Here is a 72089-nt window from a genome sequence, read left to right as displayed (position 1 = left end):
GGAGAGTTTGGTTCTTATGATGACAAGTAACCTTGGTTTCTGTTGTTTCTGTTCTTACTCTTGCCTCCTGACATCTGATTATCTCAAGTGCTTGATGCCCTCAATATATCTGATTGGAGCCTGTCCTCCCTATATTCCCAGTTGATTCTTGACTCCTCAGAGTCCAGCTTTCTCTCTCATCCTTTGATTGTGGGCTCCTGTGAACCTGAGATTCTGAGTGTGTCAGAGTTCTTGACAGTCAAGCTTCTTCTGAGAACCTGAAATTCTAGTGTGACCAAGCTTCTGTTATCCTAAGCTCCTGGGCATGTTACAGTGCCTGGAAGTGGTGTCTCCTCTGAGAACCATGGAGCTGTGTGGTCTGTTTGAAACCAAGGTAAACCATTAGATCAGAAGGAACCAGAGCTTCTGGTCAGGCAGGGATCCCATGTCCTTGCTGCTGCTGTCACAGGCCCATCACAATTGTTTTGGAACAGATGTTGTGTTCCACTGCTCCTAAGATCACATGGAGAGTCCTCTGGGTACCATGGGGGTGTCTGCTGATTTGAGCCCAGGTGACCCAGAGCTGGCTCCAACCATTATCCACCTTTAAAGTATATTAAAATAATGGAACAAAAATAGTTATTTTATTTCTTTTATAAAATCTTTGAGAGTTTCATGTTTTATAGTATATGTTTTGATCATGTTCATGAATTCTCAAGTGTTCTTATGACAACTCCATTTTGTTTTCCTATTAGCCCAATTTTGTGTAGGTTTTTTTGTTTGTTTGTTTATAAACTCTGTAATCAGTATATGCTGCACAAAATATTCTTGATTGTCTTCTCTTTTACTGGAGTGTTGTTAACTTACTGGGCAGTATATATAGTCTTAGGGAAAATGGATTGTGACTATCCAAATAGCTAACAATTACTTCCCAGGTGGGCGAGGGGGTGCAGGACAAAAACCTAGGTATGAGGATAATTAGTGGGAAAAGCAATCAAGGGAATAAAAAGAGTAGAAAGGAATCAGAAGAAATTTTTGTGTGCTCACCATATCAATAGACTGGTTTCAAACCAGTTATGATTTGATGTAGAAGCAGCCGTGTTCTAGGAGGGCAAAATGTTGTCCTTAGCAACAGGCAGATGTAGTTCTTTTGCTGTTGGGGTATTTGGGCTGTAAAGGAATCAATCTGGTCCTGAAGAACATTAAGCTGAATCTAGGGATGAGACAGAAAAGTTAATGGATGCAACAGAGGCTTCTGTCCAACTCTTTTGGTTCTGACTCAGAATACAATGTCTAGAGAGACAAGAAAAGAGAGGAGTTAGAAGGGCTATGGTCCATTAGTCTACTTTAAGAGGTTATACAAACTGATTTTAGGGATTAGGGGAGCCAATATCTCTACATAGTTCAAAGCTAACATAAGATGGATCAGGTGAACAGCAGTTAGAATGCCTCAAACCAGATACACTGAATCTAATAAAAGAGAAATAGGGAAAGAGCCTTGAACTTGTTGGAACAGGGGTAAACTTCCTGAATAGAATGCCAATGGCTCAGGCTCTAAGATCAACAACTGATAAATGGAACCTCATGAAAGTGAGAAACTTCTCTAAGGTCTTTTAATGTCCCCAATCAAAGAATGAATACAAAAAATGTGGTTCACTTACACAATGGGCATTATGAAATTTGCAGGCAAATAGATGGAATCTACAAATGGGACCTCATAAAATTGCAAAATTTCTATTATGCAAAAGGCAAGCCATTAGGCAAAAGACACTGTCAATAACACAAAATGTTAACCCATCAATTGGGAAAAGATCTTTACCAATCCTAAATCTGATAGGGACCTAATATCCAATATATATATATGACTCAAGAAGTTAGAATACAGAAAACCAAATAACCCTATTTTTAAAAAAAGGGTACAGAGCTAAACAAAGAATCTCAACTGAGGAATTCTGAATGGCTGAGAAGCACCTAAAAAAAAATTCAACATCCTTAATCATCATGGAAATGCAAATCAAAACAACTGTGAGATTCCACCTCACACCAGTCAGAATGGCTAAGATCAAACATTCAGGTGACAGCAGATGCTGGAGAGGATGTAGACAAAGAGGAACACTCCTCCATTGCTGGTGGGATTGCAAGCTGGTACAACTACTCTGGAAATCAGTATGGCAGTTCCTCAGAAAATTGGACATAGTTCTACTGGAGGATTCAGCAATACCTCTCCTGGGCATATATCCAGAAGGTACTCCAATTTGTAATAAGGACACATGCTCAACTATGTTCATAGCAGCCTTATTTATACTAGCCAGAACCTGGAAAGAACCCAGATGTCCCTCAACAGAGAGAAAATGTGGTACATTTACACAATGGAGCACTACAAATATATTTAAAACAATGAATTCATGAAATTCTTAGGCAAATAGATGGAATTGGAGGATATCATCCTAGGTGAGATAACCCAATCACAAAAGAACTGATAAGTGGATATTATTAGCCCAGAAGGTCTGAATACCCAATATACAATTTGCAAAACACATGAAACTCAAGAAAAAGGAATACCAAAGTGTGGACACTTCAGTTCTTCTTAGAAGGGGGAACAAAATACGGGTGGAAGGAGTTACAGAGACAAAGTACGGAGCAGTGACAGAAGGAATGACCATTCAGAAACTGCCACATCTGGGGATCCATCCCATAAACATCCACTAACTCAGACACTATTGTGCATGCCAACAGGAGCTTGCTGACAAGAGCCTGATATAGCTGTTTTCTGAGAGGCTCTGCCAGTGTCTGACTAATACAGAAGTGGATGCTCACAGTCATCCGTTAGACAGAGCACAGGGTACCCAATTAAGGAGCTAGAGAAAGTACCCAAGGAGCTGAAGGAGTTTGCAGCCCTATAGAAGGAACAACAATATCAACTTACCAGTAATCCCAGAGCTCCCTTGGACTAAACTACCAATCAAAGCAAACACAGGGAGCACTCATGCCTCTAGCTATATATGTAACAGAGGATGGCCTAGTCAGTCATCAATGGGAGGAGAGGCCTTTGGTCCTGTGAAGGTTCTATGCCCCAGTATAGCAGAAAGCCTGGGCCATGAAATGTGGAGTGTGTGGGTTGGAGAGCAGTGGGAGAGGAGAGAGGATAGTGGATTTTTGGAGGGGAAACTAGAAAAGGGGATAACATTTGAAATATGTAGGTGCAAGATTATGAACTAACCAGTACCCCAGAGCTCATGACTCTAGCTGCATATGTATCAAAAGATGGCCTAGTCGGCCATCACTGGAAAGAAAGGCCCATTGGACATGCAAACGTTATATGCCCCAGTACAGGGGAATGCCAGGGCCAAAAAATGGGAATGGGTGGGTAGGGAAGTGGGGGCGAGGGTATGGGGGACTTTTGGGATAGCATTGGAAATGTAATTGAGGAAAATACGTAATAAAAAAAAAGATATCTAATTAAAAAAAAGAAAAGAAATTCCTGGGATTTTCAAGGGCAAAGAGAGAGAGAGAGAAAGAGAGAGAGAGAGAGAGAGAGAGAGAGAGAGAGAGAGAGAGAGAGAGAGAACCTGTGGGAACATCTTTTGACATTTAAGCACATAAATGAGAATCAGTATATAGTTTTCTGTATATATGCCACTTCTGTGTTTATGAGAAATAAAGTCTTTCCTACATATGTAAATTTTATTGGTTTTATTTTGTTAGAGAATATTAGCAGCCTATCTTTGACACCAGCAAACTTATTGATTTTGGTGCCTCTGCTTTATTGTAAGACATTGTACTGAATATTTTTAATAAAAAATTTTCAGTGTAAAAGAAAAAAAAGGACAAAGAAACTGTGGGAGTGGTTCCAGAGCAGGGGCAAAGGATGGAATGTAAATAAATAAATAAATAAATAAATAAATAAATAAATAAATAAATAAAGACAGAGTGTGTGTTCAGTTAAATTGTAACATTTGGTGAAGATGCACACCATAAGTCAGTAGCTGATGTCTGCACAGCTTTTTCAGGAACATGACAAAACCAAGTTAGATGAGTAAAACTTTAAATCCAAGTTAACATGAGTTAAGTACAACCATACAGTTTGATAAGGTAAGTGTAATTACTTGTTTGTTTATATCAGACTCATGCATAAGAAACAGATAACTAGAAACTTCTCAAAAGGTGTCAAACACTGCATCTAAGAAATGAATCTGAACAGAAAGTGTCTAAGTGATATATCTTGACTGGAAGTATGAAGAACTATGTATATTTATTCTAAATAGTAATATCAGCTATTATATGATGAACAAAACGGTCATAAAGTAAAAGACAATTTGGGATTTAAAATAATTAGATAATGTAAAGATTCTAAAAATTAGCACTGTTAACTTAAATGACTATATCAACTATTTGAAAACTTAATACATATTTTGTGAACATTGAATTACTATAACTATATTTCTATATTATATATTACATAACAGACTCCATGAAGAGGCAGTTTATTAATGCCGCTGTTGTTACATCGCTCTCTCCTTTCCAATCTATCTTCTGTTCCCCCTCCACCACTCACTAAATATATATCAATCTTATGATCAAACAACACTACTCAAAAATATATATAAAAAACTCCACATCCTACTCTGGAAATGCATGCTTACTGATGTTCATTGCTGCTTTAATCAAAATAGTTAGGAAATGTAAAAAACTTAAATATCTATAAAACTGATGAATGGATAATAAAAATATGACATAGTTAGAAAATTAATATTATTAAGCCATTAAAAATGAAATTAATGGGTAAACAGAGGGAGTTGGGATCACCCTGACTCAAGTAACTCATACCTAGAAAGCCAAATATCAAGCATCACTTATTTTCTCAATGTGATTGCATTTTTGTCTGTAATTTTTATGTGTCACTTGAAGGGAAATGTTGAACGTTTTATATATATATATATATATATATATATATATATATATATATCCCTTTAAACAAGATAATATTAATCTCTTATTTTCTCTTCTCGAAAGACTTTTTTCCATAATTAAAAGCATCAGCAATGTTCTGTTCCAGGGTAGAATATATAAAGGCTTTATTTCTTTCACTGTGAATAATAACATAAAACTAATAACTATTTTAAAATTATAACAGCACCCTAATGGGGACAGCAAAAATGTCGAGTTTCTATGTATCTTTATTAAATTATTAGCAACTTATTTTAACTCTATGTTTTGTGAGATTAAATTACAAATGTATTTGAAGATATAAAAAATAATCCATCAAAAATTATCAGTCTGTTTCTCTTGAACAGCATATAAAACTTACTATAGTAAGTAAGCATCCATGAAGAGATGTCTAATGTGTGATTGACATAATAATATTCCCCCTACATTTCAATATCAACTCACCAAGTGTTAATTCTGAAACATATTTTTGATGACATTTTCAAGGCAATAAAGTAGACGTTTCCTTTAATAAGCCACAGCATTCTCTGCCTATCTTCTAATTTATTTTAAAGGACAGCTGAATACATTCTTCTGTTTCTTGTTTTCAAAATCTAAATGCATGGTCATATGCATACTTTCAGATTTTTATATTATCAAAATACTTCTGGCTTCTTGTTTGATTTAATAATTCCCGGTTAGCTACGATATGAATCAAATACAAAGAGTACTTGAATAAATTACTCTTTGTCCTTTCCTTGTGACCTGCATCTCTGCAATGTCTCATGTACTGATATATTCTCCTCACTGTTACACGGATGACATTTCTGATTTCCAAGAGATCAATGTGTCACAAGAGATTTGATGGTGAATGAAAGGTAACTACACACAGCAAGCACCTAAGACAAGTTCTCAAGTTTGTAATGCCATACAAATATCCCTTTGAAAACACCAAATTCTATAGACTATTGCCTAATGATGTATACCAATATAATTATTTTCAGTTATTATCTGTTTTATTAAAAGCTAAATTAGCACACACTTAAAGGTTTAAGAATAAAAATTAGGAATCTTTGTGTATATCAGGATAATTTTATAAATGATATGAATGCAAAAGGGAACTTTTATTTAAGTTTTTGTTTATCTCATGTATTGTGATTTTAAATATTCATGATGACATTTTGTTCATACATCTATTATAAACAATGGCTTCAAATAACATAAATTTCCTTTTTAAATGTTAATGACTGAATATTTAAATTGCTATGTCATAACAACACATTCTCATTATTTGTGCACACGAGTATTTCTGTAAAATGACTTAGAAAACACGAGCTAGTGTAGAAAGACAGATATTGTGCTAAAATGTTTCATTCTGCTTTTGTTTGCTTCATGCTTATAATTCCATGGCTTTTAAAAGTGAAAGTGATAAATTACTATCAGTCTGTGACAGCTTTTTGATTCGTCCCCTTGTACATGAGAAACTGAGTTGAGACCACCTGAACTCATTTCTCTTGGGATTTTGAACAACGATAAAAAATGGTTTTGTTTTGGACTTGGTAGGGCTAAGAAATGAAAATGCCATTATGCCAAGGACAACACATCAATCTAATTTGTTACCTGGGTTCACAGTCTCATCTCTTCCCCTGTTGAAGCTGTGTCTCAATATGCAAGACATTATCAGTCTAAATGCATATTTCACTAATGTTCTCTAGGTGATGGATTCAGGTTTTGCATTCACAGACTCAAATATACCAGAATTTTCATTTCAATTATTAATAATTTTCTGTGTATGTTTGTGTGTGCGTTTAAAACAGGAACGTTCAGTAATACACTGTGGGGCATTATAGGGAAGGCAGAAGCATTGATGAAATAAAAATTGTGTATAATGTTACATAATGCCTTAAATATCAAAATGTTTTATTCTGATAAGATATAACTTGGATATGATTAAATTCACATATACACGAAGATAGCACAGTTTTCTCCTTCCCTGGGTATTTATCTTTTCAGCAGAAATTAACCTTATTGTGAATACCTAGTACTAGTAAGATTTTGTGGGAAATTATATATGTGTATGTTTGTGTTCATGTGGGAATATAATAAACATGTGATTATGATTTTCATATAAATTAATCATGCTTGAACACCCAGAAATTGTTTTCTCTAATGTAATAATATGTTTAGTGTCACCAGTATGGAAATTAAGAAACTAGTAATGCTAAATAAAAAGATGAAATACCTTCAGATATACTGAAGTGTAGACATACACAAGAGCAATGAGGGTCTGTGAAATTTGCATTCACCCCTCCCTTTTTCTTTTGATGCAAAGAACAAGAGGAAGTTTTGTTCCAATATACTGGGGTTGTCCCAGACTTGAAGGAGAGGCAGCGACCCCAGTGACCATTTGGCGAGTTTTTATATGGTTTCCAAGGGCAGAGTAGAGCATCAGCAACTAGGCACAATATGATTGGCAGAACAGTGTACCCTGTAAATTGATTGATCTTTAGGGAATGAAATGACAAGGACTTCCCTTGTCTGAAGGTGGCCAAGTCTGTCCTGCCAAATGTGGCCCCACCCACAGGTCAGTTCCCACCCTGTGGTCTGAGGAATGTTAATTAGCCTCTCCCTTCTGCAGGGGCAAGTGTGTCATGACCTTCCCAAAGTTTCTGAGCTAACCTTTTCATTCATTTCTTTGTGCATGCTTCAATCTTGAACCTATTGTGGATAGTTATGCAGCTCATATGCCTGGTCCTCTGTACTTAGCTCTTGATATCTTTGTCTTAAGACCATCAGCTGTACCATCACCTATGCTAGCTTTCCTAAAAGCAACTAAGCAATTTACAGTAAGGGCCAAAAGTCAGAGGCAGGAACAAAATGATCAGGGGTCCTAACAATGCAGAAATCTAGGTAGTAAACCAGGGGGAACTGTTAAATTAAGACTCGAACCAGCCCTGACTTTGTTGCGTTCACTCTTAAGCCAGAAGGGGATCTTTACTCAATCGTTGTTGCCGTGTTGTTATGTAATCTATGTTTTAAACAATTGTCCATCCTCAGAACAGGAGAATAAAAAGAGGAGAAAAGTAATATATGTTACTACAAAGCATGTAGGTACTGTTTTAAAAACTGACTCCAAGTTACTTCACTGTTGCTGTCTTCAGACAGCACCAGAAGAGGGCATCAGATCTCATTATAGGTGGTTGTGAGGCACCATGTGGTTGCTGGGATTTGAACTCAGGACCTTCAGATAAGCAGTCACTGTTCTTATTCGCTGGGCCATCTCTCCAGCCCCTCAAAGTTACTTCACATAGACCAAGTAAATAAAATTTTCAGGACAAAAAAAAAACCAAAAAAAAAACAAAAAACAATCTGTGTCTCACTAACAGCACCAAGGTTAACTTGGACATTTTGTAACCACTGCAAATATGAACTGTTATATGCATATAAACTACTTATTTACAGATCTTTGTTTAAAAGCTCAGTCCCAAAAGATACATCTATATAACCTTCCCTACACATAAGGGTCAGGTTCACGACAGAGGAGAGCATAACACATTGTAACAGCCGGAGAATAAAAGAATTTATTAGAAGCTTTGGTCTCCTGGTAGTGACTGAAGCTACAACCATGATTTCTTACCATCAACAATGGCTGAACAGGAGCTGTTCAAAGACAACAACAATAAACTTGCCAAAGTGGGAAGCCAAAAGATCATGAGGGGCAAAAAAGGCATCTTAAACCAATCAATGTGCTACCTACCCACTAAAATAATTACACCCAACTTAGAAAAGTTTCTCCCAATTATATTAAAACTTTGGAAAGCAAAGATGATATTATTTTTAATCATATGGTTTATGAGTTTAGGACCACTGTTAGCTTAGTAATCAATCTGAACATTGTAGTGGCAAAAAAAAAAACTTGATTGTAAAATTAATATAGACTTTAATACAGCAGTAATATTTATTGTGATTAGTGGTCTCCTAATATACTAATACCTCAAAACAAATTTTTATAACTTTTATGCAAATTTATAAAAAAAAACATTGTCAGTGATTTTTTTAAATTATTAAGAAAGCCAAGTAGATGTTGCTGAGTATGGAAAGAACATTTGACAGATTAAGTACTTTGAAAAAGAAATATCAGGTTAAGGTCCAAAACTTATTATTTGGAAAGTCCTCAACATCCAACAAGGACATGATCTACGGTCTTGGTTGTTATTAGTTTCAATAGATGACAAATACTTCCATCTCCAGTGACCAATAATTACAAGTTAACCTATGTCACTACAGAGTTATTGAACAGACAATAACACATTAATTTCAAAATTGCACTGTCAGAACACCCAATATTAACTTTTGCCTCTTTTCAGTTTAGAATATTTTTTCTAACACTAATAGTCACCTCTTTCATAAATCTTAAGTCAAGAGCTCTTACAAAAATATTTAGGAGCAAAGGCTCTTCATCATTATGGAAACAGGAAGTTTAAAATGCACTGTGCATGATTTATTTAGAGATACTTTACACTGTGAAATATATATTCAACTCTAATAACATGAAAAATGCCAGTGAAGATCACACAGGAAATGAAGATGCAGAAGTGGTTCTTTCAAAAATAATTCTTAGTTTCCTGTGACTATTAAAAGACCTTGAAGGAGATCAAGGTAGAGGTGGGAACCGCATTGAAACCTATGGAGCAGAGTCTGAAGGACAAAATTACTCTGAAGGCTTTACTAATGCAGATAATAGATTCAGTGAATCTTATGAACCCAATTATAATACCTAACAAAAATGGACATGAAGAATATTTACAAAGCAGTGCCTCCAAAACATAACTGAACAGACTGCTCAGTTAGATGTAACTGACAGAATTCCTCAATTAATAATGCAGAATTTTAAATAATGAGTTATAGAAGGATAAAATTTACTTAGAAGGGATTTTTCTCCAGAAGACAATGGTGTGAGAGAACTTATCAATAATATATGTATCTTAGATTGCTTGCTCTTGCTGATTTGAAAACAAAACTGACTAAAACTATTGGAAGGAAAGGGTTTGTTTCAGCTTAAACCTGGAGCACTCCATGACAGGAAGTCACAGAGGGATGTCTAGGGAGGAACCTGGAGCCTGGAATTATGAGGAGTAATAAAGCAATACTGCCTGCTCTCTTGCTCTCTACACTTGCTTACTCTGCTTGCTTTCTTTTGGTTTGTATTTTTCATATGCATATGTAATTTTTAATTTTTTCTTATTGTTTGTTTTAAAAATTATATTTTAATCACAACATGCTTGCCTGCGTATTCCTCAGTCCAAATTGCTCTGATATATATATATATATATATATATATATATATATATATATATATATATATATCTTCTATTTGGAATTCATGGCCCATTATTCATCAGTTATTACTGTATGCCTATGTGCACATTTACCATTAAAGATAACCTGTTGAGTCTAGATACTTTTACTTGTATGTAAATTTTTAGGTGTTGCATCCACCCTGACCAGGAGGAAAGACACAACACCACGTTGTCCTTCTTCAAGTAGGTTTATTCAGGAACACTTTACATTGCAATGCAGGAATGGTAATCCCTGGAACAACCCCAGGGGCACGCCTTAAATACCCTACTGACTTCTCCCAATCACCCCAGTCACATAATGGCAATCCATTGGTTCACAGCAAGTGACAACATCTCAGGCGAGCTGACGAGGCATGGCATCTGCAGAGTGCAGGCGGCAGGGATGTGGCTAAGTCTGAGGTAATGAGGAAGTCAGGCACAGGTCATAAGACCTGGCAGCCATCCCCCCCTCCATCTTGGCATGGCGGCCGCACACGCTCCTCACATTCAGGGCTAACCCTTTAGCCCTGGACAACTAATTTCCCCTGAGCCCTCAATCATATATAAGCAAGGAAGACCCAATTTTCTTATATAGCCAGACAAACTGCCCAGGCATAGAATGGTCTGTACATAACTGGGCCTTTTCACATCAACCATCCCTTCCGTCAAAAGAATTGCCCATTGACTTGCCAAAGTGAATCTGTTGCAGGTGTTTCTTTACCGTTTACTTTTCCTAGATAATTAATTCTAACTTGTACCAAATTTACCAAAACAAACAAACAACCAAACTAACAAACAAAACCAACTAGCACAAGTCACTTTCTGCACAACAATATATTTAGTGCTAATCCCATATTAGATATTAGCTAGAAAATGGAACCAAAAAGATGAGGAAAATAAAAAGATTTCTTGCTTTAAAATAACATTATTGAGGAGAAGGAGAGGGGGCTGTGAGGAGTGAGTTCATAAGGGCAGAATCATAAGAGGAGTAGCATTTGGGATATAAATAAATAAATAAATAAATTTTAAAAGAGCATTATTGATGTGTGTGTGTGTGTCTATTATACATACCTCTGTTTCCCTTCAGAAACAGTTGGCTTCACAGGGATAGCAACCAAATTTGGCATATCCAGTTTTAATAAAATTATGTACCTCCTTCATATTAAGGCTGGACAAGGCAATCCAGTAGAAGAACAAGTTCCTAAGGGCAAACAAAAGCATCAGAAATAGCTCCTGCTCCCTCTGTTAGGAGTTTCTCAAAAACACTGCTACATAACTATAACATATATACAGAGGGCCTAGGTGAGAAACAACTTGTCTTCCTGATTCTCAATTCAGTCTCAGTGAGCTCCTCTGTGTACATTCTGTTAGTTTTCTTCTGAAGTCTCTGGCTCCTATACTCCTAACTGTGCCTGTTCATCATGATTCCCTGAACTATGCCTCATGTTTAACGGTGGGTCTCTGTTATCTGTATCCATTAGTTGCTGAATGAAGCCTCTCTGATGAAGGTTGGGTTAGGCGCCAGTCTCTGTGTATAGTAGAATATCATTAGTCATCATTTCATTTACTTTGTTTAGCAGTTCTATCCTGGGTCTATTTGACTCAATCGTGCGTCTCTGGGCCATTGAGCCTCTGGTTCCTTGGTCTCTGGGGAGTATCAAGGGGGCAAGGGGCTGCCTCTCATGACATGGGTATCAAGCTGGATCAGTCAATGGTTAGCCACTCCAACAATTTCTGTGCCATTTTACCCAGCACATCATGCTGTCAGGACAAATGTTAAGTCGAGGAATTTCTGGCTCAGTTGGAGTTTAGACTCCTGCACTGGAAGTCTGGCCTGGTTGTAGGTGATAGCCAGTTCAGAGTCTGTATCACCTATTATTTAGGGTTTTTGTTTTGTTTTGTTTTGTTTTGTTTTGTTTTGTTTTGTTTTGTTTTGTTTTGTTTTGGGGGGATTGTTTTTTTTTTGTTTTTTTGTTTGTTTTTGCCTTGTTCGTAAAAAAAAAAAAAACAGAAAGAAAGAAAAGTTTAGCTTTTTAAATTTCTATCTAACTATAGAATAGTTGGTCTTCTGTTTGGTTTGTAAGGAAAGTAAATTTAGATGTGAGTGCAATTTAGAGAGGTCTGTTGCCTGATTTTAGAGAAATTGGGTCTCTTATTCTCCTAACAAACTGATTGAAGAAACATACTGACATACAGAACCTTCACTTCAAGACCACCTGAGATTAGAGCTGCCTCTGCATATAATCTTAGTAATTTGTTAGAAGTGGGAAGGCAACAGAATATTTTTCAGCATGGAACTTCAGCTTTAAAATATTAAGAAAGTTAATAAGTTAAGGTTTTATTACTAAGAAGATAATCCATGACTACAGCACCTCTTAAAAAGAAAAATATTTACCTGTGGCTAGCTAACAGTTCCAGAGGTTTAATCCATAATCCTCATGATAGGAAACACTGCAGTAAGTATGTAAAGATGGTACTAGAGTAGGAGGTTAGAAATAAGATCAACAATAGATCAATGGCACCTCATAAAACTGCAAAGACTTTGTAAGGCAAAGGACACTGTCAATTGGACAAAACGGCAACCAATAGAATGGGAAAAGATCTTTATCAATCCTACATCCCAAAGAAGGCTAATACCCAATATATACAAAGAACTCAAGAAGTTTGACACCAGAGAAGCAAATAACACTATTAAAAAATGGGCTACAGAGCTAAACAAAGAATTCTCCACTGAGGAATATTGAATGGCAGAGAAGCACCTAAGGAAATGTTCAACATCCTTAGTCATCAGGGAAATGAAAATCAAAACAACCCTGAGATTCCAACTTACACCAGTCAGAATGGATAAGATCAATAACTTAGGTGACAGCAGATGCTGGTGAGGATGTGGAGAAAGAGAAACACTCCTCCATTGGTGGGACTGCAAGCTGATACAACCACTCTGGAAATCAGTATGGCAGTTCCTCAGAAAATTGGACATAATATTACCTGGGGAACCAGCTATACCATTCTTGGGCATATACCCAAGATGTACTCCAACATATAACAAGGACACATGCTCCACTATGTTCATAACAGCCTTACTTATAATAAATAGCCTGAAGCTGGAAAGAACCAAGATAGCCCTCAACAGAGGAATTGATGCAGAAAATGTGGTACATTTACACAATGGAGTACTACTACTCAGCTTACTCAGCTATTAAAAAAATGAATTCATGAAATTCTTAGACAAATGGATGGAACCAGAAAATATCATCCTGATTGCCTATTGTGAGGTAACCCAATTACAAAAGAACACACATGGTATGCACTTACTGATAAGTGGATATTAGCCCCAAATCTTGAAATACTTATGATACCGAGAATACTCAAGATACTCAAGAATTCACAGACCGCAGGAAGCTCAAGAAGAAGGAAGACCAAAGTGTGGATGCTTCAGTCCTTCTTATAAGGGGAAACAAAATACTCATGGGAGCAAATATAGAACAAATTGTGGCGCAGAGAGTAAAGAAAAAGTCATCCAGAGCCTCCCCCACATGGCAATCCATACCATATACCATCACCAAACACAGACACTATTGTGGATGCCAAGAAGTGAATGCTGACAGGAGCGTGATATAGCTGTCTCCTGAGAGGCTCTGCTAGAGTCTGACAAATAGAGAGGCGGATGCTTGCAGCCAACCATTGGACGGAGCATGGGGTCCCAAATGGGGGAGTTAGATAAAGGACTGAAGGAACTGAAGGGGTTTGCAACCCCATAGGAAGAACAACAATATGAACCAACCAGATGCCTACAAAGCTTCCAGGGACTAAACCACAAACCAAAGCCTATACATGAAGGGACCTAGAGCTCCAGCAGCATATGTAGCAGAGGATGGTCTTTTAGGGCATCAGAAGCCATTGGTCCTGTGAAGGCTTGATGACCCATTGTAGGGAATGTGAGGGTGGGAAGGCAGGAGTGGTTTGCTGGATGGGAAAACACCCTCACAAAAGCAGGAGGAGGAGGGTGGGATAGGGAGTTTTCAGGGGAAGAAACTTGGAAAGGGAATAACATTTGAAATGTATATAGAGAAAATATGCAATAAAAATGAAAAAAATAAATTAATTTCTTAGTTAATTAATTAATTTAAAAAATAATTTTACATTTTGATCCAGAGGCAGCAGAAGGAGCCACTGGGTGTAGCTTGAGCATAGAAGATGTCAAAACACATCCCATAGTGAAACACTTCCTTCAAAAGAACCAAACCTACGTCAACAAGGCAATAACTCCTAATAGTTACACTTTTATGGACCAAGTATCCAGTTACATGGTTCTATGGGGGTCATTTCTCTTTAAACCCCCACAGAAGGTATATCTAATAACTGGAAAGACTGCTTAATGATTATAAGGCTATAGCTTCCAAGAGGTCTTGAGTTCCTATGTGAATAACACTGTCAGCTGGCTCACAGCCACTTGTAACTTCAGTTCCAGGAATTCTAACACCCTCTTTAGCCCTCTCCTGGCACCTATACACACGTGAACACACACACACACACACACACACACACACACACACACACGCACGCACACATACACACATACACCTACACACACAATTTTAAAGGCAAATTAGATTTTTACAGACTGTTTATTTTTTAAATAATCTACAGCATAACCACATTAACAATAAAGGGAATAATATGTCAAGTTTGAGTCTATGTTTATTGGATTATTGTTGTTGTTGTTGTGGCTGTGGGATCCGTTGCTGTAGCGCAATCCATTTATGGAGGTCACAGGAGAATTTTGTGCCTTTGCTTCATGGCCTCTCTCTTTATCTGTGTCCCTGAGACTCAATTCAGACTGGCAAGCTCACACATCAAACCCTTAACTTTCTGTGCATCTCAATAGACAATTGAACAATTGAGTTATGTCCTTTGGAAATAATGTTCTTGTGTGCTGGTGTGTGTCTGTGCATGTGTATACTTTATGGGTGTGTGTTTGTATTTGTTTTATTCAGTATGTATTATATACATATGATCATTAGATATACTTTTCAGAATTACCTTTTATAAAATAGAATTAAATATAATCTGAATTCCTCTCCAGGTAGCCAAATGTTTTTCTAGTATAATTTTTATGACCAATCTGATGTGTTTTCATAATTAATATGATTTATATTTGTTAACAAAATGGATAGGGTTCAAAATAATTACACTGATTATACTTACCTAAGCTCTGCATTATGGAACAGGACCATTGCAGTCTCTAGTCTCATTCAAAGTTCCTACTGACTAATGAACATAAAATAAATCATTTTCTAAATTGTCACTGGCTCACAGAACTTATGATATGAAGCCTTGTATCCATGGTAAATAACGAACTCTATAGTAAATAACACTAAAGGCCTTTCAAAAAGTCACAGGGCAAACAATTCCAGAAATTTCTAAAATATATACATAGATAAACAAGATAGATGCACATATACAAAGAGTTTTAGTAGAGTTATCCAGCAACAGGGTGAAGTACCTCAACTCAACACTACATACTGGGATCCCAGTTCTCACACAGGCCTCTTGGGGTCCAGAAAATACAATTATAAATTTTATAGTTCTTGAGCCAAGTATATCTAAGACCTTAAGACCTTAAGGTTCACATACCCTGTTCAGTGATTGGTCCCTATTTCTGACTTCTTTTTACCACCTCTTCTTCTTCATACCAACAACCCATAATTTTTCACCTTTCTAGGCTCCTGACATCCCACTGCCACTAGTGTCTAATGACTCTCAAGAACTCTTAAATAAGTACTGCTCCATTCTCTTATAACATAATCTGCTGTCCTTGCTTTAGCTATGTCTACCTAAGTTCTTGTCTTCCACTGTGCTTTCTTCTTATCAGTGCACCAGCAGTACCAAGATTCCTTGAGTTTTTTCCACTTATGCACCCTTTTCCCCACAGACATTTTATATGATCTATTAATGAACAAAATTAGTATATAAATCAAGTATTCATTCATAAATTCACCAGGAAATTTTAAAACATCCTTTGGTGTACATTAATTTACCATTTACTAAAGATGAAAGAAAATTTGAATACTAAAGGCACAGTGCTGTTTATTTATTGAATGAATTGGATGTTGACTGAATATTTGATATTGCCAGGTACACAACATGTTTAATGGTTTTTGTATGTGTTATTTAATTATAAAAAATCATCTGTATTGAGAATGTTATTTCACAACAACATATCATAAAACAAAGTGAACGAAGTGTTTTTAGAATTGTTTCAGAAATTTGTGTAACGTTTTCTTTAGTCTCAATCTAATATGAAGTTAATAATTTTAGAACACTCAAACATTATTTTAAAAAGATAAACACTTAAAAATAAAATAGCCCAAATGTAAATTAGTTTGGTACTTATAGTAAATTAACACTTACATCCTGTTGATTGGTGATAGGAAACTCTTAAATCGTTGCTTCCTCATTAAATTGTGATTTTTCCACAGAGAAAAAATAAAAACACTTAAACGTTAACAATTCACAACATATAAAAGTCTAGAATATGAAATGATATATTGCAGGCTTTGTTTATTGGCAATACAGGTCAGATCACATGTAGAATTCAAAACCTCCATGTCTAGAACCAAGTGTCTAGAACTAAGAATATGATGAAGCTTCATAGTGCAGCATTGGTAAGCACTGTTGATATACATTGTATTTACACATTCTTGATTTTGAATAATTTGATTCAGCATGGGTTCAGAAAGCTATCACTACTACAAAAGTTTATGAACCTATCCATCATAATTCCTCATGAATTAATCACCCATAAGGATAGAAACTGAGTAATGAATCAAAGAAATAAATTTACAGTGGGCAAGAGAGTACAAGTACACTTTTTGATACCACAGTGCCAGGGTCAGAAAAAGGTGTCTCCAGGTTTTCTCAGTGGTTTGTCAGGCATATTCTTATATCCCCAAGCACAAATTCACAATAAAACTCAGTGACTCACAAAAAGATAGATAGATAGATAGATAGATAGATAGATAGATAGATAGATAGATAGATAGATAGATAGGTATGTAGATAGATAGATAGATAGATAGATAGATAGATAGATAGATAGATAGATAGATAGATAGATAGATAGTCAAAGTACATGGGAGGTTTGGTGGGAAGAAGGTTTTCAACAGGACAGAACTGTCAATGAGAAGAGAAACAGCTGTGACTTTAGGCACATGCATAAATTATAAAAGATTAAAACTGAAATGAAAAGCCTGTCAATATCCCTTTGCCTTTCTCTTCTGATATAGTGAAAAGTCAGCTAAATAGTTTATAAAGTCAAAATGGGGTTGTCACAAGGGTTATTGAAACAGTAAGAGCAGATCTTCATGAAAATGGAGTATTGCACTTACATTAATGAACAGCTTTCTGAGTAATTGCAACAGATTGTGAGCATTTGGAGGGAGACAACTTTGAAGGGAAAAGTCATTGTATTTTACCTTCCATATTAACCAAAACATGAGGAAAAAGTTTATTTCTACAAAAAGAAGGTACTTAGAGATATATCGCTTGCCAATGCTGATATTTAATAATTTACTATGTTTTATTCATTAACCAGAGGAGGTGTGCTGTATTTAAAAAATACCTGCAGTACAATAGTCATGCAGAAAAAGCAGGCAGCTCACATTTACTTTTTAAAAATATATCCAACAGTAGGAGTGGGCTGATTTTTATATGTGGCTCCTTTTTAACGAGACAAAAATGAAGTCAATTAAATGCACCCTAAGTGTTGTTCTGCAGGCTATGGTAATTATATAAAGCACTCAATAGGTGCCATACAAAATTATGGAACAAATGTTAGATATTATTATTGAAGCACAGGGCCTGCAATGAATAGATATTCAATGAGGGGTACATATTCATTAATGTACATTTTTATTTATTATTTCAAAAATGTTATAATCTCTAGTCAATCCTATGTAACATAAAAACATTTCTGGTATAGAAGTTCATGTGGTTTCTAAAATATTATAATCATATTATTTGGTATTTATGGGGAAACATCTACAATATTTTATTCTAATTATTACAATTTTTCATTTTGTAGGTTTAAGAATTTAATCATAGAGAATTAACAAAAATTAGCAGAGCCCTCTAGGAAATTAAATAAGCATTAGAATTAAATGTCTGCAATTTCAAGATTTCTCAGTGCCTTGTGGAGTTAGCATTTTACAAGGTCTATTGTGATATTTTTTTAAAAAAATTAGTTGCCATGGCACCATAAACCTCCAAATGCTTTAGAGCTTTAACACCTCCTACCTTATGCCATAAATTAACCTCAGCAATGACTTCGCTGCCTTTCAATATTAAACATTCATATAACTATGATTTCTATATACTTTTTTGAAAATACAGATCTCCTGTTAAAGGATAAGTGTGTTTACTTTATGTGTATGAAAGTGATGTGGAAATGTAAACGTAGGCAATGATCAAGACACAGCTTATAAAATTCTCCAACAATTCATAAAAACACTAGAAGGTCTTATGCTCTGGAATTTTTAAATGTTTTAATTTTCAAATTTAATAATTTCAATTTCTAGTTCCAAAATTTTGATTTTGAGTATTGTTTTTCACTTACTCTTCAAAACAATCTACGTAGTCTTTCTAAAAATATATCAACAGTAATATTTTGAAAAAATATGAAATATTAATCTTTAAATGGTATTTAAATATTTTAAATATTGTACTTTAGAACCCATTTAATCTTCTTTGATGAATAAACTATGAATGACAACTTATTCTTATTTAATAAGAATTCTATGTAATTCTTAGGGTCACTTTGTAAATGTTAAACTACAAATTCATGCTGTGACATTTGACAATTTAGTACTGATATAAGTTATGTAGTAATTGAATCAGGTTGGCAAAAATTTTCACTTCAACACTTTTAAATTTTTTGATTCAAACATTTCTTGTGCATATTACGAAATTTAGTAGTATATTTTAATACATATTTATAATATGTGTTGATTCTGTCAGTTTTGTTTGAAGTTTGCAAATTACTTCTACACTCTACTTAAATAAAGTATATAATATGTGGAGAATTATGACTTTAGAAAATGATGACCTTAGAAAATCTAGACCTCATTTCTATCGTTCTGGGCTTTGTAACCTCTCACCTTTATCCTCTGGAAATACTTTTCTTTACTATTATGCACATATCTCATTGTTGCAACAAAAGTGTCTGATGAAACTCATCTTAGGGAATGAAGAGACTATTTTGATTCACTCTTTTTTGCAGGATACCAGCTTGTTTGCAGGGGCAGATCCAGCCATTACAGAGGGTGAACACTGTCATGGTATGTTCAAATCTGTCCAGGAAGTAGAGAACTAGATGAGAACTGGAGGCTGTTCTGTCCTTCAAAGTCCCACCTTTCCCTTCAGCAAAACATGTTTAGCAGTGAAATCACTTATCTTCATCGACAATGACCTCCTTAACAGTTTCAAAAGCTCAGATCCAATTACCTAACCTGAGTCTTTTAAGGACATTGGAGATTGAATACCAAATCTATCATGTTTTCTGATTTCCCTTTTCATTTGTTTGTCTTTTGTTTTTTCTTATTTGATAGACTTGATGCCCACCAATGAGAACAGTGGATATTTTTTATATAGTTGATGTGATCAACTTAGCTGTCTGGCCTGCAATTCTATCATTTTCTTGCCAATGATAACAAATCATTGTTCTATGACTGGGTACCTTCTTATATGTTTTACACCTTTTGTGAAATTCTTTTACCAGTGATAAACATCTAACTTGACTCTATTTCATAACTGTTATAGATTACCCTACAATAAAAATAAATGCTCCATTGCGTTACAGATGGTGATATCTCTTCTTAGTATATTTGCCTCCACTAGAATGACTTAATCACTTGATAGATATAATTTAGTCTCTTTTTAATTTTTGAATCACTGTTTTTAATTATTTTTGTACAATATATTTTGATCTTATCTTTTTGAGTTCTAACCTAACTCTTCCAAGATCATCCTACTTCCCTGACCATCTAGTATTATATTCTTTCACCTGAAAAAAAAAACCAAATAAACAAAAATCAAAGCTAACAAATAAGCAAACAAACAAGAGAGTTAATAGAACAAATTCCACCCATAACATATGCACTCTCTCTCTGTGTCTGTCTGTCTGTCTCTCTCTCACATACAGAGAGAGAGAAAGAGAGAGAGAGAGAGAGAGAGAGAGAGAGAGAGAGAGAGAGAGAGAGAGAGGAGACAGAGGCAGAGGCAGAGACACAGAGAGAGAAGGAGAAAGAGCAAGGTGTGGGGGAGAGTCAGAGAGAGCTCAAATTAAAAAAAATGATTAAAATTAAAAAGAGTGGGTGTGGCTGGGCTAGTTTTATGGAGCAGGAAAAAAATCTAATCACCTAATCACATTGATATCTTACAAAAAACTGTATTTAGTACCACAACAAATTATCTTGCTCAAAAACACATAACTTCTATGTTTGAAGAATAGGTTAGAATAGATAATATATTTTCATGTTTTCATGCAAGTCTATGATTATGTGCTGGAATTGATATAGGGAAGACTACCTTCAATTACATATATATGACCCCTATGATATGGGTACGAGTGGACTGAACTAGAGTGAGAAGAGTGACTTTATCATCTACCAGTTTTGTCAGTGCTCTTTTATTCTTCTTCATCGTCTATCTTGGGTTCATACATGCCTATTAAAATGAACCAATTCAACCAGGTATGTACCATTTTAATCAATGCTCTAGTTTTCCTTCAATCCTTGATCAATCTTTAGTTCATTAATTTATTTTCCATTAATGAAATTAGATAGTAGTTATTAAACTCAATTCAAATGAACAATTCTTAATTTGAAGAAACCAAATTGATAAGTGTATCTAGTGATGTAAATTTAGAATAATTATTTTAAAAATTCATTTGTATTTATTTTTACATTTGTGTGTGAGATGACGAATTTGCTCCAGTTTGTAAAGTAGTGCCGATGAAGACTAGGAAAAGAAGTCAGGTGCTTTGAAGCTGAAGTTGTAGAAGAATGTAGGTTGCCTGATATAGTCTAGAAATTAAACTCGGGTCCTCTCAGTTAGAGTAACTCAGGAAGATTAACAAATATGCTTAGTCTCTGGATCCTTTATTATAATTCATAATGTTTAGTTTGCCATTTACGTACATATTTATAATTTATTCTATTTGCTTTCACACTCTCATATGTTAACCTTTTTATGAGCCTTCCAGCCCTATCAAACAAACAAACAAACAAAAATAAAAACTTATCAAAACATAACCAAATAATACACACACACACACACACACACACACACACACACACACACACACACACACATTCACTCACAAACTACTATGGAGTTCATTCTTTGTTGATCAACTACAATGATCCTAAGACCAGTCCTGGAGTGGTGAAGATGTTCACTGTCACACTGCATTGGAGGAAACTGATTTTCTCTCCAAGCAGGCATAAATGAGAGTTGTTATGCTTTAACCTTTGTGCCTAGAGCTTTAATCATTAAATTGGGGATATTTTTTATCACAAAAATAAAACAAAACTCCTATTTTGAAATTACACAAGATAAACCAACAGAAGAAAAAGATTCTAAGAGAAAGCACAAGAACCAGAGACAGAGTCATACAACCAGGAAATCAAGTATCCCATAAAAACACTAATCCAAAACCAGCAAACAAATGCCAAGGACCTGGTAAAGACCTGCACAGGCCCTGTGCATATTGTTTATGTCTCTGAGTTCTTTTGGTCTGTTTTTATTTTGTTTTATTTTGTTTTGTTGGTGTCTGCTACCCTTTTTGGCTCCTACACTCAACCTTATTCTTATCTTTGGGTCTCCTGAGCTCTAAAGAGAGGAATTTGTTAGAGACAACACATTACCCCATTTAGGACTGAGTGTTTCAAGGTCTCTCACTCTCATTCTCTGCATAATTTCTGGCTATAAATCTCTGTATTTGTTCCCATCAGCTTCAGAAAAGAGTTTCTCTGCTGATAGCGGAACAAGGCATAGAGTATATTAATCACTTCATTTTGTAAAGACTAGTATTATTTGGCTTTCTCTTAGTGCCCAGGGCTATCTAGTTTCAGCTTTTTGGTCACCCAAGCAAGGTCAGGTATGAATTCCAACTAGAAGAAACAGACAGTTCTCATTAGGAAAGGGAAAAGCAATAGATAGGTATGGATGAATGGGGAAATACTGGAATAGGATGATGAAGTAGGAGAGGGGAGGAAGTTGTGGGAGGGAATATAGCAAGTGACACCTAGAAATAAAGGATAGTATGAAAACCTAATAAAATAGAAACCTTGTGTGTGTGTGTGTGTGTGTGTGTGTGTGTGTGTGTGTGTGTGTGAAATAGATAAAAATGTAAACCAAATAATGGTCAAGAAGTAGTCCCAACTAACCTTTTCACATCAATGAATGAAGCTCCAAGTACCAGGATTGGGTTACATCTAATTGAGTTGTTGGCCAAAGGTTCTATACTGGGATCCTCCTAAAAAACCTCAGGCTATTGTCAAGACCATATAACTTGCTATATCCCAGAAGACAAAACCCACACAACTCAACATGGTCACACAAGACACTCATACTCAAGATGCCCAACTTGAACACGGAGAAGTCAAGTTTATTCCCACGTACAGCCTCCACTCCGACACTCCAGCTTCTTTTTCACAGAAATGTTCTTTGCACTGTATATAAAGTGTAAACACTTCCCCTCTCTTTTCTTCATCACCTGATGTTCCTGATGCCTGATTGGCCTCCCAATAAACATAATATTTTTTGCATTTTCTTTGAGATAATATTCTGCCATTTATATTTTTTCTTTTCTTCTTTTACAGTGCCACTGTAAAATATCTCTTCATGTTGAGTCTAGATGCATGCTAAATCCCAGGTGATCTCTCAGTTTTTGTTGATTGATACTGTATCTGATTTTTATGTCCTACATTTTTAGTCCTTGATGTGAGATTCACTCTATTTCTTGAATATGCATGTAGCTGGCTACATATTGCAGCATTTCTGTTACTAACTGATTACACTACCTTAAGAACTTTTTTGGTAGATGTCTAACTCTCTATTCAGTAAATGGGATGAGTTACTTTAGAATCTAAAACTTTGCACTGTAAAACATTTGGTGCTTATCAGAGAACAGACTTGTTCATGTTCCATTGAACAATTACTGTCTTTTATATAATACACATTGACCTTAATTTTCTCTGATTTCTCTGTTGAAACATATTATTTTGTTAGATACACTCATAGCTAGAATAATCAACTAACTGCTAACTGATTTGTTTAGTTTAACACAATGCATAGGGACATAATTTACTCTACAATGTGACCCAATTAAAATTGTATTCTTCTGCAAAGATATTTTGAAATTGACCTTTGAATATTTTCACTCTACTGAAGAAAACACCTCTTTGCTCTCTTGTTTTTTCTCTTTTCTCTGTCTTTGCATTTAGCTTATAATGTTCATGGAGCTATGAAATAACTAGGGTTTTTTTTTTCTGCACAAAATTTGCCATTCTTTTGATTGCATCATACACTTTCAACTTCCTAATATCCTACTTTAAGTAAAACCAGGATGTTTCATGGCATTTTCTAAGCTTTCTATTTTGTAACTTTTCATTCATAAAAATGTTTTAGATAAAGTTCCTAAACTGAGGAGAGGAAAGATGTTCACTTTCTTAGAATATCGTTGTTATTTTATGACTTTAGTGAAGAGCAGGGCATTAATAGACTTATCAGTCTACATTGTCCCATATAATTCTTATGAAGAAAAGTGGGGCTAAAATACTTACCAATTACCATGCCTATCACAGAACTCCTGTCCTGCTGGAGTTGTTATAGAGAAGGTTATTGCTATACTTTTCATCTACAGTGTTCTAGAACATAACCATTACAAGAGAGAACTGAAACATATGATGCCAAAAATTCAAAATAAAGTGGTATTTCTCATGATTTTAGAGTGAAGTGAAAGCATTCTCATCCTAGTGACCAAATCCACTTCAAACTGACCTTTGCTACCAACACACATAAAAAGTAGCAAGGGGCAGGGTTACTTGACGTGTCCACCACCAGTACAAAGACAGGACCTCAAGTGGAGGGACCAGCTTACTAACGCACAGTCAAAATTTCTGTTCAGAAATATTTCTATCTAAAAGAACTTCAGGAACAAAAATAGAGAAGAGAAAAAAAAGGAAAAGTAGTTCAATGACCAGCTCAACTTGGTATCCATCTCAAGGGGAGACACCAAGGTCTGACATTATTTCTGATGCTATGATGTGTTTACTAGCATGGCAGTCCTCTGAAAGACTCTTCAAGCAACTGACGGAGAGAAATGCAGAATAGTTACACCCAACCTTCAGACTGAATTCGAGGATGCATATGGTTGAATTAGGGAAAAGTATAAAGAAGCGGAAGTGGAGAGCAACCCCATAGGAAGACCAACAGCCTCAATTAATCCTGACCCCAGGTAGCTCCTGAGACTGAGACACCAACCAGGTAACATACAGGAGCTGGTCCCAGGTCCCCTGCCCATATATAGCAGAGCACTTTCTAGTCTGGACTCAGTAGGAGAAGATGTGGCTAATCATCTAGAGACATGAGGCCCCAGGGAAGAAAGAGCCCTGGTGGAGGGGATAGCATCTTCCTGGAGGGAGGCAAGCATGAGGAGGAATGGGATGAGAACTATGGCCGAGGGGTACCAGGACATAGCTCAATAGTTGGAATGTAAATAAATAAAATAATTCAAAAAATAAAGAAATAAACTCTACATAAATAACCTGTATAAATAAAAATGTTGCAAGAGATTGTGGCACAATTACCTCAGAGATTTCTGCTCTTCTTCACTACTTTCTCTGTATTTCCTTTTGTAAATGCTTGCTGACATTGCTTTTATCTTGATAGTTTTTTAAGGTGTGAATCACTAATTTGCTTGAAGTTTACAACAATCTCTTGATTATTTTACTGTGGGTCATTTTCATAATGTTCTTAATACTAAAATTGAAATCTATGTTCTGGATGGGTTTTGTTGTGATGAATGTATTCTAAGATTGAGCTGGGTCTAGTTATAACACTGAAAGAACAAATTGATATATAAATAATAATATTCTTTTGAATTGTAACAATAGTCTACACCCTATCCTTATTCAAATTACATAGTCACTAATACATATGAGTTTGAAAATATTTTTAGTTCATGACATACTCAGTTTGAATATCAGGTCAGAACTGCTTTAGGTGATATGTTATATACGTTTGGAAATTTGCAGGCACAGAAATGGATATTATACTAAAGAACATTGCTGCTAGAGTCTATGATTGCTTCACATTGAAAAGTTATTTGTATTTAATCTACAAAAAGATGAATTTGACATTTCATTTTTAAATCATGGATTATGAAACTTCTAAAGTCTTTCTTAAGATTGCTGACCTAGTAACATCCAAATTCTATGATTAAAATTGAAAATTAACCACTAAATGCACAGGTTTTTTTCCATTTCATTGGGAAATCTTTTAATCAGTATCAATAACATATGACTTTCTCTGACATTGAAATATGTATATATGGGTGTGTGTGTGTGTATAGTTTGTTTTAAAGATTATACAGAGACTGCAATTTCCATAAATCCAGTGTCCTACAATGAAAACAGTTTATATAATTATTAGACCACTCAATCTGACCACGAATAAATTTGACTCAGGCTTGATCTTGAAACTCTCAGTTTGAAGAGTTTTTAATTACAGAAAGCATTATGTGCTTGCTGCATCTTTTTGCAGGTATATTTGTTCTGGGTAAAGCTTAACCTTGTTCTTACAATACAATGAAAAACAAACAACACCAACTCTTAAAGACCGATCAGTATTTTCATTGATTAATGGTAGTCCAACAGTAACTGGATAGACTTAGTCAAGGACAAGCAATAAAAGAGAATGAAATAATTTTTAAGTCAATTACTCTCAGATAATCTATTTTATTCATCATAAATAAAGTAAAATTTGATTCATATATATGTATATATATACACATATTATTGGTTATTTTATTTATTTACATTTCAAATGTTATCTCCCTTTTGGGTCTCACCTCCAGAAGCCACCATCTCTTCCCTCTGTCTCTGAGAGGGTGCTTCTCCACCCACCTACTCACTACTGTCTCACTCCTGTAGCATTCTTTCAAAAGGCATTAAATTGGGTTATTTGAAGGATGAATGTTACTTTAATGGCACAGATATCACTTTTATATATTCCTAGATGTTGTTTGAAGAGTTAACCTTCTATACATTTCAGCTTTTCTTCATTTTCCTTTTTGTTTATTTGAATGCCTATTTAGGATAATTATATTTGAATTACATCTATAAAACAGTTCATTTATTACTGATAGAAAATTCATCATTCCATTTTGCACTATAAATTGTTCTTTATTTATAGGTGAATTAAGTAAGTCCCTTATAATTATATGAATTTCTTGGACTCATTAAGACATTGGATGAAGAACTGGAAATTTAAATTTTCTACTACTCCTGTAGTGTCAATAAAGTGAATGTCCTACCCAAACTAGTATTGAGGGAGACGGATGAATTAAGAAAGATGTTTTTGCCTTGGCAACAAATTTTAATGGTAGGTCAATCTCAATATTCAAGACAAATTATTTATTTATTTATGAATTTACTCATTTATTTATGCCCAATTTTAGCATCCTCTTTCCTTCTAGTACCCTGTCACTTATGTCCTCCCCATTCCACAAAGCCTTGAACCCAAAATGTGTTTTGCCTACAATGTGCAGGGACACAGATAGGGGATAGACTGAGGGAATGACTAATCAATTACTTTCAAATGGAGACCCATCACATGTGGAAGGATCAATTCCTGACACTATTACTTATACTTTGTTTTGCTTACATACAGGAACCTGGCATAATTGTCCTCTGAGAGGCTCCATCCGAGCATCCAATGGAAAGAGATGCACAGATTCATGGCCAAACATCCGATGAAGCTCAGGGAGTCCTACTGAAGAATTCTGAAAAGGATTGAGGGATCCAAAGAAGACAGGGGACCCCACAAGAAGAAAGACTCAACTAACCTGGAACCTTGGGAGCTCACAAAGCCTGAACTACCCACCGAAGATCTAGCATGGATTGGACCTAGGACCCCTGCACATATGTAACAGGTAAATACTTGGTCTTCATGCGGGTCCACCCACAGCTGGAGTTTAGACTGTTCCAGAATCTGCTGCCTGCCTGCCTGCCTGTGGATCCTGCTTCCTTAAATAGACAGCCTTATCTGGCCTTAGTGGGAGGGGATTGTATCTAGTAACTTGATGTAGTAGGGTTGGGAGGGCTAGTGGGAAAAGGATGAAGAGACACCTAGAAGGATGCTTCTCTTCTCAAAGGAAAGGGGGAGGGTGGAATGGGCAGAGGGAAAGATCAACATTTAATACAACACTTTAAAAACTACAATAAACACATTCATGCAGAGAATACCAATATTTTAAATTAAGTAACATATTATTTCTAACTACTCCCTTTATCCAAGAATATTGTATATTTCCATGAAACTGGATATTCAAATTTTACCTTGTATTCCAGACTTCTTTTTTTTAGCCACCAATCCTGAAAAATACTGAGGATATAATAGTGATGTCTGAGTACACAGGTCCATGAGAGTAAATGTTCTCATCTGAAATGATTTTCAGTAGGATTACTTGAAGACATGAAGCATTTGCAAATTGGTAATGAATAAACAGTCACTACATGACATGTAATTGTAGTTTTATGTCTTATTTATATTCACTGTTAAATGTAAACATCTGTACCATATATGAATGTACACATATATGCAAGCATAAAATTTATTATGAAGAAAAACATAACAATCAAAGAGCAAAGCTGTATGTATACACCCTACTGAAATTCAACAGACTTGAGACAGTCTCTCATAACATGAGAAATTCAGGGAATATTAACTAGCTAAGAGAGCACACAAAGAAATATCAGTATATTCAGCCATAAAGAGCTCTCTCCAGGGCTGGTGAGATGACTCAGTGGGTAAGAGCACCCGACTGCTCTTCCGAAGGTCCAGAGTTCAAATCCCAGCAACCACATGGTGGCTCACAACCATCCGCAACGAGATCTGGCGCCCTCTTCTGGAGTGTCTGAAGACAGCTACAATGTACTTACATATAATAAATAAAATAAATCTTTAAAAAAAAAAAAGAGCTCTCTCCAGAAATTGTTATTTCTGAAAAGAAATGAATTAGCTATTTAATATTTTAATTAACATTTCAGCACATTGTCAAGTAATATTTGTGGCCTACATGTTATCTCCATTTCTTCTTATTTATGCATGTACATGTGTATTGTTTACAGGGAGATCTATATTGGTGAGTATAAGATCAAAGTATATATTCAAATACAATAGTGATATTCATTACTGTGTATGTTAGCATTAAAAAATGAATATTCATCTATAACACCTAGTCAAATAGTGACTAGCTTTGAAATATAGCATAGATACAGCATGCATTAACAAATATGCATACAAATATGGGTATGGTATGCACACAAATATCTGTGCTTTTTCTTCTAAGCTAGTAAAGTTTAGAAAACAAAGCTCAAGTAAAATTTTATTATTATTTTAATGGAAATATATTTAGGTACAAACAGTTAGGATTTATTAATGATGGCAGACATCTTACTGAAATAGCAAGGCAAGTGACAGGATGTGAAGAGAGATGGTGATGATGCTTGGGACCCAAGAGACCAAGTTTCACTTCTCTGAAAGCCTGTTTTCAACAGGATATAGTCAGCATCTCAGAGCTGCTGAACCACAGAAGGAGAAGGAAGAAGTTCACATATATTGTACTAAAAAGATTTCAACCTTGGCTCCAATTATTTTTAAATATAAGAATGGCTTATTATTACACATTATTGAAATTATAATATAAAGAAATAAGAATAGAATAAAAATTAGATTAAAAGTTTAAGTTCCTAAAGTTTGTTTGTTTGTTTTTTAAGCTATGATAACCACTTTTTTTCTGATGTTAACTGTCAGTGCCCTAAAGGTATGACAAAATTACCAAAATTGTACATTGCTGAACTTTAAGATTGCAATTTATATCTTGCACATAACTGATAAATATAGATAGCTGATGATAGAAAAATATTTAACATGTTCCATGTCACCATACAAAAAGTGAAAACTAGATCTTCCAAAATGACCTTAACTACCACAATTAAAATGTCCTTGTAAGTCTAACTGTTGGTTTACTTTATCTGATAAAATAACATGTTGACAACAAGGAAAGAATAAATGTCAGGAGCAACAGTTTTAACTACTAATATTTATTTCAATGAACAAATCCTCAGCTCTGTCTCATACACATATAATCATACACAAGCAGACATACACACATATGTACATATGTGTGTGTGCATGTGTGTGTATGTCTCTCTCCCTTCTTCCCTTCTTCCCTTCATTCCCCTCTCTCCCTCCTTCATTCTCTCCCTCACTCGCTCTCCTCTCTCTCTCTCTCTCTCTCTCTCTCTCTCTCTCTCTCTCCCACAAAGCAAAAACAAAATAAAAATAAAATTAACAACAAATAGGCCCACAAATGACACAAACAAACAAACAAAATGAGAAAAAAAAGAAAACCAATAATTCAATATTAACAAAACAAAATGCACACAGAAATAACATGGAGTAATTTTGTGTTGTCCAACTACTCTTGGTCATGATGCCTGGCCTGGAGTGTGCTTCATATACCCAGCGACACCCTCTTTGGAGAAAACTGATATTCCTTTTCCTAGCAGGTGTCATGTACAAAGAAACTTCTTGATTATTTGTGGGATTTTGTTCCCGTTCTCAGTGTTGGGACTTTATCCTGTTTGAGCGTATACATGTCTTTTGTGTAATATCCTGGCCTCTGAGTTTATATGTGGACCAACATTGTTGTGTCTCAGTGATGTCTTTTCCATGGTATTGTCTACAAACGGGTTTTTATATACTTTCTACCACATCTAACTCGGAAGGCTCTGAGCCTTGGCAGAAAAAGTTTGATGGTTGAGTTCTACAAAGTCCCTCAAACTCTGGACATTAATCGGTTGTGGTTCTCTGTGTTCATTCCCATCTCTAGAAAGACAATCTTTTTCTGGAGAGGTTTGAGTGATCGTGTAGTATACAGGTATATCAATATTTCATTAGGAGTCATTTTATTTCTATGTTTCTTTGGCCGAGTAAGAGCAGTGCATTTTCTCCTAGCTTCATGATCATTCTTGATTCAGATTCTTGGGCACATTAACAGTAAAGTGTCAGCATGGGTTCTATCTCATGCCCATTGCTCTTATTTCTGATCATAAAGTGGTTGCTTACATCAGTAACATTTGTTCTATGACTTTACCAGTATGTCTTGCAGGCAGATTTCTGTTTTAAGTCACAAGCTTTATAGAAATATAAAATTTATGATTTCTTTTCTCCTCTAGATTATACAAAATACATTCCAACCACCAAAAATGCTAGTCTGGGGGCTAAAGCTTCTTGTTGAGAACCAATTTGATATATCCATAGTCAATGACAGAGGTAGATAGTGTCTTCAGCATGAGGGCCTTAACATCAGGTTGATAGCCTTGGAAATACCCTGTAGCTAGCTGGGCAGTGGTGACACACACCTTTAATCCCAGCACTTGGAAAGCAGAGACAGGCTGATTTCTGAGTTCGAGGCCACCAGGTCTACACGGTGAGTTTCAGGACAACAGGGGCTATACTGAGATACCCTGTCTTTAAAAAAAAAAATTAGAAAAGAAAATAGCCTGTGGTATTCGAGGGAGTCTATCAGATCACTTTAGCCAACAGTTCAGTAAGATGAAAACTATTCCTGTCACTGGATTTGTTCCTTCATGGTACAAGTTATCTGTTTGTAGCATAATCCCCCATTGCATAGTGATTACATGTAAACTCTCATATTTACATATTTACAGGGAGCTTGTATAGTTGGATGTTTCTATATGTCTTTTAAGCAGTCATTAGTATTTTCATTCTTCATGTTGCTTCCTGTACTATATTCTCCTATCCCCTTCTGCATTTATACCTCCTATTAAAACCTCCCTTTAGCCCTTTAAAACATCATATTTGATTACCACTTACTTGGAGACTCCCTCCTCCTAACTCTGCTTGCCTGCTACATACCTAAAATCTCTGGGCATTCAGTATGAAACAAATGTAAAGTTTAAAGACTAATATCCACTTCTATAAGAAACAGAAAACATGTAATATTTGCATTGGGGAGTTTGGGTTACCTCATCCTCCATGATTCATTCTAGCTCCATTATTTTACCTGCAAATTTTACTTTTCTTAACAGCTTAATGAAATTTCATTGTTAAATGTGCCACATTTTCATTATCCGCTTATCAGTTGATGGATCTCTAGATCATTTCCAATTTCTGACTGTTATGAACAGAGCAGCAAGGAACATCGATAAGTATGTAACTCTTCATTAAGATATAGTGTCCTCTGGGTATGCTTTATGTATATGCTTAAGCACAGTATAGCAAATAGTGTCATTCATTCATTCATTCATTCATTCATAAGTATTTCATTGGGATTTTTGCATCTATGTTCATAAATGACATTGATCTGTAACTTTCTCTTTGGTTTAGACTTTATATTGTTTTGGTAACAGGACTAAACTAGACTTGTAAAAATAATCTTAAAATTTTCCATTTCTATTTAGTGGAGTAATGTAAAAGTGTTGATATTATTTCTCTTCTGATAAAGTTTGCTATAATGTGATACCTAATCCAATTGACTCTGGACATTTTATTTTATTTATTATTTGGTAATCTTTTAATTTCTGCTTCTATTTTACCTGATGTTGTGTAAATTTTAATTTTTTTATTTCATGATGTTTAAATTTTGTTATAGTGTATCTATCAAGAAATCTTTCCATTTCTCTTAGATTGCTTAGTCTGGAAGAATATAGTATTTTAGAGTATCTCATAAGGAGTCTTTGAATTTCCTAGTCTTGTAATGTTTCCATTTTCTTCTCTAATGTTATTGATTTGATATTTCTTTGTCTTTTGATCAACTAAGCTAATATTTTGTCAATCTTGTTGTCAATCATCAAATATGTTTTCATTAATTTTGTATTTTTATTCATATAGCTACTATTTAATGCATTTCAGGACTTTATTTTGCTATTTCTTCCTATGTAGTCTCATTATTTTATAACTTCTTTTTATTTTCTAGAGCTGTCAAACATGTCATTATTGTATCAACGTGTGGATTCTCCATTTTATTTCTTTTTTAATATATGTAAATGGTGCTATCAATTTGCCACTCTGGATTGTTTCCATTGTGTGGAAATATTGATTCTTAATTTTCATTCACCATCTAAAATACTTCAACATCCTTCTTGATGTTTGTCTTGATAAACTTTTCATCTAGTGCTAAGCTGTTCACTATACATGAGTTTGTATAATTTTTTGCCATTTCTTTTTTTTATAATATGCTTTAATCCATGGTGTTCAGATAATATACAAGGTGTCGTTTCAATCTTATTTTGATTCTTAAATCTTGCTTTGTGTCCAGTAACTGGATCAGTTTTGTAGAAAGTTTTATGGGCTTCTGATAAGGAAGCTTATTCTCTAGCATTTGTGTGGAATTCTCTATAGATATGTCTTAGGTTCATTTCATTTATGACATTATTTAACTTCAGTATTTCTGTTTATACTTTGTCTGGATGTCCTATCTATAGGTAAGATTGAGATACTGAAGCCCATTACCATCAGTGTTTTAAGATCAATGTTATTTCAACTATAGTAGTAATTCTTCTATACACTTAGTTGCCCTTGCTTATGATGCACAAATGTTTAAAGTTGTAATATATTTTTAGTAGATTATCTTTTGTAATAAGTATGTAATAGCCTTCTCCTCTGTGGATTACTTTTTTTGTTTGTTTGTTTGTTTGTTTGTTTTTTCCTTTTTGAAACCTGATTTGTTAAATACTACAATATCTACAAGTTTCTTCTTGATTTCTTTTTCTTCTTTTGTTTTCTTTCTTTCTTCCTTTCTTTTTTTTCTTTCTTTTCTCATTATCTCCTTTCTTTTGACTTAAGGCAACATGTTTCCTTGTCAGTGAGTTTTATTCCTTGGATGCAGCAAAAAGATGTCTCTGGTGTGAATATTCTTTCCTTCCCTTGGAGAAACTAAGCAATGTCTACTCCTGGTCTCAATCTTACAATGACAGATTAAGGTATAATTCCACCAAAGTTCACGCTGGGGAACCAAGGAATTTACTTCACTTCCTTACAGAGCCTAGATAAGGAGTTAGACAGATTTGGGCATTCTTTCCCCGAACCTGCTACACCTAGAAAGTGTTATCAACTAGAGCTTCTCCATACCCACATAATAGAACCCCTGCTCTCTGTCTACTCTAATCCCTCCCCTAGGCCATGGGCAGAGTTCCCACATGAAAAGGTAAAGTGGCCATATTCTGACCATCCATATGGGAAGGCCCAATGTAAACATGCCATCTGGGATTATCTTCTGCAGGCAGATGTGATATAGTAGAGCTAATTTCTTCAAGATAGAAGTTGTATGGCTCAGAGGACAGTCACTCATGACCATATTTGAATGACCAGCATTCAGTCTCATATTAAACATGATGTGGGTGCAGAATTATTTACATGGGTAGTATAAGTTTTGATCCCAATACAAGTACACATTCCATCAAAGCTTAACAAGAGTTCATAATAAGGTGTTCCTCTCAGGTCCAAAAAATAATAAATCAATATATTTTTAAAGGCATTACATGTCCTTAACTCTTTCTCAGATTATGTACTAATCAACTTTCTGTTACTTTTTTCCTTCTAGGAACCAGAACAAATAAGTTGTATGGCTCTCTTGGTCCCCTGGAAAAGCTGAACTTGTTACAGCTCTTACAAAGAAGGAAAGAAGTTCTCGAAGCCTTTGTGGGGCAGGTAGCCAAGATCTCACTCCCTCTGCAATGCCAGTTCCAACGGCAGGGGCAACATGGGCCGCAACAATGGTGTGCAACCTTAGAGAACATAAGATGACCGCTGAAAATCCTTTCCAGGATAGCACCCTGGGGACCTTCCACTAGAAGGTTGTGATGAACACTTCCTTCCCCAAATGACCCAGCAAAACAAGCTTTATAAGGAAGCCCTGACCACAATGCAGGTGCAGATAAGGACCAAAAATGTTTCAGTTCCCTCTTATGGTGACTAAGACCTCACCTCACTTGGAGCCACAAATACTGAGAAAGGTCAGCTCGGGCCACCACTGGGCTTAAACTAACTCATACTGTTACCAAAGTCTACCCTCAAACTGTATAAAAAGTATGTGCTTATTATGTTCGGGGTCACCTCTTCCCCAATTGTAGGGCAGCCCCAGAGCACACTGGATCAATAAACCTCTTGCTTGTTGCATGGATCTCCTTCTCTGTGTTTCTGAGAGTGGGACATTCCTGATGTAAGGCTCTTCTGGTCTTAAAACGGCAGCGACAGGGGCAGCTAAACAGTGAGCATAGCCTGTCAGGCAGGTCCAAGATCCAGTGATAAATGCATTGGACAAAAGAGAACTCTACTCATGTGTTACAGCTCAGTAAAAGAGTTGCTCTCAGAGGATTTTCTGTGAAATATCTTGTCTACTGTATACTGTATACTTTATTCCATGTGGACAAGAATTTTAAAAACATTGAGGAGTGGGTGGTGATGGTGATGGTGGTGGTGCAGGGATAGATGTTTCTTATTGGCACAATTTGAGATGTTTGTAGTGCTCTATTTGCATGGAAAAGGATGCCAGATGTTTTTGGTACCTGATTGATTGTCAAGGTCCTCTCAGGAGGGTGTCATGTTTACCCCTTGAAGAGCAGGTATCAAAGGAGTGGCTCAATTCTGAGATTCACAGGCATCCGAGCTCACTCAGTCTGATCAGTTCTTCTGTCTAGTGGCATGATCCACTTGCCCCACATTTTCTGTGAAAAAAAAATTCATAAAATTACTATAATGGAAACAAGATTTGTTTGGGAACACTGTTGGGGTCCAGATGTTTTAGTCAGGGTCACTTCTATCTGGAACAATATGAAATAGATCATAAAGTTAGCTAGAACTTAGGAAGAAACAGAGTCTCTGCTCTCATGGCTCTTGGGAACAGATGAATTGAAAAAGATGCTTACAGTCATCTATTGGATGGAACTCAGGGCCCCCAATGGAGGAGCTAGAGAAAGTACCCAAGGACCTGAAGGGGTCTGCAACCCTATAAGTGGAACAACAATATGAACCTACCAGTACCCCAAGAGCTCCTGTCTCTAGCTGCATATGTATCAGAAGATGGCCTAGTCAGCCATCAATGGGAAGAGAGGCCCCTTGGTCTTGCAAACTTTATATGCCCCAGTACAGGGGAATGCCAGGGCCAAGAAGTGGGAGTGGGTGGGTAGGGGAGCGGGGGGGGGGGTATAGGGAACTTTCATTATAAACATTTGAAATGTAAATAAAGAAAATATCTAATAAAAATGAATGAAAAGAAAAAAAGACAAATCCAGTATAACAGTATATAATTCATGTTTTTAAATTACATGTTATACTTTTTAAAATATTATTGGATATTTTCTTTATTTACATTAAAAATGTCCCCTCCCCATCCCCCCTACCTCTACCCCTGCTCATTAACCCACCCACTCCCACTTCTGGCCCTGGCATTTTCCCACACTGGAGCATAGAGCCTTCATAGGACAAAATACCTCTCCTCCCATTGATGTCCAAATAGGCCATCCTCTGCTACATATGCAACTGGAGCCATGAGTCCTACCATGTGTGCTCTTTGACTGGGACTTCTGGGGGTACTGGCTAGTTCATATTGGTGTTCCTCCTATGGGGCTGTGAACCTCTTCAGCTCCCTTTGTACTCATGTTTTTGAACAAGTCTATGGGGACCAGGGAGTGGAATGTGATGGTTTGTATATCCTTGGACCAGGGAGTGGCACCATCTGAAGACGTGGCCTTGTTGGGATAGGAGTGACCTGGTTGGAATGGAAAGAGACCTTGAAGTTTGGACTTTTAACATTGTTGCGACTACTATAGACAATGAGGACTTTGAAAGTTGGACTAAATGCATTTTGCATTATGCTATGTTTAAGTATGGCCCCCATAGACTCATGTTTTTGAACAAGTCTATGGGGACCAGGGAGTGGAATGTGATGNTTTGTATATCCTTGGACCAGGGAGTGGCACCATCTGAAGNNGTGGCCTTGTTGGAATAGGTGTGACCTGGTTGGAATGGGTGTGTCACTGTGGGTGTGGGTATAAGATCCTCACCCTAGTTGCCTGGAAGTCAGTCTTCCACTAGCAGCCTTTGGATGAAGACATAGAACTCTCAGCTCCTCCTGCGCCATGCCTGCCTGGATACTGCCATGCTCCCACCTTGATGATAATGGTCTGAACCTCTGAACCTGTAAGCCAGCCCCAATTAAATGTAGTTTTTTATAAGTCTTGCCTTGGTCATGGTGTCTGTTCACAGCAGTAAAACCCTAACTAAGACAGACATGCTCAAGCTTAAATCTCCAACCTTTCAGCCAATATCAAATTAAATGGAGACATACTTGAAGCAAGCCCACTAAAACCGGGGATGAGACAAGGATGCCCACTTTCCCCATATCTACTAAACATAGCACTTGAAGTGCTAGCACAAACAATAAAAAAACAAAACAAAACAAAAAGACGTCAAGGGGATACAAAATGGCAAAGAAGAAATAAAGGTATCACTGTTTGCAGAGATATAATAGTATATATAATTGACCCCAAAATTTTTACCAGAGAACTTCTCCAGTTGATAAACAACTTCAGCAAAGTGGCTGGATATGAAATTAACTCAAATAAATCAGGAGCCTTCCTCTACACAAAAGATAAACAGGCTGAGAAAGAAATTAAGGAAACAACAGCCTTCACATTAGTCACAAATAATATAAAATATTTTGGGGTAGCTCTAACCAAACAAGTGAAAGACCTGTATGACAATAACTTCAAGTCTCTCAAGAAAGAAATCAAAGAAGATCTCAGAAATGGAAAGATTTCCCATGCTCATGGATTGGCAGAATTAACAAAGTAAAAGTGACCATTCTACTGAAGTCAATCTACAGATTCAATGCAATCCCCATCAAAATCCCAACACAATTCTTCAAAGACATCGAAAGAGCAATTCTCAAATTCACCTGGAAAAGCAAAAAAACCCAGAGTGGTGAAACAGTTCTTAGCAATAAAAGAACTGCTGGGGGAATCACCATACCTGACCTCACACTTTACTAAAGAGCAATAGTGATAAAAACTGCATGGTAATTATACAAAGACAGACATGTTGATAAATGGAATAGAATTGAAGACCCAGAAATAAAACCATACACTCACAGATACTTGATCTTTGACAAAGAAGCCAAAAATATACAATGAAAAAAGAAAGCATCTTCAATAAATGGTGCTGGTCTAACTGGCTGTCTGTATGTAGAAGAATGAAAATAGAGCCATATTTGTCACCTTGCACAAAGCTCGAGTCCAAGTGGATCAAGGACGTCGACATAAAACCAGGTTAAAATCTTTAAAGCAACAATTTTATCAAGGGGAAGTGATTCTAAATGCCACACCATTGTCTCAGCTTCCAGTTACATACATTAAGATTGATTCAGACACTATCTATCAATTTATTGAAATACTAAAAAATTTAGCCTTTTAAATCATCCAGCTGCTGATCAATTTCAGAACTGAGTATCTTATATAGTACCCTAGTTAAACAGATTTGTTAAAAGAAAAATAATCATTTGAAAAAATGATATTTTTATCACAAAATCTGCACAAATCTTCAAGCATGAGCAGGGCAGGAATGAAATTAAGAATATTGGGTAAGATAAATATGTCTATTGAGTAGTCTTCATAGTGTTTGATATAATCAAAATAAGTAAGCATGTATTCCACTTCCTTGGGAGATGATTTTTGTATTATCAAGGTGATATTCTGTTTTTTTGTTTTTAAAGTGGCATGGGGTGGAGCAGGAACACTGATTGACAAGGTCACAGTTTCTTGGAAGTGCCCCTCCTTTAAGAACATCATACCAGATGAAACGCTCCAGGAGGATGTGGACTATCAGTTACACTCCTATTGTCACTCGGTTTTTAAGTTGATGTTCTACATTTTTATTCTAAAATTATCCTAATAGAAAACCACAAAGAATGATATGTTGAAGAATAATGATCTATTATTCCTTCAGACTGAGCATAATGGATCAGTTTTAAATGAAAAAAAGACAATTAATAGACTACATTTTGACACGTTTTATTCAAAATTGAGTGCCTCCACATATCTGCATTGTTAATGGCATTTCTAAGGAATAAATGTCTCATTTGAAGGTCAAAATAAAAGATAAGAGAAACCGGGGCTCATTAACATCTCGAACATTTCTAGCACTGATTTAATTAAAGATCATGGAATAAATTGTGTGGTGTTCCTGAAAAATCTACTTTTACAAAACCCAGTTTGCATTTTTATCTCTCCTTATTACCTGAAAATTTAATTCACTGAGTGCTAAATTTTTCACAGGTAAAGGATGTTGAATGTACAAATGAGCAAATGACATAAAATACTAAAAAGCTGACTTTGTGAGACACATACAGATAGAAAAATGAGCTAAAGTTAGCTGACACATTGTTGGAGAAACTTTACATCTCACACCAAGAAACAGGACCAAAAGTAGAAGAAATACATTTGAAGGGTTATCCCAGAGTATAACATTTGATAATACATACTAGTTAGATTAATTTGACGAAACAGAATATAACAATTATGATGGGCATTAATGAAATCAATATCTGAAGAGGGATTAGGTATACTTTATTTCCACATCATACAAGTAAATGTTGCAGGGCAACCAGGGCTATACAGAGAAACCCTAAGATCATTTGCAATTAAGAATACCCAGAAACATTTGCCATTTTACAGTCTCCTACTCTTCCCTCTCCCCTGCTCCTCCTACTTCTGTTTTATTTGTTTGTTTATTTATTTTCTTACTTATTAATTGATTGATATTTACATTCTGACCTGTGGTGCAATATAGAACAAATATTTCTCTAAAGTACCCCATGGAAACAGAGCATGGTGAGCCATCTATACAAAAGTATCTTTTCTTTGAAAAAACATGATAGGCAGTTGGATTGTAAACATTCACAATCAGAAGTCAATTGAGCAAACGGGAGTGATTAAAAAGAATCATTAATTGAACAAATCAGTCTATAGTTTGAAATCAAAAATGTCCTAAGGAATTTTGAACTATATTTGAGGAATTTAGTTTGTGTGTGTGTGTGTGTGTGTGTGTGTGTGTGTGTGTGTGTGTGTGTGTGTTTCGAGACAGGTTTTCTCTGTATAGCCCTGGCTGACCTGGAACTCACTCTAGGTTGGCCTCAAACTCAGAAATCTGCCTGCCTCTGCCTCAGAAGTGCTGGGATTAAAGTTGTGCACTACCACTGCCCTGCGGAATTTAGTTTTCTCAATAGCAAATAATTTGTATGTGAATGTTACATAATTATGTCTTTAAAATTATTCATTCTGTACAATAAATAAAAGATTTGAAATAATCAGGCATTTAAACCATTGGATAGAGGCATTTATCCATGAAGTTCCTATATTCAAGAGAAAGAACATGAAGCTGAGAATAATAATTCTGAAAAGAAAGTTGCTTTTTGTAGGAAAATTGTTTAAAATATGCTTTTATGGATTATCTACATGTGTGTTTCTGCATGAGATATAAGTAATGGCCAGAAAGGTCAGAAGAGTGTCATTTTCTGTACTCAAGTTACAGAAGGCCAGGAGCAGCCATATTGATTCTGGAACTTAGACAACAATTCAAGTGTAGGAGCATCACATGTATGAAGATTAAATAGAGCAGCAGTCATTTTCATAAACCACAGATCCCTACAAAATATGTCACCAATGCACAGTTATGTAAACCTATAACCTCAACATTTGAGACATTAAGACAATAAGATTACAAGTTTGTTATCATTTTTAGAGTGTATATTTTTCCTATAAGACACCAATCAAATTGAGGGCTTACTGGATTATCTTAAGACCATAGAAATCTTAATGGATTTCTCTTGTAGGGAAAAAAGAAAACCAACCACAATTAAATTAAGTGTACTATGTTTATCCAAGTATTTGTACCCTTTTATAATGTCTGAGGCTAGTTTGAGTCTAGCAAAATTGTACATTGATTTCTTTCAAAGAATTCTTAAGAAAAGATGACAAACATCTTACTTAATATCAACAAATTTCTATCATTTCAGCTTATTATATATTTCAATTTTTGAAAGCGATTATATATATATATATATATATATATGATAGAAACCTGTTCATGCCAAATATACATTTACATTTAAAATCATGTGTATCATGAGTCAAGGTGAAACACTGATTATAAAATATGTTCCTTTAAATGCACAAGTCAATGGCTCTTTTATTTCTCATTTCAATCTAGTATTTGGTGTCTCATGGAGAAAAATAGTTCTATTTTATGAGCACTGAAAAGACTTCAAATCGAGATGAATGACACTGAAGTGACAGACAATCCAGTTTTCTGTTCTGATAATCTCCCTTACAGCTTCAGTTCTGCTGCTTACAAAAGGTGAGAGAAGATGCCCAAGTTCATCTTCAGGCACTGGAATGGCAATTAAAGAAAAATAATTACACACTTGAATTTAATGTAGAATAAATTCAATATATAAAGGCAATTATCCTTTTTTGGACAACTAAAATGAACGATAATAAATTTATGAAATAGTGTTTTCTTTGCTTTTCCTGTAACCAAATCAAGAAATGCTTTGATGGAAATATCTTGATTATAATGCCTTTCTCATTTTTTTCTTGGTTAATTTATTTATTTATATTTCAAATATTATCCTCTTTCCTGGTTTCCCCTCCACAACCCCCCTATTCCATCCCCCCTCTCCCTTGCTTCTATGATGATGCTCCCTCCCCCACCCAACCACCCCATTCCTGCCTCATCACCTTAGCATTCTGCTACACTGGGGCACTGATCCTTCACAGGACCCCTTCCCATTAATACCTGACAAGGCCACCCTCTTTTTTTTCAGGAAAGTGAGGTTAGCATTACATTATATTCATTCATGGTGTCAAATATCTGACAAACAAAGGGAATGGGGGGTTATATTACATACTTTCAGTTGGTAACCCAATACTTCCTTCTGCTTAAATACTGTGTTCACACGTCAAAATGTTATAGCCATCACAGTAGAATCTTAGTTAATTTTAATAGAGCAGATTAGTCTACTGATGGATAGATGAAAACACACTACTTGTTATATCAAAGTTATAGGGAATTAGGTCTAAGCCATTTGGGATTTTATCAAGTTTGCTAACTATAACATGAAAATTAACTTGCTTCTTATACTTGAGGTTATTTTGGATTTTTTTTTTAGTCACACCTATTAAGATCAGCAGGAAAGTGCTACTTTAGACTTTTTCCATGTTCATCACCTCTAATAGCATGCCTGCCTTTTTGACATAGGCTATTGTTGGTGTAACTCACTGTTGCCTCAAGCAAACTACATAAAGTCTCTAACTGAAGGAGCTGAAGGGGTTTACAACCCCATAGAAAGAACAACAATATCAACCAACCAGATCCCCCAGAGTTCCCAGGGACTAAACCACCAACCAAGAAGTACACATGGAGGGATCCATGGCTCCAGCTGCAAATGTAGCTGGGGATGGCCTTGTAGGGCATCATTAGGAGGTGAAGTCCTTGGTCCTGGGAAGGCTTGATGCTCCAGTGTAGGGGAATGCTAGGGCAGGGAGGCAGAAGTGCGTGGGTGGATGGGGGTGCACCCTCATAGAAGCAGGGGGAGTGAGGATGGAATAAAGGGTTTCTGGAGGGGAAACTGGGAAAGAGGATAACATTTGAAATGTAAATCAATAAAATATCCAATAAAAGAAAAATTATTACAAATCATATTCTCTACTATTCTACCTATTTACCATTTTTAATCATTTTGATAATCATGTTCTCAATTGGGAAAACACATCACTACTGTGTTTCTTTATAGATGCTGACTTTTTTACTACTATTATGTGTAATCATTGTCAATAATCAACATCAAGTAGAAAAATCCTTTTTCTGAGGATAATTGTTTTTTTAACATAACACATTTAAGTGGATGCTAAATGATCATAGAAGCAAATTACACGATGTATCATTCTCATCAAATAATTAATAAAGCTATGAATATTTAAATGTTATCATTTGTCAATTGAAAAAATTAATGGTGAGTAAAAGAGCTATCATGAAATTAAAAAAAAAAAAAAGAAAGAAAATTAACCCAGCCGGGCGTGGTGGCGCACGCCTTTAATCCCAGCACTCGGGAGGCAGAGGCAGGCGGATTTCTGAGTTCGAGGCCAGCCTGGTCTACAAAGTGAGTTCCAGGACAGCCAGGGCTACACAGAGAAACCCTGTCTCGAAAAACCAAAAAAAAAAAAAAAAAAAAAAAAAAGAAAATTAACCCAATGTGCCACAATCAGCCGATTTAGGTTTCTTATTTGTTTTAGGTCATCATTAATAAAAAAATAATGTGAACTTTTAAATTTATAACATGACATTTGAAATGTTATGTATTTCTTGGGTTTAAACTATTGATTTCCACTCACATATAGTTAAAAAGAATCTGGGAGGTCTTAACATCAATACTATAAATTATTTCTTCTCCAAAACAATATTCTAGCTATTAAGTTCAGAGATGTGAAATATTTAAGGAGAATGAGTTCCTAAGGATCAAAGAAACTAGTAATTGTTAGTTTATAATTCAAGATCATGAAAAAAGTTGAATTTCTGTAGAAAAAATTAAAAGAGAGAAAAATGTTTAGTTAAACCAGAGCATTTCAAACTACAACATGAAAAGTTGAGTCTGACCTCATCTATTTTCTGTTTAGTGATGGGCAAAAAGTGCAGGGTTCAATGACTTAGTACATAATACTGAGATTAAGAAAAAGTTGAATGCAAGGTCTATATTAATTTTTTATTTCTTTTTAGGATTAGAGAATGAAAATTTAAACTGAGCTATAATTTACCACCATACAGGAAAGGGATGATTAGAATTAGCTACTAAGCATGAATAAATTCAATAAATGAAAATGATATTTTTTCAGAAATGTGAAATCCATATAGTTATGTGTTGGTGTTCAAAGTAAATAGACATATGATAAAAACTCTGAATTAGTTTTTAGCATAATTTATGTAACCATAATATGTCGGGGCATATAATGACCACAAACTCTCTTTAGGAAATAATTAAGGATAAGATAACCATAATTGATCCATGACCAGTGCTGAAATAAATAATAATTTTATAAAAGTAATCAAATGAGATTTCAACTGTTTTAAATTTTTTTCCATGTTTATATCGGTATGAAGTGAAACAAAGGAAATAAAAATAGATAAATGGAATATAAAATTATCTCATATTCACATTAAAATAAGGTTTGTGAAAGGATTATAAATGTAAATTGTCATTGTCTTTAAGTGACTACTACATATTATAATTTTATTATTTTTTAAAAATACAGATTATACTTTAAAATATCTATATATCAATGAATTAAGTATATGAATACATTAGCGAAAAGGAAAACTGTATTTCCATTTGTAAAACACAGTATAAAATCATAATTTTTTTCTAGTATATTGTAAAAGCATACAGCAATGCATCTGTACTATGGCACATGCAAAACACACATAGTCATGGGGAGAGAGAAAAAAATTATGCCAATAAATATTTTTGTGTGTTTAAAGACTATGGGTCTTAGTTTCCAAAATATTATTTTAGAAAAATAAATCATAAAATATATTATGCAATTTTAATGTTTTAATTCTTGATATTTTACAACAGACAATGACCATCATCTGAAATTTTTTATTATGTCCAATGATCCTATAATAGATGTTTGAACATATTATTCTTGGATATATACCCAACAGTCCTCTCATCTTGCTCCTTATTAGAGACACAATGTACCCATTTGCATGCCATATATTTTATTGTTTCCCAGTAAAATCCAGAGTGCATTCATTCATGCACAGATCACAAATATATAGAAAAAATGTACCTTCCAATAATTTTACCTTCAAGAAAGCTGGAAATACAGCTTTATGTAGTTTTTGACTATATTATTGATGCGTGCACAAGAATATCAAACTGAGAGCATAAACATCTTTTTTAGGCTGCAAACTTTTTTAGGCTCAATGCTAGAGCTAGATTGATGACTGTTTATAATAGCAATAATCCCTGCAAAATCAGTCATTAGCACAGTTAACAACTAATTTGTTCAAGTGTTAACTGCCCTTGGCTTTGCCTCAAGCTGTTAGCAAACTGGTCATTAGCTGCTGGTTACAATTGATTTCTTGGGGCCCTATTTAACAGAAATTTGATTTCAATTCAACACCCACAGAGGCTAATTTTGACTCAGTAAATAAGTGAGTCGCTTTCCTTAAGATTTGCCGTGGTACAATATTGTTTAGAACATACTTTTTAAAATCAGTGAACAAGTGAAAAATATCTGATTCATAAAGATAACTAAAGCATTAATTAATTGATTTTTTTCAACTTAGGCACTAAGACTGCCATACATTAGAACAATAAACCAGTGAAGAATGAAATGACTATAGTTAAAAGTCTTTATAGGCTATATGGTTTTACAATAGCATTACGTTGAAAAAATGATAGTATAAAGTGGATGGTATTATTAGTCACTTAATTGGAAAATGAATGCCTAATAATACATAAGTATGAAAAAGTCTTTATTCATTAAAAGTGAACACAACAATCACCAACGTATAACCATATTCCAATTCCAAATAAAACCCAACATTCATCAGGTGAAAAAAATTAGTCTAGGACTTGGTATTTTCAGTCATTCAAACAATATTTGGTGAACTTGACTGTGATAGCTCATATTTATTATCAACTTGACTGGATTTACAATCACTGTGGAAATACACCTTTTTATTTGCATATGAGATTATTTACAGAAATAATTGATGGAGGATTTAATGTAAAAGGGGCACCATCCCATTGACGCCTGTTGTTGCTGACTGAAGATAAATGAAAAGATAGCAGAATATCGCCTCTCCTGCCTTCCTGCTTTCTCACTACAGATGCAATGTAACCAGCCACTAGTTCCTGCTACAATCTCTCTGCAATGGACTGCATCGTCAAGACCTGTAAGCTCAATGAAACTCTTCTTCACTCCTGTATCTTTTCAGGAATTTGACCAGTGTTTACAGTAAATAATGAAAGCACGGAAGTATTATTTACACATAGAATAACTCGATGTGGCTTCAGAGGGAAATAAATTTGACAGCGATGGAAAGACAAAGAATTCATGAGGCTGTTATTAGAGGGAGCACATCATCCAAAAAGAAGGGATACTTAGAGAAGTGGATTTTTTTTGTAGTATCAAAGTATATAAAATGTGGTTTATTATATTTATAAATTGAAAGTGTATAGGTCAGCCACATAAAATAAATTCAGACTGTAGTATTTCTTTAACCACTCTTTCCAAAAACGTTTCATCACCTGAAAAAAAGTCTATAGCCATTGTACACTGACTGTCAACCACCACGACTTATACCCTGTATCTTCTATAATAAATTATTTCCTTGTGAATTTGTACATGTCACATGCTTCATGAAACTGGAAATATTCAACATTTTCCATTTTTTTTCACTTTGCATAATATTTGTAATATGTGGAAGCATAAGTCAAGCCATAATTTTGTTTAAAACATTTTAATTTGGAGAGGTAGATATGGATAGATTGTTACATTCAATAATAAAGTTTTGATATGGGCATAGAACTTATTTCACACTCTGTAGTGCGAATGCAAGGCACACAGAAAAACCCAGGGTTCTTTCCACATAATGCTTATCCACATGTACCACCATGAACTATGTATACAAACCCATCTCTTATGCCTTGTCAAGACTATCAGGTGTTCAAGGCCAATCTGTGCTTACATAATATTCTGTCTCAACCTAAGCAAAATTTTGGATAACAAAGAGCCAACTATTTCATAGTACCTTTCTAATATATATTATTTTGTAGATAATTGTGTTTATTTTCATTTATGTTCATATGAATAAATTAAAAAATATATTCCTATTGTTTTGTTATTTCCCAAATGAATGATTTGCTTATTTTAAACAACTTTTCATGTGCATTTTGATTATTTATATCTTCTTTAAAGAAATGAATTAGCTGGTGTTAGTGTTTCAGAGATATACTGCCTAGCAAAGGAACTTCATAATGCAAAAGAGTTTATTTGGATTCACAATTAAAAAGTTCAGTCCAACAACATGAAGAAAGTTTGATAGAAGTATAACACAGTTGTTTGTGTTACAATCTTACCTAAGAAGCAAGAAGAATGCTGGTGTTCAGATATTTTTTTTTTCCCCAGTCAAGCATACAATAGTAGCACAAAAGACTTGGAAGTAGACAACAACTATTTGATTGGAATTCAGGTCTAATTTGTAAAATGAAAGTCATGCATAACACTGCAGGGATGCCCAAAAACTATAAACTAAATAAAATGGGGCAAAGGGGCAAATCAAGTACAACTGATCTGCTAAAGTGAAAATAACTATAAAATGATTCCTAATGACACTCTGCTCTACTCATAAAGCAGTGCCCTTATGGCCATTGTTAGCAGAGATCTTCCTGCAGTAGATAGGAGCAAATACAGAACCCTATACCTGGACAATGTGCAAAGCATGATGGAACTTGGAAAACTTGGTCCTAAATGGTATGCCTCCATCAAATGCCTCCTCGCAGGGCTTAGGAAACTCGGAGGAATAAGAGTCAGAGTAATTGTAAGAGCCAATGGGTGCAGAAAACACTACAAATAGAAGGCCTTCTAGAAAACAGGACTGACACTCATGAACCCAGATTCTTTCAGCATTCACAAAACCTCTATGGGTCTAAGCCATTTGGAGTTCCAGTTTTGAAAGGAGAATCAGACACAAGCCCATCTTAATGCAGAAGCTATCTTGCAACACCCACTCCAGTGAAGTCTGCATGGCAAGCCCAAAAGTTTGGACACAGTCCTGAGGCAAAACGTTTCACAGAAACTTAGTCTCCTGGAGCCTTGGCATACCGTAGCACGAATGCTCCATACTTGTTCTTGAGTTAGTCAGTGAATGGATCGGTGTGCTTTCTTTCAGTATTGTTTTATTATAGGTGCTTCTAAGGAATGATTTGTCAAATACTTAAATTAGTTTGAACTTTGCTTCCTGGCCTTCACCAATGTCCTAGGCAGTCCTTGAGCAGACCCTGGGCTTAGAATTTAGTAAGAATGTTACCTATTCAGACAAATTGCCTCCAATATTGAAAGAGAGATAGTGAAAGAAATCAGGCATTACTATCTACTACATAGAGTTAGAAATTTCAGGGCAAGCTTAGCAAAGTAAGTTTAGAATTGTTATTATAGTTATGTATGGCAGACTATATTACTTAATAGAAGAAGGTCCTCCACAAAGTCCCTTAGAATAACAGCCGAGTCACTCCCATATACAAGAATTTACAATGGTTTAGGAAGAAGGGCAGGTTGTGGTTTAAGGAGGAGTATTGTATTGTTCATGAAAAGGTTAGCAGAACAGAACTTCCCTGGTGCATGTTTTTCACTAGGCCCAGGGGAATAGCATAATTAGGTATTTACTAAGGGACCCCTGGTGGTGGGTTATGCAATAGACTAGTATTGCACCTAGCCATATCAGCCCTTTAACCTGGCTCCTATAATGGCTGACTTTAGAAAGAGCCACCGTTTATCTCAGTTGTAAATACTGCCTGGTTCCTGTCAGTCTTTATGTAAGCATTTCTCTCTTTTGAGTCAGATAAATTCAATGTACCTTGGCTGATGTGTCACCTAACGTCTCTGTTTTCTTCTGTAATATAAATCTGATGCTTGCTTTGAAAAATTACATTCAGATACAGCACTTTCTCTGTGTCAGTGTCTGTCACTTTTCACCGACTCCTTTTCACTGAATACTGGGGACCTTGGTTCTCCCCGGGTTCATGGCTGACTGAGTCCATTTCGCAGCACTATCTCCACTTGATAACGGCTTCTGAAGGAAAATGTAGGCTTAGTTTTTTTTTTTTTTTAAGTACCTTTAATAAGAGTTCTCAAATACTCCAACCGAAACTTCTAGCCCACTGTCCAAAGGTCTGGGAGAAAAGATGGTAAATAGGACAAGGGGATGTGGACTTGTTTAGAAGTAGTTCTTTGGGGCAATTCCAATCTCCATTTATCAGGATACCTGCAGTCCAGTTCAGCAGTGTCAGGATACCAAACACAAATCAGCAGCTGAGGCACAATCCACCAGAAGCAGCCAGTGTTCCAGCAAATCGGCAGAAGTCAGCATGAGCGACCTGAACTAGCCAGGAAAACAAGAGAAGTTCTCTGTCATGCCTGTCTTGATGAAATGAAGTTCAGTGAAGACGCAAAGCCAAAGAAGCTTTGCAAGGGTAGATATGTAAGTGCCATATCACTGTCTGTCGATTCTTCTTTATACTCTCTCCAAACATCACATATCCTCCCAAGGGTCTTGCTTCAGCAAGAGACCACATAATTCTATATCACACGACACAAACAGAAACTTCCACTTCTGGAAAAAAAATCACCAATGTAATCTCATTGGTTTGAAACTACACTTAATGGCATGACCTATGCACAATAAAAATGAATTCAATGGTGTTTTGGACAGAGTTTTATCTCATACTGCTTTGTCTTTGCTTATGTATTAGGGTTTCGATTTTTTTTTATGGCTTTTCTGTGTGTGAGAATGTGTCTGCCTCAGTGTTTCTTGTACTATTTTCCCTTGAAAATTACTCGGTTGTGACCTAATCTGGTCAATTTGTTTTTATTCTATTTTATCTTATTTTCATTATTATTATTATTATTATTAATTACTAAACCTTTTATATTCCTGCTTGTTTTCTAATAAGAGAAATAAATAAAAGTTGCATATTTGGGTGGGTAGGAAATAAAGAAGGTGTGGGGTTAGTTGGTAAGTAGAAACCAAGATGAGAACACATTGGGTGAAAAAAAATCAATTAAAAGGTCTGTTCACCATTTATTATTCCAATCTACTATTCCATATCACTTTAAAGAAAGTTTAATATGTTTATATTTAAATAAGGGCTTGTAAAGAACAGTGCCCTTCTCTTATTTAACCATTTGTTCCTACATCTTTTATACAATGGTCATTTCTTCTCTCAACCCCTTTTCTCAGTAGTTTCTTGTGGGGAAAAATGTACTTTGATTAATTATTTCCTTTTCTGTATTTACCTTATATGATTCTTTTACTGTTAATTTAATACCATGACTATCAATAGTAAATTGCTAGGAATAATGATGGTATTATTTTATTGGAAATAATCATTTTCACACATTATGATCTTATTGAAGTTTCCCCTCCCTCAAAATGCTCCTAGATCCTCTAGACTTCTCCTGTCACCTACATTGCACAGCCTGTCTTGCTCTCATTAGAAAACAAACACCTGAAGTAATGCTAACAAACTAAAAGAGTTACAATGTATCAAGTACTCTACTACTTCTCTCCACTCATGCCTCAATGCTTTCATTTTATTCTTTTTAATATAAATTTGAAATTCACAACTTACACATTATCCATTTAAACCACATAAAATAGGAAAGAGAAGTGAAAACAGCAAGTGTAATGATAATGCTTCTCATATTTACCTATGTTTCATCTCTTCCAATATGCTTTATTTAATGTTTTACATTTACTACCTAGTTACCTGTCACTCCAGATTGAAGTACTCCTTCTGGTATTTGCTTTAAAGCATTTAATTTACTTTTAATTCCCCTTACATTCCATTTACAATAAAATTTCATGATTTCTCCTTCACACTCAGAGAATATTTTTATTATATATGGAATACTTGTTGTTAGGTGGTATTTGTCATGTATTGTTTTATCCTTGGAAGTAAATATATCATAGTGTTCTTCTAGTTCCAGTAGTTTTTGTTGAGAGATAAGGTTTTAATTTTGTTGAAAATTCTTTTGGCCCTGCAATGGTTTCCCTCTTTATACTTCATTTAATTTTCTATTTTAATTTTGAATTTTGATAATCTGACTACATCTTTCATGATTTTATCCACCGGGATTTACACTGTGAGAAGTCTCTTGACCCTTTGAGCATGACAAATTGTATCATACATAACATTCAGAAAAAAATTGACCATTTTTATGAACCCATTTCTTTCTCTTTGGTAGCAATATTTTTTTCCTGAATCTGTTGGATAACTTGTTGTTCTTCATCTGGGACATCTGGTGTGATATAAATTCTAATGGGTATGTGTAGCATCATACCTAGTAAATCAGCCTTGCTATCTAGTCACATTTTCTACCTGGTCATCTATTCTATTTGGTCACCCTTTCCATTCTGTCCTCCTTAGATCTGGCCCTTTTTATCTGGTCACCATTTTTAGATGATGTAGCCACAGTCTTGATGTGGATGCACGTAACATTTGTTGCTTTCCTTGGCAAACTTTCTATTTCACTGACCCCTTCAAATTCCAGGGGTTGACATTATATTTTTATCTTAATTCTGAAACATGCTCACATCATTCTCCATGCAGCTGTCTGCAGAGATCCTAATCCTGCAACTAAATGTGAATCTATCAAATTTTATTTGACATCATTATGAAAGCTACCATGTCATATTTTTGCACATTGTAAGATTATAAAAAGCATCATATGAGCAATACAAAAAGCCCCTGCCTGCTCAGGCAGTCACTGGACCTTTTTCAATCACACCTGGGTGTGAGGCAAGTGAACCCTGATACTAGACAAAAGAACTGGTAAGTTTGAGCAGGCCCAATCCCTGTGGAATCTCAGAATTGAGAACAGCAGTTGTGGGGCCAGTCCTTGCCAAATTACCTGGTCTGGAACACAAAACCATGGCACCCCCTAAGAGGACCATAACAATCAGTCATGTAGACTAAAAACCTGGAGTTCTCTAAATCAAAATCAGGAATGAACATCATTTTATTGGACTGTGTTCTTTCTACCATTATGAAATTACTCTTTGTCAAATTTAGACCTTCATGAACTCTGTTATTATGACAGAGATAACAGTGCTCTGCTGCTTGGACAGCATATAGAAACTGCCAAGGATCAGCCTCAGTTACTTCACAGATCTCGAGAATGGGAAGACTGGAGAGGATCAAAATCAGAGTCTCAGGCAATGGTGCAAGTGCAAGCTGGCAGGTGACTTGCTGTTCTGAAACTGAGCTCAGAGACAGCTTTCAGATTGTTTTCCATTTTCTCTCTGAGTTCACCACAGTCTTTTATCAGTTACATACTTCCTTGCTATTCAATAATACATAACTAAAAGGTGTTTTCTTTATTCCTCAAGCCCATTAATTTTCCCAAATATCCCCATGTAACTATGCCTCCAGAAAACACAATGCACACACAAAGTCGCAGTTCAGTGTCTGCTAAAGCAATTTATTCATTAACTTCTAATTCTCAGAAAAACCTCCAAATCACAGGTCATTCGGGCATAAACTTATTGTTACAGCATTAGCATGGGAACAGAAAGATGCTAAACTAGTCAGGATAATGCTAATATTTTTAACTTGTCTTATATTTGCAAAAATTAAACTCACCCAAATATCTATTTCTACAATGCTTTTCAAACTCTTTCCCATATACAATACTAATTCTTCTTGCAGCTTCCCCCAGGGTTCCTTCCCAAGCCCTAATTCCATCTATTAGACCTTGTACCCTAATTTCCTTAGGCAGGCAAGGTCGGGGGATGAAATCATCATGTTGCAATCTTTCCAGAAAGGTCAACTCACTCATCCATAGACCCACTTATTTCTTCCTCTATCTTAACTCTTATATTTTCTATGAAAATTTCTATCCTTAGTAAGCCAAGCTCAGTGATCCTTTGCCTTGAGGTCCTTGATTCTCTTAACTACTAAAACTTCAGGTTTTTCAAAAGCATTTCATATTCCAAATAGTTCCTGGTACAACTTAATCATCATGAGTTGCCTAAGATTTCTCAGCAAACTGTTAAGGTAATCAGCCTGCACATACAGATCCCCTGGGGTAATTGCTTGAATAGCCAGGGCCAGAGTAGTTTGTTCCTATTAGACATTAAAGCAATTTCCTTCTCTGGTAATGTCATCAATCCATTTCCCAGAAATATTTACCAAAGTTATATTTGAGGACAAATATGGTATACAAAACAGCAAAACAGACAAGCATGCAAGAGAGAGCAATGTCAGAAAAAGAAGAAGAAGAAGAAGAAGAAGAAGAAGAAGAACAAGAACAAGAAGAAGAAGAAGAAGAAGAAGAACAAGAACAAGAAGAAGAACAAGAAGAAGAACAAGAAGAAGAACAAGAAGAACAAGAAGAAGAACAAGAACAAGAACAAGAAGAAGAAGAACAAGAAGAAGAACAAGAAGAAGAACAAGAAGAAGAACAAGAAGAACAAGAAGAAGAAGAACAACAACAACAAGAAGAAGAAGAAGAACAAGAAGAAGAAGAACAANGAAGAAGAAGAAGAAGAAGAACAAGAACAAGAACAAGAAGAAGAACAAGAAGAAGAACAAGAACAAGAAGAAGAAGAAGAACAAGAAGAAGAAGAAGAAGAAGAAGAAGAACAAGAACAAGAACAAGAACAAGAACAAGAACAAGAACAAGAACAAGAACAAGAACAAGAACAAGAACAAGAAAAAGAACAAGAAGAACAAGAAGAAGGAGGAGGAGAAGGAGAAGAGCAATATCAACTGTGTACTAGAAAGCCAGAGATTCATTATTATTCAGGTTGATGATGCTCCCACATCCAAACTGTGTCATGAAGCCAGGTTTATAACCATGTCACATCTGAAAAAAAACAAGTCCATCTCATATTTCTTTTTCTTTCTTTCTTTCTTTCTTTCTTTCTTTCTTTCTTTCTTTCTTTCTTTTTTTTTTTTTTTTTTTTTTTTTTTTTGATATCTGGTAAAGGCTCCACCAGTCCTCCTGGTTGTCTGTCTGCTGACACATTTTAAAATAAGTGCCTGTGGAAGAAAAGAGTGGTAGCGTTTCCTTTTGGTTCTATGTTTCCTTAAATATTTATTAATAATATTTATATTGATAATTAGTTATATTTTTAACTTTCCTGTGCCTTTATTTATCGAAGACTATTCTTGCTTTTTGTTATCTAGCTTGTCTCACTATAGTGGGTTTGTCCCAGTAATCCAGTTACCCCAATCTAGGAGAGATGACCTTGTCTATCTTCTGTCAAATCTTTAATTTTCCTCATATTCCATCAGAACATTAACTTAAACAATTGGAAATAGTGGTATATACTAATGTATTTTTTAACAGTGGAGTAAATATTAAATAAAAATAATAGATTTCTTTTGATGCGAGGCTGTATGTATGTGTATGTGTGTTTAACTATGTACATATGCATTCCTGCATGTAAGTGTGTAACCCTGTGTATTTATGTATGTGTTTTTGTGTACACAAGCTTTTGTCTATCCGACTTATTATCAGTACAGTCTTGCTAGTTCAGTTCTTCAACTTTGAATCAAATTTGTCTTGATAACAATATTTTACAAGCTCGGTCTTGACTTTTGTTTTATAACATTTTGAAACAAATGAAAATGACCAGAAATTCATGTGGTAATTTAGGGTCTATCTTGAGTACCCAAATAAATTAAAGGGAAAATTTGGAAAAATATATTAAATATATCAAGGAGTATTCTATTATATTGTAACTGGAATATAGAAGAGTATAGTACAGGATGCCAATCAGTAACCATTACTTTTTGCTTTTAGGTATTTATGAATGTATAAAGGGGCAATTTATATGTAAAGGATTCAATTTCATAGTCATGTCTCTGAGCCATTACTGAAGTTTTATTTTTCTGCTTTCTGATAAATTAACTCCCTAAATTACAGAAGGTACATACTTGTAGCAGTGACATTTGTGGTCAGAGACCTAGGGTTCACTAATTGAAGAATCATCATGGTATGTAAAGTAAGAGAGAGTCATAACACTTACTTTTTCTGTCCTTCAAGTTAGAGATGTGGTCTGTGATCTTAATTTCAAAGCAGTATTCTATGCATGACTTTTATGAGGATTCATAAAATCCACACTATATTATAGGATACTTATCTTTTTAGAAAAGAAAATGCTTTAACTTAGTTTTCTTTTGCCTCAGGCAACGCGCTACTATTTGATTTATCTTCTGTACTTGTCTCTCTTTTAATAATATCAACTTTTTCACAGACAAGAGCAAGGCTGTGTTTGACCCCACAGGGAAATGATTTTCTCTTTAAGGAATGTGTACAAAGTACTTAATAAGTCATGTCATTCAATGATTTACTGTATAGTATATTTTCAGTGACTACAGTTAACTTTCTGGGTCTCTCGATGCCAACATTTTAATGAAAACAAGACATTTTCAACAAAATGTCAGAAAGCAAGTGATCAAAGCACTGAGGGAGCAGTTTGGCAACAGTCTGAGCTTTGAATTTCCTATTCACTTTCCAAAACATTCACTTAAAAAGCGCTTATTGAAGCTGAACTGCCTTTATCAGGCTGATCAGAGCTCCATAAAGACCATGCATGATTCAACTGCCTTTCCAAGCTTTAAAAAATATAACTTTGATATATGCCTCACAAGTGCTGCACAATAGTTTTCATGCTCACGTTTGTTAAGATTTAGGGATGCCATTAAAGAACAGAAGGGCTCTTTGGTGGCAATCCTCAGACACACCAAATATCCCAAAGCAAAACCTTCTACAAATCAGAGATTAAGGTACTGACAAAAATTTCCACTTGATTGCAGTTTTCTCCTTTAAACCTTATATCAGGAGTGACTATCTTCTCGATCAAATCTCTCAGAGAGGTGAATAGATAGCCCCCCTCCTTTTGGAAGAAAATATCAACTGAGAGATAAAAAGTGACATTTTATGTGCCTTGTCCAAGAGTCAGTCGATTTATTTAAAAGACAGCCTGTGAGTCTGACCTATACATGAAGTTTGTGGCATGTCTCTTGTCAAGTATTGATCACTTGAGTCTTTACTGTTTGCCTGCTGCAATGTAGCTAATAATCTCTTTTTATTTAGTTTGTGGCTTTGAATTCTTATCATGGCTTTGCTGATTTCTCAGGGACCTATTAGATCTTGCTTTTGCTGTGTAAATGGCTATGGAAATTAAGCTTGCTGAAGCACTTTCCCTGGGCAAACAGTCTTTGTTTTCCATCAGTTCACATGTCAAGTGGTTGGAATGCAGAATCTGGTACCTCTGGAAGCAGCTGGGTGCCATCAATCTTCATGACTTTGCTGGATACACTATTTCACCTCTACCTGGTTCAGTGGGTGATTGTAAAGGATGGCGGAGCAATCAAGCTGTTCCCTGTGACTGACATCAGGCAATTCTATCTAACTCACCTCCGAACTGCCGGGTCATTGCTGGGCACTAAGAAAATTGGACACTAGGTGATGTAGCAAAATGTCCTTCACATTTTAACATATCTGCCATCTATTTTTGGTTTCAGACTTGAATTTTTGAACCTGATCCACCAGCCTAAAAAGCTTACCTTGTTGGCTGTTTTATGTTTGTTTGTTTGTTTGGGAGGTTTGGGGTGTTCTTTGTTTTTGTTGTATGAACTTTTACACATGTTATTCATTGAACGTATTTAAAAGGTTACTATAATACCTTTATTTTCTGAACGACATTATTTGCCATAAAATCAATGAGAGAGATTTTAAAAAGACATTCATTTATGGAATTAATAATGTATATTTTGCTCAAATTTTAATATAATTTAAAAATACACATTAATTGTTTTCAAGATGTTGGTGATTTGATAAAATGACATTTAGGTATGCAATAAAATAAGTAACATGTAAAACATAATACATAATATGCTAAAATGAACGCCTTATTTTAAAAAATATTTTTGTGTGAGTGTCCGTGTTCTGATGCATTTTAATGTATATTTGTGTATAAACACAGATGTAGAATGTTATGTTAAATAGGTGGATGTAGGCAATAGTAATATAAAATAGTTGCTCTAAAATAAATATAGTTAGTAAATAGATTCATAGTATTCAGAAACTTACAATTCAATACGGCATGCCTATTGACTTCATTTAATAATTAAAAATAACAGTGAATTCGTATTTCATTTTGGATATATATATATATATATATATATATATATATACCACACATTTCTCTTTATTTTATCTTAAAATGATATCAGTATCACAATACTTAACTTTTAAAGCAATTGACTGAATTTAAGTTACATAGCTATATGTGCATGAATGTGAGTATAGCTGCTCACGAAGAAAAGAAGAAGGTGTTGGATCCAGACCTAGAGGTACAGAGTCATGAGCCATGAGACTGGAAACCTAACTCAGGCCCTCAGCAAGAGCAGTATGTGTTACGAACTACCAAGTCATTTCTCCAAACCCTCAAGGGAAATCTTAAAAGATCTCTTGTAATTAAGAACACTGGGAAATAATCTATTCTTCTTTTTATTTGTAAATCTTTTCTGCGTCTCATTTTCATTTTTTAAGCCAAAACTAGGACCATAATAACAGTAGTAAGAATAGTGAGAGAAGAAACTAAATTTTTTGGAAGCACCTATAAATGTCCTCTACAAGTGTCAAAAAGAATAATTGAATATTTACAAAACTTGTAAGCAATACTTAGTATTCTGATTGTTATAATACCATCATTAATAAGGAAATATATGAAGAATGTTTGGGAACATCTAAAAGCATCGTATCATTATTCTGAATAGGTAAATAAAGTCAGATTATATAAAATACACATCCAGGTATGGTTTTATTTATATAATACCTAGTTAGCATACATAATCCTTGGTTATTATTTAGTAAAAATAAAAGTTAATAATTAAAATTCATAAATCAAATTTTGTCCACAGCACCAGAAAGGAGAGGAATGTGTGAGGCACTGAGTTCTGAATAGTTTGATTAAGAAACAATTATTGACTCAGGAGCATTGACCTGGAGTAGTGTTTAACAACTTGGAAACACATCATTACCCAGGGTAAACCTGCTGAGTTAAAACACAGAAAAAAAAAATCAGGCCTAATCAAATGATAGTATGTCAAAATTGCCTTTCCACAAAGTTAAAGAGGTGATTAAAAAAAGTCAAGAAACTGCTCTAGCTAGAGGGACTGTTGAGTGTGATTAGATGATTACTCTGCAATGTAAAATCCTGAGATCCCACCAATTGTCACGTACTCTGGGGAAAATGATAGTGAGAGAAAGCCCAGTATCAGTGGTCCATGGGATTTTTGTCATGAAGGCTACACCTGGCAATGTCAGAGCCACTGCAACTGAGTTTTCTCAGGTCAATTAGGCTGACAGGACTCAGAAACAATAGCACTGCTATATTGGCACATGAGATACATGCAATTTTTGTAAAATGTGACATAGACAATGAGTAACTATGGATTTTCATTTTACAGGTTTAAACTTGTTCCCACTGTTATAGACTATCATAACTTTAAACGAAGGAAGAGAAGAAGGATGGAAGGAAAGAAGGAGAAAGACAGGAAGAAAGAAAGAAAGAAAGAAAGAAAGAAAGAAAGAAAGAAAGAAAGAAAGAAAGAAAGAAAGAAAGAAAGAAAGAAGCAAAGAAGGGAAGAAAGAAGCAAAGAAGGAAAGAAGGAAAGAAAATGAGGAACACATGAGGTTCCTCATTTAATTACAGGGCTCATTTTTGTACCCACTGTAATTAAAAGATTGTGGCTCCTCAGTATGGATATCAGTGTTTCTCTCCCTGATCCTAAGACTCAAAGCATATTTAAACCCAGACCCTTGAATGTAATCCTATGCTGCCAATGTGGTTGTACATAAGACACATTTATCTATGTATGAGGAAGGAGGGATATTTAAGTATGTTAATAGCTCCCACTGTGCATTAATATTTGAGAATATGAAGAATGATAAGAGACCTTTTGTTAAGGTGAAGTAAGACACAAATAAATGGGTCATTTTCCAAATTAGCCTATCTCTATGGATCATACTCCATAGAGATTATACCTAATGTACTCAGCAGCCAACTGTATTTCCAATTCATGAATTTACTATAATAACAAACATAATTGGCAATTGGCACAAAATCTCTGGTTTATATAAAAAAAGCAGTCTCTAAAATTTCTGACGGCAGTCCCCACCTACCATTATTTAAGAAATAAAACAATTGGAAATTGCTTATTACCACTTGCTAGAAATATGCAAGATGTATTATAGTTTTGGTCACATTCATGTTTTGTTCTCTACATAGACTACAGAGAGTGATATTGGATTAGTACGAATAGTAATGTCATCAGCTATATCTAACAGCCAGGCACAGGGCAGTTTATATAGGATATTAACACAACCTGAGGTAGTAGGTACTATGTGGCCATTCACTTCTGAAATATGTTTTGTTGTTTTTTTCTTTCCTTTTCAGCTGAGAGAATAAAAAAAAAAGCCTTGCTGTTTCTATATAATATACAATACCATAAACATATCGATACCATGACTGAACTTGCTCCCTTGCTATCTGTATTTGGTTCAGTGAATATCACATTCCTCAGTTGTTCATCAGACTATCAGATAGTGATAGTCTTGTTCGCTACATACTGAGAGTCATATGAAAGGAGAACAACACATTATGTGCTTTTATCTCAGAACTTGTGAGACATAAAAGAAGGTGATAAAATTGAGGCCACCATGGCTACAAAATGATTCCTAGGGAAACCTGGGCTGGGGATCCATCCCATAGACAACCATCAAAACCAGACACTATTGTGGCTGCCAACAAGAGCTTGCTGACAGCAGCCTGTTACAGCTGTCTCCTGAGAGGCTCTACCAGTGCCTGACAAATACAGAAATGGATGCTTACAGGCATCCATTAGATGCCAAATGAAGGAGCTAAAGTACACAGGGAGCTGAAGAGGTTTGCAACCCCATAGGAGGAACAACAATATGAACTAACCAGTACACCCAGAGCTCCCAGGAACTAAACTACCAACCAAAGAAAACACGTGGTGGGACTCATGGCTCTAGCTGTATATGTAGCAGACGATGGCCTAGTCAGTTATCAATGGGAGGAGAGGTCCTTGGTCCTCTGAAGGCTCTATGCCCCAATGTAGGGGAATGCCAGGGCCAAGAAGAGGGAGTGGATGGGTTGGTGAGCAGGGGGAGTGGGGAAGGGATAGGGGGTTTTTGGAGGGAAAACTAGAAAGGGGATACCATTTGACATGTAAATAAAGAAAATATCTAATAAAAAATGGAACATATCTAAATGGAAAATATAAAATAAAAACAGACCAACTAGTAGAAGACTTTTTGTGATGCGACTGTCCTGTGGAAAGTTAACCCTGCTGTGATTTACCTGTAAAACCAGAGGTCTTGGCAGGACCAATGAGCTAAAAAGATGAATTCGTGGTAGACATGAAGTGAGTTGTCTTTCCAATGAAATGTGTCCAACATTTTACATTCCTAATCACAAAGGCGCTATGCTTGAGATTCCTGTTCAGGTCCTGAAGTCACTATTCAGCATGGGATGAAAAGCCCCACCCATTATAGTGGGAACTTAAAGACACTGCAAGCCCTGAGGGGCTGCTGAACAGAAAAGACCTTGGAGATTATTTTTGCTCTGTGTGCGATAGGAAGATGAGATGACTTGTAAGTAAGATATGGACATTATTTGAAATATCAGTCATGTTGGGTGTGGTGGCACACGCCTTTAATCCCAGCACTCAGGAGGCAGAGGCAGGCGGATTTCTGAGTTCGAGGCTAGCCTGGTCTACAAAGTGAGTTCCAGGACAGCCAAGGCTACAGAGAAATCCTGTCTCGAAAACACACACACACACACACACACAAAGAAATATCAGTCTCGGATAGAAGAATGAGGTAAGACACCTGTTTAGAGTAAACGCTTTGCTTGTTTTATAAACAACCACAACTAAGAACTGTAGACCATTGTAATGAAATTTAAGAACATTATTCAGAAATTATTATGGATAAATAGGGGTAAGTGGGAAAAATGCAAGGAAATAATAGTAAATGTAGCAGGTTTGCTTAGAAATTGGAACATAATAAAGACAGACACATGAAGTTGAGGTGTGAGCAATATTAATTTTTATTTTATGTTTTTAAAGAGCTTTTAATGGTATTTAACCATGAAATACTACATGTCAAAATTAAAACAGGATAGTTTTCACTCAATACATTTCTTTCCATAGATGCTATATAAGTGAATGAATTTGCCTTTTGTAACCCAATAAACAAGTTCTGCCTTCAGTGTGTGTTTATAGCAATCTGCAAAAAGTGTACCTGCTTGAGAGGCAGGTGGTGCTGTCTGTTTATTTATGGGGAGTACAATCAAATAAGGATTAGGATTTATTGAAGAACAATGATGAATAATTTGTTCTGAAATGTATCTTGCCCTCTTCTTTTTTAAGTATGCTTAGGTGAACAGAGTGGGGAGTTGGTGAAATCTGTGAAATGTCAAGAATAATGAAGAAAAATGATAGTGTTAAATATCAGCAAAGGAAATACAACTGTTCTCCTGCATACTTTCGTTCCCCATGTTCTCCCTTACTGCTGAATGTCATTTCTGTCCTCAAACTATTTACAAGACTGCTTGCAAAAGGGCCATATAATTTTTAGACAATTGTATGTGTAACCTTGATAAAATTACTGTGTGGGTATGTCCCTTGGCATTACCTTAGTAAAGAAGGTTATACAGTCACTTTCTTTGAATTTCGGGGTGGGGAGAGGTTGGTAAAAAATGAGAAAAAAAAATTACATAGGCTTTCCACTAGAAATAATTCCTTTTATCTTTTGAAAGTTTTATAGCCATGAAGTCCTCTTTCATTATTTTAGTGTTCAGATACAATTCACCTTTGCATACATCCATTTGCCCATGCTGCCAACATGAGTACAACTGCTGGACCTACATGATAGATGGAGAAAACTGACTCTTTCATGTGTTAATGGTGACTTCCATACATGTGCCAACATACATACACTCACATACACATGTACACCTGTACAAATACACAACACACACAAACGCACACACAAACACACACACAAAATAAACAAAACTAAAACCTACTTTGAATTCAATGAATTTTCTCCTAAAACAGTAGAGTAAAAAAAAAAAAACAGACCAACTAGTAGAAGACTTTTTGTGATGCGAAAAAAAACAATTATCAGTCTTTTGACAATGAAATAGCAAAGTAATTATTATAAATAATAAAAAGGTTTGAAGTAAAATTTAGAAAATAAATAAATTTATTAAAATATCAAATCAAATAAAATAAAGCATTAAAGTATTCCTGTTTGGGGAAGATGTGAGTATATATTTGAATTATACAAAAAGATTACCCCAGAAATCTCCAAGGTCTGATGAACATTTTCAGCCTAAATGCAGAGATTAATTTTTATGTACAAAAGTTTTTGGTTTTCTATATACTAGTAGCTATACTGAACAGTATAAAAGCAAATTTCTAGATAATCCCTCTCTATATAAGAAACTACAACTATCAATATTTTTAAATTATGGCAGCAAAAAAATGTATTATAGTGTGTCATTTCTATTTGAATTTTCATTCTACTTATCAAGGCAATTAGCAACCCCTCACTTGTTTGATTATTGGCAAGTATTTCTATAATCATTACATGTAGTATCTGATTAAGTTTTTTAAACAAAAATATTTACAAATATTTAGTCATAAAAGTTATTGTTTTGGTGTGAAACGTATCACATGTATGTCTTGTTCTGTGGAGCAATAGAAAGCAAACATTTTCTATTTTTCCAAGAGTCCAAAACACATATATACCTTGGGAATATAACTTGAACTTAGAAATCAATAACCATCCAGGCATCAGTAATACATAATGTATAACTAAAATATGGACATTTTTTTATTGAACCAATATTCAAAAGATGGTTGAATGATCACAGCAGAAAGATTCAGGGCTGCTCTCTGAAAGAACCTGAGCATCAAACGTTTTTCCACACCACATTTTGTCAGTGCAATTTCCTTTTTGAGGCAGCATCAGATGATGCTGAAGGTCCTGATGACTCAGGTAACTTTCCAGACACTGGAATGCATCTAAAAAGCTCCACACATCTTTTCACTGACACAATTATTTTCCTTTAAATATATTTTTTCACACAACGTATTTTAATATACTTTTCCCTTCTGGACTGTTCCCCGATCCTCTTGACTTCACCACTCACCTAGATCCACTCCCTTTTCTTCTCTTTCTCATCAGAATACAAACTCATCTAAAATAATAATAAACAAGTAAAATTGGAGAAGATATAGCAAACAAACCAGAACAGGGAAAAATAAATAGAAGGAAAAGAGCTCAAGAAAAGCACAAAACCACAAAGAAACACATATGCTCTCTCATGGAGAAAAAAATTGCAAAACTTGCATTGAGTCCATTTTGAATTGTAATTGTTGAGGGGACCACAGGGATCAAGGACACCACAAGAAGACCTACAGAGTAAGCTAACCTAGGCCTGTGTGGGCTCACCAAGACTGAACCACCAGCATGGGCTTGAGCTAGGCCCCCTACACTGATGTAGCAGATGTGCAGCTTGGTCTTCATGAGTGTGTGTGTGGGGGGGAGAGGGCAAAGATAGTGAGGGGCAGAGACAGAGAGAGAGACAGAGAAGCAGAGAAAGACAGGAGAAAAAGGGAGAACCACACAGAGACAGACAGATAGAGACAGAGATGGTAATAGAGACACACACACATACAATGAGAGAGAGAGAGAGAGAGTAGAAATGCTCTGTTCTTAAGCCAAGTCATGTCTTAATAAAGCTGGATTATGTGGATTATGGCTGGCTCTCCTCTCATCACTTAGTTGAGGAACTAAAAGTGACATATACATTTACATGTAAATTAGGGCAGTTTGCACACCGAAATACTGTAAAATTCTAGGTTAGGGATGAAGGCTTGAGTTTACCTCTCCCAGACCAGACTACCCAAGTTTGTGCTCAGATGCCACAGTATCTGTGAGTTCTTGTGTTCATGGATCCCATTGTGCTTAGAAGGCCTTTCATGTCCTCCACCCTCTCTGGCTCTTATAATCTCTGCTCTCTCTTCTTTTGGGGCTTCAGGAGCACTGAGAGAGGAGTTTGAAGAAGCTGACCTGTTTAGTGTCCCATGCTCTCTACTCTGCATATGCATTATGTGGCTGTGGGTCTCTGTACTTGACCCCATATTCTCCTGGAAGAAGCTCTTCTTATGATGAGTAAGGAAATCCCAGATCTGTGAGTATAACGGATTTCCAAAATAGTCAGAATCCAATTTATTACTACATACACTTAGCCAAACAATAGTAGCAATAAGCGTCTCACCCATCTACTCTCAGATTCCATCCAAGTAGTTTCAAGATGTGTTCCATCTCATAGAGTGGGTTAAATCTAATCATATATTGTTTGTATAGTTCTATAAGATCATGCAACTAATGCACAAGTGTACCTTGAAGGCTGATCTCTGCCACTGTAGATCACAGAGTTTGTGGATATGTGGGTTTTTAACCTTTCTTTAGTAGTGTGCAGATTACCTTCCTGCATCATGAACACAAGTCAACAGACATGAAGGCTCTAGGTGGAAACCTGCTACAACTTTCTACTTTCATTCACTTATCTATGTGTTGTCATCAGAAAATAGAGCCTCAAATTAGTTTGTGGAGAGTATGAGCTTTGGCAATAGGTTGTGGGTCCCACCGAGGCCCTTTGCCAAACAACTGACAAGTCTCAGACCTGGAGGCTTCCTTCAGTAATGAAAAAACATCTAGTTGTCGCACAATCTCCCTTGTTAGTTGCTGATTCTATTTAGATCACCTTTATATATGTATAGATGTTAGGAAGGTGCCACCGTATTAACTTTCCAAAGGTGCATCATTTTATGTTCTCTTTCCTCCCCATGTTTCCCACCCTCACCACCTACTTACCATTCACTCTCCATTTAATTTACCTAGTCTAGTCCCCCACCATCATCCATTCATAAATATCTATCATATTGCCCTTTGCTAGGGATGCTCGTCCCCCATTGCTGACCCTTACTCTGTTCACAACTTTTGTAGCTATATCGACTGTAGTCTGTTTATCAAGACCTTAATATCAAACACCCACATGCAAACAAGCACATACCCTATTTATTCTTTTAGTTCTGAGTTAGTTCACTTCAGATGATTTTCTCTAGTTAGGTTCACTTACTGGAGAATTTCATCTTTTTATCAGCTGAGTCATATTCCATTATGTAGATGTACCATTTTTCTTTATCCATCCATCTCTTGACAGACAACTATCCTATTTCCAATTTCTGGATATTAGGAATAGAGCATCATGAACATTTTTAATCAAATGTTTCTGATTTAATAGGCTATAGAGTCCTTTGGGTAGATGCTTAATAATGATATATCTGGATTTGGCGGTAGCCATATACCCAGGTTGCAATGAAACCACCACAGTGGTTTCTACAGTGACTGTAAAAGTTTGCACTCCCACCAGCTATGGATGACTGCTTTTTTATTTTTATTTTTCCACATCCTAGGTAGACTGAGCTGTCCTTTAGTTTTAGGTTTTTGTTGTTTTGATATTAGTCATTGTGACAAGTATAAGATCAAATCTCAAAGGAATTTTGATTTGTTTTTACCTGATGGTTAAGAGAGGTTTTCTTTATTTGTTTTTGTTTGTTTGTTTGTTTGTTTACTTTTTCAAGATAGAGTTTACCTGTGTAGGCCTGGATGCCTTCAAAATTACAGAAATGTGCCTGCTTCTGCCTCTCAAGTGTGGGATTCACCACCCACTGAGGGGTCTGTTTGGTTGATATTATTGCTCTTTCTATGGAGTTGTATAGGAAGAAAAATAACTCCTCCCTTGGGGACCACATTGTATATCCCATGCTTAGTCCAATGGTTGGCTGGAAGCATCTGCCTCTGTATTTGTCAGGCACTGTCAGAAACTCTCAGGAGACAGCTATATCAGCTCCTGTAAGCAAGCACATGTTGGCATCCACAATAGTGTCTGGGTTTGGTAAATGTATATGGGTTGGATCCCGGGGTTGGGGGCAGTCTCTGAATGGGATTTCCTTCAGTCTCTGCTCCACACTTTGCTTTGCTTCCATATTTCCTCCCATGAGTATTTTGTCGCCCTCTCCCCGCTTCTAAGAATGACTGAAGCATCCACTTTAGGTCTTCCTTTTTCTTGAGTTTCATGTGGTCTGTGAATTGTACCTTGGGTATTCTGAGCTTTTGGGCTAATATCCACTTATCAGTGAGTGCATATCATGTGTATTCTTTTGTGATTGGGTTACCTCACTCAGGATGATATTTTGTAGTTCCATCCAATTGCCTAAGAATTTCATGAATTCGTTGTTTTTAATAGCTGAGTAGCATTCCACTGTGTAAATGTGCCACATTTTCTGTATCCATTCCTTTGTTGAAGGACTTCTGGGTTCTTTCCAGCTTCTTAACCCCTATTCTATCAGTGCTCTGCTAGTAGAGACTTTGCTATGGCAATTAGTTCCAAGGTATTTCACACATTTTTTTTTTTCCTTGTCAGGTTTTTTGTGTCTGTCCTCATGTTTAGGTCTTTGATCCATTTGGACTTGACATTTATGCTTGGATAAGTGTTGATCTAATTGTATTCTACTATATGTAGCCATCCAATTTAATCAGCAACATATGCTGAAGATCTTGTTTTCTTTCCAGTATGCTTCTCTGGGTTCTTTTATCAAAAATCAAGATCAGTTGCTGTGTGGGCTTCAGTTTAATCCCAATGGTCAATATTACTATTTTCATGAGAATACTACAGTAATTTTATTGAATTCCAGAAGATTAAGACAAGGAGATCTCTGTGTTCAAGGTCATCTGGGACAAAGCATGAACCAGATCCACACATGGTTGCACACACCTTTAATCTGGGCCACCTGTTCTGCTGGGGACCTACATAAGGACATTGGAAGAAGGAAGATTCTCTTTTCTTTGTCTGCTTGCATTGTGGTACTGAGTATCTGCTAGATCCTTGGACTTCCATTCACTGCTGCTGCTGACCACTGTTGGGGAGTTGGACTACAGACTGTAAGTCATCAACAAATTTCCATACTATTTAGAGATTACTCATAAGTTCTGTGACTCTAGAGAAGCCTGACTAACACAGTATTATAACTTTGATTAGTTTCTCAGTCTTTTTGCCAATTGTATATATGAGGCTACTCATTTTCATGTTAATTTTTGCCCAACTACTTTGCTGAAAGTGTTTATAACTTGTGCTTCCCAGTGGAATTTTTAGAGTATATGTGTGTGTGTGTGTGTGTGTGTATGATAAATACATATTTTCATGAGCAAATAAAATGTATGGGCTGGGTGGTGGTGGCACACGCCTTTAATCCCAGCACTTGGGAGGCAGAGGCATGTGGATTTCTTTTCTTTTTTTTCTTCCTCTTTTTTTTTTTTTTTTGTTTGCTTTTTGAGACAGGGTTTCTCTGTATAGTCCTGGCTGTCCTGGAACTCACTTTGTAGACCAGGCAGGCCTCGAACTCAGAAATCTGCCTGCCTCCCAAGTGCTGGGATTAAAAGTGTGTGCCACGATGCAGGCTTTTTTTTTTTTTTTTTTTTGCAGGTGGAGTTCTGAGTTTCAGGCTACCCTGGTTTACAAAGTGAGTTCCAGGACATTCAGGGCTACACAAAGAAACCCTGTCTCAAAAAACAAACAAGCAAACAAACAAACAAACAAAATTGTATGACTTCTTCACTTTCTCTGTGTATTCTTTGCTCTCCTTCAGTTCTTGTTATTCTCGCTATGACCATGTATGAAATAGTAGTATATTGGGCAGAGATGGAGAGCAAATAAAATTTATCTTATTCCTGATTTTAGTGGAATTGCTTTGAGTTTTTCTCTGCAAAGCTTTATATTGGCTATAGGCTTGCTGCAAATTGCCTTTATTACATTTAAGTTTCTCCCTTGTATTCCTAATCTCTGCAGGACTTTTATCATGAAGTAGTGTTGGATGTTTCAAAGTACTTTTTCCTCATCTAATGATACATTATATATATGATTTTTGCTTTTCACTCTGTGTCACGTATTGCATTTATTCATTTATTTCTTTACATATGTTGGCCCATGTTTTGGAAAAAAAAAAAAAAAAAAAAAAAAAAAAAAAAAATATTTTTTAAAAAAAAAAAAAAAAAAAAAAAAAAAAAAACAACTGGCACATTCCAGCACTTGTGCCTCTGCTCTGGCACACTGGCCAGCCATTCACTGGTGGCCAATGGCCGACCTGTTTTAATTTCAAGGAGACTCTGACTCAGAACTCCACGATCTCTCCACCCAGCTCACTAGGCTCCCACTGGTGAGTCACTACCATGACAGCCCAGTGCTTCAAGACCCCCAATGCCTTTGTGGAGCACCTCAGGCAAACCCACACTTTTCTGCCACCATACCTTTCTCACCCAGATAAGCCTCCACGTGAAGGAAAATATCACAGAAACTTAGTTCAGAAACAATGGTAACTCACTCTCTGAGTGCAGCAACTAAACCCTAATCTGGTAAGCCTTATTAAAATCTGATTCCTCTGGTGGTGAATCCTTGTGGATCTGCCATGATACTAGGAAACTCTAGCAGTTGCATCTTATCTATATGCTCTGTCCCAGTTCTAAGAGGCCCTAATTCTCTCCTGCTTTTTCTCTTCCTTCCTCCAACCCAGAAGTCCTATCTACTCACCCTGTGATTGCCTCCTTTATTCATTAGGGGATTGGTTCATAAAAAGTATAATTCACTCCTTGTCCACAACCCTCCCAGGAGAGCAGAATTAGCATACAAACAGCACGAGGCCCATCCACAACAGACCCCTCCCTGCATCTCTGTTGATAAAGTATGCTTGATCATGCTGTATTATCTTTTTAGTGTGTTCTTGGATTCAGTTTTGTCTTTCTGTATCAATGTTCATAAGGAAATTGACCTGTAATTATCTTTTTTTATTGGGTCTTTCTTCATTTTTGGTATCAATGTAACTGGCACCTTGGAAAAAGAATTGGGCTGTGCTCCTTCCATTTCTGTTTTGTGGAATAATCTGAGGAGTATTGGCATTATTTCTTCTGTGAACATGTCGTAGAATTATGTGCTAAAATCATCTGGATTGATTAGTAGAATTTTGATTACTGCTTCTATCTCAATAGTGGTTATATTTCTGTTTTGTTTTGTTTTCTTTTTTAATTTTGTATCCTTGACTTGTTGTCTAGTTTATATGCCTTAAGAATTTATTCAGACAGGAAGGTAGAACCTTAGATTTCTTTCCCATCTTAAAATAGCCGGTAAAAAAGCTGAGAAGTCTGACACAAAGGAGAAGAAACCTGCAGCCAAGAAGGCTGGTAGTGATGCCACTTCTGGTGGTTCACCAGCCACTGGTGCACATAATAAAGGTGATCCTGAGGTTACAAATGCCAAGGGGTAGAAGCTCCCTTGTAGCTGAAACTCTGTCCTAGTTATAGGAATTGGCAGGTATTTTGATCTGTTATGAATTACAAAAAGCCTTGGACAAAAGGAAATACTCAGCAGCCAAGACCAAGGTTGAAAAGAAGAAAAAGGAGCAGGTCCTTGCTACGGTCATAAAAATTGATGGTGGTGACAGAATGGTGGTACCCATGTAGTGAAGCTTTGAAAAATGCCAAGATATTATCCTACTGAAGATGTGCCTCGGAGGTTGATGAACTACTTCATGAACATGTGAGAAGGCTGTGTGTGAGCACCACTTCTGGGACTGATCACCCTCATCAGGCAAGAGAGCAAGAGGATGGCTTTTTTGAAACAGCTGGGTAGAATATTTCTACTTGTAACTGGACCTCTTGTACTCAACTGGCTTTCTTTGTGCAGATAGACACCAGAAGTTTGTCATTGCCAACTCTACAAAAGTTGGTTTTAGCAAGGTTAAAATCCCCAAACAGGATGGATCCTCAAAAAGTAGTATTCCAAGTTGCTTATTAAACATTCATATATTTAAATAGAGCACAGGCTGGCCTTGTCTCACATCAATGGGAGGAGAAGACCTTGGTCCTGTGAAGGCTCAATGCCTCAGTATAGGGGAATGTCAAGGCAGTGAGGTGGATTTGGGTGGTGGGTAGGGAGCACCCTCATAGAAGGAGGAATGAGATAGGGAGAGGATACCAGAAAGGGGATACATTTAAAATGTAAATAAATAAAATATCCAATAAAAAAGAATGTATGCTATGATAATTTAATTTTTAATTTTAATAAAAATTAACTCACCTTATATATGTATATATATGTGTATATATGTATATATATGTATATATGTATATATATGTATATATATGTGTGTATATATGTATATGTGTATATACATATATATACATATATGTATATGTGTATATACATATATATACATATATGTGTATATGTATATATATGTACATATATACATATATAACATATTTTGTGTAGATAATATGTGTTTACTTCACATAGACAGAATTTTTTTCTTTTATATTTGCTTTTATTTTGTGTGTATGCTCCTGTACCACATGTATTCCTAGAGCCTATGGGGAAAAAAAAAGCCTCTGATGCTGCTAGAGATATACATGAATACAAACTGTCATTAGCACTGAGTACTCTTAGCTACTCTACAAGCAATCTCTACAGTCCCGATATTGAGAATACATTTTTATGACTTTTATTTTCATCAAGTGGTCTTAAACATTTTGTTTGAACATTTGGACTGTACTGTGCACATTAATATTTTGATGGAAGTTCTGAAGTCTCAGTTGAAGCACATAGTTATTAACATATAGAGATATGAGATCTGGTTTTTCTTTACAAAAAGGTTTGTAGTATATTTGTGAAATTTTGTGAATATCTTGTATAAATGTAAATATTTGTTATTTTTTAATTGTACTCTCAATGGTCACAGAAAATCATTCCTAGCCAAACTCTATGACGTGCTGTTTTTCTTTCTCCAGTGTCTTTTCTCTTCATAGTTTCCAGGATTTTTTAAAAATTTTGCACTGAAAAGAATTATAAATCTTCCATAGTCATTTTAATGAGTTAATTTTTGAGTAATGATTATTAAGTCTTGATTATTTAGTCACAGTAATGACTCTTTAAAATTATAACCAATTAAAACAGCCATTAATCTATTTGGACCAAGTTGTGGAAAACATTCAATTATAGTCCATAAGAAGAATTTCATCTTGTATTTACTTAGTTTTTGAAAGCTTAATATTTAAAAGTATTAGAGTAGGTAACATCTCATATTGCTATTGTATCATGTTTTTATGTCTGTGTGTGTCTGTACTGCAACTTGTGTATATTAACTTCCTCAAAATTCATATCTCTTATCACAATGTAATGCTAGTCTCTTGACAGTGTATGCTTTTCACTTTAAATTATCCATCATATACTACCATCTGCTTTTACATTTAAAAACTTATTTTTATTTTCTCAGTCAGGTATTATACTACCTTGCATAGCTCAAAGAATGGTATAATGAAATCAGCTAAACATGGTATTTTTCTTCTGAAATTATTGAGTTTAACCAATTTATCAGAAAGTGTGATGTTTAATATGAATAGTCTGATTTAAGGAGATTAGCATCCAGATGCCTTAATCATCATTTATGTGATTTTATATATTATTTCACTCTAATTTTGCTAAGTTATTTGAGTATTTAATTTGTCTATATCTGCTATATCCAGGAACCAAATAACCAAATTTTGATCCAGTAATTTCTCAAAAATCTTAAAATATTTTCATATGGTTCAAAAAATGATTCTAAATATTCCATGGCCATTTTATTATGAATTAATTATTCAGTAATGATTATTTAGCTAGGTGATACATAGTAATGACTATTTAAAATTATAACCAAATAAAACAGCCATTTATCTGTTTGGACCAAGTTGCAGAAAGCACTCAATTATAGTCCATAAGAAGAATTTCATCTTACATTTTCTTAATTTGATGAAATGTGCTCACCTTTTTCTAATCAAATTTTTCACTGATTATACTCACAATGAAATTTACTTGGTTGCATAAATGACCCCATTCTTGCAGTGAGAATTTTATGCATTCAGTAACTAAGGTGGTAAAATCTAAGTACTTAATAAGCAATTGTAATTAATTAGTCGGCTTGATTAATAGAATTAACAAATAAATTTAATTACCAGAATATACACTTAGTATAAACTTTGGTAAAATGTGCAAGTGTATATTTTCTGACAAAATGAAATTGGAGCATTTCACCAGAGGCTTCTTCAGTAAGACTCAGAAGATCGTCAGATTTGCAGGGATTTGAAATATCTCAGGAGGACAGAAAGCTACTGAAATAACAGGGACTATTCTTGGGCTTTTGAATATACCACAGGCAAAGTTTGTGCATTGATTACAAGTGTTACAATTTTAATACTTGCCTCATGCTTCTTTAAATATCACCTGTCTTTAGAATTAAAAGGATCTCAAAAAGTCATTTGGGTTTTTAAATAATTCTAGAAGAATAAAAGTTTTCTTCGAAAGGTTAAAAGAACCCATAACTCTTCAAACAGAGAAAACATAGATGATCTCTTTTGGTAATTGTTAAAGGTCATGTTTTAATCTAGTTCCTCAAACTGATAATAGGGAACAGCCAGAATC

General features: G+C 35.5%; 1 pseudogene; it reads left to right on the top strand.

The window, feature by feature from the left end:
• The first annotated feature begins 40887 nt into the window (after positions 1 to 40887).
• LOC110308994 lies at positions 40888 to 69448 on the top strand (annotated as a pseudogene).
• Positions 69449 to 72089: the final 2641 nt, after the last annotated feature.

The sequence above is a fragment of the Mus caroli genome, chromosome 14 (genome assembly GCF_900094665.2).
Source record: "Mus caroli chromosome 14, CAROLI_EIJ_v1.1, whole genome shotgun sequence".
Classification (NCBI taxonomy): domain Eukaryota; kingdom Metazoa; phylum Chordata; class Mammalia; order Rodentia; family Muridae; genus Mus; species Mus caroli.
The sequence above is the reverse complement of the archived record's forward strand: the minus strand, read 5'-3'. Positions and strand labels throughout refer to the sequence as shown.